At 44.3% G+C, this 72,089-nt stretch overlaps 1 protein-coding gene across 1 annotated transcript; it reads right to left on the bottom strand.

The window, feature by feature from the left end:
* Nucleotides 1–23,087: 23,087 nt before the first annotated feature.
* Nucleotides 23,088–38,799, bottom strand: LOC133073573 (zinc finger protein 596-like). Its single transcript, XM_061167239.1, is given in 10 exon segments — nt 23,088–26,204; nt 26,207–27,382; nt 27,855–27,946; nt 28,729–28,824; nt 29,730–29,856; nt 31,778–31,860; nt 33,030–33,164; nt 33,579–33,794; nt 35,733–35,817; nt 38,221–38,799. Coding segments are annotated over 6 exon segments (1,533 nt in total). The 5' UTR covers nt 31,790–31,860; nt 33,030–33,164; nt 33,579–33,794; nt 35,733–35,817; nt 38,221–38,799; the 3' UTR covers nt 23,088–26,174.
* Nucleotides 38,800–72,089: the final 33,290 nt, after the last annotated feature.

Genomic DNA, 72,089 nt, shown 5'->3' with positions numbered 1-72,089 from the left:
AGAGACTGGATCCTAAGGGAAGTGAGTCAGAGAAAAACAGCACAAGATAACCATGGCTGGTGGAATCTAGAAATTCATACAAACAAACTCATTTACACAAGAGGAACAGTCTCACAAACTCATGAAACCAACTTATGACTCTCAGAAAGAAAATGTTGGGGCAGAGGAAGCAATTAAGAGGTTGGAATGAACCTCTTCACTTTAATAGATATCAAATGGAGAAGCCAAAAGGACCTACTGAATACCACAGGAAAGGCTAGAGAACACACTGTGATCACCTCATAGGAAAAGAGAACCCAAAAGAGAACAGAAGAATGTCTAAGTGGAACTGAGTCAAATTCTTGTACACCGGAAACACATAGGACAACAGGAATGAACTCTACTCCAAAACACAATAGCGATGAGATTACAGCAGGAAAAAAATCAGCGTGAGGCCTGAAGACACGCGGTTGCCTTCTGGTTTCCTGCCCTAATACCGCTTGCAAAGGTGTGCAGTGGGCACTCCACATCCGCAAGGCCCTCGGGGCAGCCAGTAAGAAGCACCTCCCCTCACAGCGTGTCCTAGGGCTGGCCAGTGAAAAGGAAGTCAACATGCGCAGACCTTCAAGAGGCCAGTTTCAGCAGGTGAGTTTCAATCACATCGCTCTAAACAAGTCCCATGAAAAGTTGTCAACCTCACTAAGTGTTCAAGAAATGGAAATCCAAAGTACCACAAGGTATCACCTCACACCAGTCAGAATGGCCATTGTCAAAAACTGCACAGGCAGTAAGTTGTGGAGAAGGTGTGGACAAAAGGGAACAAGCCTCCACTGAGGTTGAGGATGGAACTTGGTGAGAGCCATGATGGATGACAGTGTGGAGGTTCCTCCACCATGAAAAACAGGATGAGATGTGAGACTTGCTAATCAGTTCAGTTCAGTTCAGTCGCTCAGTCGTGTCCGACTCTTTGCGACCCCATGAATCGCAGCACGCCAGGCCTCCCTGTCCATCACCAACTCCTGGAGTTTACTCTAACTCATGTCCATTGAGTTGGTGATGCCATCCAGCCATCTCATCCTCTGTCATCCCCTTTTCCTCCTGCCCCCAATCCCTCCCAGCATCAGGGTCTTTTCCAATGAGTCAACTCTTCGCATGAGGTGGCCAAAGTATTGGAGTTTCAGCTTCAGCATCAGTCCTTCCAATGAACACCCAGGACTGATCTTCTTTAGGATGGACTCGTTGGATCTCCTTGCTGTCCAATAGACTCTCAAGAGTCTTCTCCAACACAGTTGGAGAAGTTCCAACACAGTTGGAAGTTCTCCAACACAATTCAAAATCATCAATTCTTCGGCGCTCGGCTTTCTTCACAGTCCAACTCTCACATTGAAGAAGGAATTCATAGGGTCTGGACTCCATCTCAGGCCTGTCTGTGCTGATCGTGCTCGGCCACCTCTCCAGTGGACTCTGAACTCTCTGCTTAGTGCCTGTGGGAACGATAATGGAAGGATAAGACCCCCTCCAGACAGGGGAATCTTGAAGATCACATCCAGGTTACTCATCACCTAAGATAAAACAGACACTAATCACCCCTGCCTCCGGACACTATCTATCAGAATGTAAGCACAGGCTTATTGGTTATTAACTATTTGGAATGTAACTGCGGGCTTATTGATTATTGACTGTTTGGACACGTACACATGGGGTAGGTGGTGGGTTTGGACACGTACACATGGGGTATAAAAGATTTTCACAAATGCTGGACGGGGTGCTTGGCTAAGAGGAGACTCTGCCTTGGGCCTGCCGGCGTAATAAACTGCACTCCACTCTCTGCATTGTCCTTCTGAGTGAGTCTGTTTCCCGGAGAGCATGGCTATAACAACATCCATACATGACCACTGGAAAAACCATGGCCTTGACTAGACAGACCTTTGTTGGCAAAGTAATGTCTCTGCTTTTTAATATGCTGTCTAGGTTGGTCATAACTTTCCTTCCAAGGAGTAAGCATCTTTTAATGTCATGGCTGCAATCACCATCTGCAGTGATTTTTTAGAAACTCCAAGTAATATAAGGTTCCAAGTATAAGCACAGATCCTAGGAAATTATGGAGGAATATTTCAGAAGGACTCACTTTTCCATCAATTGCATCAAGTACTTTTTACAGGCACTTCTTAGAATAATGGAAAATAAACCAGAAATGAGAAAACAGGACATAATTAATCTCAACAGCATTTTCACAGCAAAGGAAACCTTAAAGGAAAGACAAAGACAAGTGTCAGAATAGCAAAAATATTGGCAGACAGAGATACCCACAATGGATTGGTCTGCAGTACACACAGACAGCTCATGCGGCTCTATCAAAAATGCAAACAATCTCCCCATGGTAGTGGGGGTGGGGGGGTGGGGCGCTGAAGGGCTATTGGTCTGCTGAAAGTTTTCACTTTTGTTTCAGGTTCAAAGGATTTGTTAACAAAATAAGTCACCTGTTCTATACAAATAAATAATACCAATATTTATTAGAGAATTATCTAGCTGACTTTCAATATACCAACATTAAAAGAAAAGAGAAATAAAAACAGCAGAGGATACATCACCAAATTGGGTTTTGACCCACATCCAGACTCAAACAGTGCAGGGAAGTCCCATGTCACAGCATACCTGGAGTCCCAGTTGGGAAAAGATCTCAGGCAGTGGGTCCGCTCTGTGGGTGAGAGTTCAAAGACCACAGTTCAGGGTTCCTGCTATTAATCCTAGGATACAAACTGGGATATCTTCATCAATCTGTGAGCAAATTTCAGCTCTGGTTTCATGTTAATGCTGCTTGTTTTGTCTTGTAAAACTTGGAATGTTGTTAAGCCTGGGGCTTAGTCAGCCAGCCCCACTCCAGGGGCTCAACAATCTCAAGATTTGTCCCCTATGTTATTGATTTTAAAAGATGCTTGCTCCATGGAAGAAAAGCTATGACCAACCTAGACAGAATATTATTAAAAGGCAGAGACGTTACTTTGCTGACAAAGGTTCGTCTAGTCAAAGCTATGGTTTTTCCAGTAGTCATGTATGGATGTGAGAGTTGGACTATAAATAAAGCTGAGTGCTAAAGACTTGATGCTATTGAAGTGTGGTGTTTTAGAAGACTCTTGAGAGTCCCTTGGACTGCAAGATCAAACAAGTCAAACCTAAAGGAGATCTGTCCTGTGTGTTCATTGGAAGGACTGATGCTGAAGCTGAAACTTCAACACTTCAGCCCCCTGATGCGAAGAATTGACTCATCGGAAAAGATCCTGATTGAAGGCAGGAGGAGAAGGGGATGACAGAGGATGAGATGACTGGATGACATTGCCGACTCAATGATATGAGTTTGAGTAAGCCCTGGGAGTTGGTGATGGACAGGGAGGCCTGGTGTGCTGCAGCCTATGGGGTTGCAAAGAGTCAGACACGACAGAGTGACTTAACTGAACTGGTCTGTGGTGCTGCAAGTCTTGCACTCACAGCAGGCATTCAGGGCACACACAGTCAGGGCAGTGTCCAGGCAGTTAGAAGCAACGTCAGAGGGCTGCTCTGCTTTGTCTCTGAAGCCTAAACAGGACTATTTATTTAATTTCCCTAACAAGGACAATGTGGAACTTTCTTAAATGATGAAAATGACTATGAAATTAGAACAATCCCTAATACCATAGACAAAAATAAACTCCAGTTTAAACATGTGAACTTAAGGACAGGTACTATAAAATTCCTGAGGCAGACCATGCTTTGACATAAATCATAGCAAGCTGTTTTAAATCCACCATTTACAGTAATGAAAAAAAAAAAAAAAGAAAAGAAATTAGACCTAATTAACCTTAACAGCATTTGCACAGCAAAGGAAACCCTAAACAAAAGAAAAAGGCAACCCCCAGAATGGGATGAATTATTTGCAAATGAAGATACTGTTGCAAAAGTCGAAACTTCGAGAAACCAAACGCCACACTCGGAAGGTTGGAGGACTCAGGTTAGTAAGCTGGCCGTCCCAGGTGAGCTAACGCTCTGAAGTTCAGGGGCCCAAGCTCAGGGTGAGCTTCAGTGCACACAGTTACTCTCCACACGGATTGATCGTTTACCTGGTTACTATGGGCTACGAGCAGTCACAGAGCTCGGGAGTTGCTATGGCTTACGTGCAGGGAATTTCTAAACAGAAACTCATAGAAGCAGAAACAGAACATTCCATACTTCTCAGAACAATTTATGGTCCTAATTGATCGCTGAGTCAGCTTGTTCCTTTTTTGGCACAACAAGCGTATCTCACAGAAGCAGAATGAATAGGAAGCTATTTCTAGTTATAAGTTTTAAGTTTTCCTCTTCAATACAAGGATCTTCATTTGGATATCAAGATTTCATCTCCAAAACATACAAAGAGCTCGAACAACTCAAAATCATAAAAACAATACAAACAACTCAATTAAAATAATGAACCGAAGACCTAGATGGACATTTTTCTAAATAAGGCATACACATGGCCATTAAGGTTAATTCCCAGGTGGCTTAGTTGGTAAAGAATCTGCCTGGCAATGCAGGAGACGCAAGGGACACAGGTTCAATCCCTCGGTTGGGAAGATCTCCTGGAGTAGGGAATGGCAAGCCACTCCAGTATTCTTGCCTGGAAAATTCCAAGGGCAGAGGAAACTGGTAGGTTAAAGTCCATGGGGTCGCAAAGAATTGGACATGACTGAGCACATACAACAACAAAAAAAGGCCATTAAACATATGAAAAGATGCTTGGCATCACTAATTATTAGAGAAAGACAAATAAAAAATGCAATGAAATATTGTCTCACAACAGTCAGTATGGCCATTCAAAAAATCTCCAATGATAAATGCTGGAGCAGGTGTGCAGAGAAGGGAACTCTTCTACATTGTTGTTGGGAATTGCATGAAGTTTCCTTAAAGAACTAAGCATATAAGTACCATGTTGTTGTTCAGTACTCTCTGCCACCCCATGGACTGCAGCACACCAGGCTTTGCTGATCTTCACCATCTCCCAGAGTTTGTACAAACTTATGTCCATTGAATTGATGATTCCATCCAACCATCTCATCCTCTGTCATCCCCTTCTCCTCTTGCCATCAATCTTTCCCAGCATCAGGGTCTTTTCCAATGAGTCAGTTCTTCACATCAGGTGGTCAAAGTATTGGAGTTTCAGCTTCAGTCCTTCTGATGAATATTCAGAGTTGATTTCCTTTAGGATTGATTGGTTTGATTTCTTTGCAGTCCAAGAGACTCTCAAGATTCTTCCCCAACACCACAGTCCAAAAGCACAAGAACCATGAAACCCTGCAATCTCATGCCTGGGTGTAGATCCGAAGAATACCAACATTTTAAGAGACACTTGCACCCCTACAATCACAGCCACACTAGATACAATAGCCAAGACACAAAAGCAATCTGAATGTAGATGGACAGATGAATGGTTAAAGAATATGAGGTACATATGCACAGTGAAATATTACTCAGCCATCAAGAAGGATGTAATATTGCCATTGGCAGCCACAGAGAGCAAAGCAGAGATGATCAGCCTAAGTGAAGAAGAAAGACAAGGAAAGACTAAGTATCATATGATATCACTTCTAGGAAGAATCTGAAAATGGATACAAATGAACTTCTTTTCCAAAGAGAAACAGCCTCACAGATTTAAGAAAAAAAACCCCAACAACTTATGGTTACCAAGAAAAGAAGTTGGGGGGCAGGGAGAAATTAGCTGGCTCAGATTAACATATATACACCACTGTTTATAAAACAATCCACAAGGACCCACTGTGTGGCACAAGGCACCCTGCTCAGCTCTGTGTAACATACAGGAGAGGAACCCAAGAAAGAACATAAACATCAATGTATGAGTGAATATCGTTGCCGTATTACTAGATGGCCAAGTCGTTTCAGTCATGTTGACTCTTTACAACCCCACAGACTGTAGCCCACCAGGCTCCTCTGTCCATGGGATTCTCTAGGCAACAATGCTGGATTGGGTTGCCATGCCCTCCTCCAGGGGATCTTTCCTACCCAGAGATCGAACCTGCATCTCTTATGTTTCCTGCATTGGTAGGTGGGTTCTTTACCAATAGTGCTACCTGGGAAGCCCCATAGTTGCTGTATAGCAGGGGAAAAACCCACAACATGTGGTGGTGGTTTTCTCACTAAGTGATGTCTGACTCTTGCGATCCCACGGACTGTAGCCCACCAGGTTCCTCTGTCCATGGGATTTCCCAGGCAAGAATACTGGAGTGGGTGGCCATTTCTTTCTTTAGGGGGTCTTCCTATCCTGGGTTTAAACCCACATCTCCTGGCTTTGCAAACAGATTCTTTACCACTGAGCCACCAGGGATGCCCTCAAATCACATATATATTAAAATTCACATTACATTTTCACAGAACTAGAACAAAAAGTTTCACAATTAGTATGGAAATACAAAAGACCCCAAATAGCCAAAGCAATCTTGAGAAAGAAGAATGGAACTGGAGGAATCAACTCTCCTGACTTCAGAATATACTACAAAGCCACAGTCATGAATACAGTATGGTACAGGCACAAAAACAGAAATATAGACCAATGGGACAAGCTCAAAAGCCCAGAGATTAACCCACATACCCAAGGGCACCTTATTCTTAACAAAGGAGGCAAGAATATACAATGGGACAAGGATGGTCTCTTCAATAAGTGGTAATGGGAAAACTGGACAGCTACATATAAAGAATGAAATTAGAACACTTCATAACACCATACACAAAGATAAACTCAAAATGGATTAAAAACCTAAGTGTAAGACCAGAAACTATAAAACTCTTAGAGGAAAACATAGGCAGAACACTCTATGACATAAATCACAACAAGATCCTCTATGACCCACCTCCTAGAGTAATGAAAATAAAAATAAACAAGTGGGACCTAATTAAACTTAAAAGCTTTTGCACAGCAAAGGGAACTATAAGCAAGGTGAAAAGACAATCTCAGAATGGAAGAAAATAATAGCAAATGAAACAGCTGACAAAGGAGCAAAAGTCTTATAATTTCATGGCTGCAGTCACCATCTGCAGTGCATTTGGAGCACATCTATTTTCTGTGAAGTGATGGGACTGGATGCTGTGATCTTAGTTTTTTGAATTCTGGATTCAAAAAGCTGGATTCTGGGGGCTAAAGAGAGTTAAAGCATCAGTGAATACTGAGAGGAAGTGTCTGAGCATAGAGGTAAAGCATAAGGGCTGAGTGAGAGGCATTGTCAGGCCATAGAGAAGGAAACGCATCCTGATGTAGTGAGCGGCAGTGTCCGAACATAAAGGAAAGGCATCAGGGAACAGTTAGAGGCAGTGTCAGGGCATAGTGAGGACCAGAATCCGGGCCACGGTGAGGACCAGCGTCAGGGCCATAGTGAGGACCTGCATCAGGGCCCAGTGAGGACCAGCATCAGGGCCATGGTGAGAACATACATCAGGGCATAGTGAGGACCAGCATCAGGGCCACGGTGAGGACCAGCGTCAGGGCCATAGTGAGGACCTGCATCAGGGCCCAGTGAGGACCAGCATAAGGGCCATGGTGATGACCTGCATCAGGGTCATAGTGAGGACCAGAGTCAGGGCCACAGTGAGGACCAGAGTCAGGGCCATAGTGAGGACCTGCATCAGGGTCATAGGACCAGAGTCAGGGCCATAGTGAGGACCAGAATCAGGGCCCAGTGAGGACCATCCTCAGGGCCATGGTGATGACCTGCATCAGGGCATAGTGAGGACCTGCATCAGAGCCCAGTGAGGACCAGCATCAGGGCCATGGTGATGACCTGCATCAGGGTCATAGTGAGGACCAGAGTCAGGGCCACAGTGAGGACCAGAGTCAGGGCCATAGTGAGGACCTGCATCAGGGTCATAGGACCAGAGTCAGGGCCATAGTGAGGACCAGAATCAGGGCCCAGTGAGGACCATCCTCAGGGCCATGGTGAGAACATACATCAGGGCATTGTGAGGACCTGCATCAGAGCCCAGTGAGGACCAGCATCAGGGCCATGGTGATGACCTGCATCAGGGTCATAGTGAGGACCAGAGTCAGGGCCACAGTGAGGACCAGAGTCAGGGCCATAGTGAGGACCTGCATCAGGGTCATAGGACCAGAGTCAGGGCCATAGTGAGGACCAGAATCAGGGCCCAGTGAGGACCATCCTCAGGGCCATGGTGAGAACATACATCAGGGCATAGTGAGGACCAGCGTCAGGGCCACAGTGAGGACCAGTGTCAGGGCCTGGTGAGGACAATCCTCAGGACCACAGTGAGGCCACGGTGAGGACCGGCCACAGGGCACAGTGAGGACCAGCCTCAGGGCCATGGTGAGGACCGGCCTCAGGGCACAGTGAGGACTGGCCTCAGGGCCACGGTGAGGACCGCCCTCAGGGCCACAGTGAGGACCAGTGTCAGGGCCTGGTGAGGACAATCCTCAGGACCACAGTGAGGCCACAGTGAGGACCGGCCTCAGGGCCACGGTGAGGACTGGCCTCAGGGCACAGTGAGGACCGGCCTCAGGGCCACGGTGAGGACCAATGTCAGGGCCTGGTGAGGACAATCCTCAGGACCACAGTGAGGCCATGGTGAGGACCGGCCTCAGGGACACAGTGAGGACCAGTGTCAGGGCCTGGTGAGGACAATCCTCAGGGCCACAGTGAGGTCACAGTGAGGACCGGCCTCAGGGCCACAGTGAGGACCGGCCTCGGCCATGGTGAGGACCGGCCTCAGGGCACAGTGAGGACCTGCATCAGGCCACAGTGAGGACCGGCCTCAGGGCCACAGTGAGGACCAGTGTCAGGGCCTGGTGAGGACAATCCTCAGGACCACAGTGAGGCCACAGTGAGGACTGGCCTCAGGGCACAGTGAGGACCAGCCTCAGGGCCACAATGAGGACCAGTGTCAGGGTCTGGTGAGGACAATCCTCAGGACCACAATGAGGCCACAGTGAGGACCGGCCTCAGGGCCGAAGTGAGGACCGGCCTCAGGGCCACGGTGAGGACCAGCCTCAGGGCACAGTGAGGACCGGCCTCAGGGCCACAGTGAGGACCAATGTCAGGGCCTGGTGAGGACAATCCTCAGGATCACAGTGAGGCCATGGTGAGGACCGGCCTCAGGGACACAGTGAGGACCAGTGTCAGGGCCTGGTGAGGACAATCCTCAGGACCACAGTGAGGTCACAGTGAGGACCAGCCTCAGGGCCACGGTGAGGACCGGCCTCGGCCATGGTGAGGACCGGCCTCAGGGCACAGTGAGGACCGGCCTCAGGGCCATGGTGAGGACCGGCCTCAGGGCACTGTGAGGACTGGCCTCAGGGCCATGGTGAGGACTGGCCTCAGGGCACAGTGAGGACCGGCCTCAGGGCCACAGTGAGGGCCACTGTCAGGGGCCCAGTAAGGACCAGAGTCAGGTCCCACTGAGGCGAAGAGGCAGGTCATACGTAAAGCCATAGGGAACCAGAGTCAGGGGCTAGCGAGGACCAGACTCAGGGCCCAGTGAAGACCCAAGTCAGGACCCACAGAGGTAAAGGATCAAGCCATTGTGAGGCAGAGTCTGACTGTAGAGAGGACCAGAGTCACGTGGTAGAGAGGAACTGATTTAGGCCATAGAGAGGGCCAGAGTCACGCCACAGAGAGGATGAGACTCAGGGCCCAGTGAGGCCCAGAGTCAGGGCATTTTGAGAAGCAGTGTCAGGTAATAGGAAAAGAGTGAGGCCCAGAGTGAGGCTGTTTCAGGACCACAGTAAGGGTGTAGTGTCCTCACGAGAGTCATGCTGTATTGAGGACCAGAGTCAATCAGGAGTGTGGACCTGAGTTAGGGCCCAGTAAGGACCAGATTCAGGCCCAGTGAGGCAAAGTGTCAGACCACAGTGAGGCAGATAATTAGGCCTTAGTAAGGACTAGTGTCAATTCAGGCCATTGTGAGGATCAGAGTCAGCTGGTAGTCAGCACTATAATTAGGGTCCAGTGGGGACCACAGTCAGGCCCAGTGAAGCAAGTGTCAGATCATAGTGAGGGAAAGATTCAGACCATACAGAGGACCAGAGTCAGGCTGTAGAGACGACCAGTGTCAGGGCCCAGAGAGAATCAGACTCAGGGCCAGGGCCCAGAGAGAATCAGACCCAGGGCCAGTGAGGACCAGAGTCAGGGCTCACTGAGGAAAAGAGTCAGTCACTAAGACTGTGGAGAGAGAGACCCTAATGAAGATGAGAGTCAGGCACCAGTGAGCATGAGAGACAGCGCTGATGAGGACGAAAGTCATGCTGTAACGAGCACAGTCAGGCCATAGTCAGGAACAGAACCAGGGCCCAGTGAGGAATGGTGTCAAGCTCCAGTGAGGAAAAGAGTCAGGCTCCAGTGAGGAAAAGAGTCAGGCCCGAGTGAGTTGAAGAGTCAAGCCATAGTGAGGTGAAGAGTCAAGCCGTAGTGAGGCAAAATTAGGCAGCTGTGCGGCACAGAGTCAGGCTGAAGGAAGGACAAGATTCAGGCCCTGGTGAGGATGAGAGTCACACGCCCAGTGAGGACTGGAGTCAGGGCCCAGTGAGGCCAAGAGTCAGGCTGTAGTGAGGGAAAGAGTTAAGCAGTAGTGGATTCAGAGTCAAGTCATGGAGAGGATCACAGTCAGGTCATAGAGAGGACTAGAGTCAGGACCCAGTGAGGACCAGACTAGAGGCCCAGTAAGGCAGTCAAGCGCAGTGAGGACCAGAGTCAGGCCATAGGGAGGACCAGAAACATGCCCAGAGAGGACCAGACTCAGGGCCCAGGGAGGACCAAAGACAGTGCACAGTGAGAAGCCTGTCAGAGCATATCGAGAAGCAGTGTCAGGTAATAGACAGGAAAAGAGTGAGGCTGTAGTGAGCAGAGAGTGATCCACAGTGAGGACAGAGTGATCCACAGTGAGCACAGAGTGATCCGCAGTGAGCACAGAGGGATCCACAGTGAGCAGAGTGATCCATAGAGGACAGAGTGATCCACAGAGGACAGAGTGATCCACAGAAAGGACAGAGTGATCCACAGTGAGCACAGAGTGATCCATAGAAGACAGAGTGATCCATAGTGAGGGCAGAGTGATCCATAGAGGACAGAGTGATCCATAATGAGGACAGAGTGATCCATAGTGAGGACAAGAGTCAGGTCATAATGAGCACAAGGGTCAGGCACTTGTGAGGAGTCATAACATAGTGAGGACCAAAGTCAGGCCTTTGGGGACCAGAATCAGGGCCCAGTGAGGATCTCTGTCAGGCCCCAGTGAAGAAAGAGTCAGGACCCAGTGAGGTAGAATCAGACCAAATTGAGGCAAAGACTCAGGCCATTGATTGGAAAAGGTCAGTCCATAGAGGAGACCACAGTGAGGACAAGGGTCAGGCCGTAGTGAGGGCCAGAGTCAGGCCCTGATGAGGGTGAGAGTCAGTCCACGGTGACGATGAGAGTCAAGCCCTGATAAAGCACCAGAGTCAGTCCATGGTGATGACAATGGTCAGGACATAGTGAGGATGAGGGTCAGGCCCCAGTGAGGAGAGGACTCAAGGCACAGAGAGGACCAGAGTCAGCATCTAGAGAAGAGGAGCATCAGGATGTAGAGAAGGATGTTTGGCCCTAGTGAGGATGAGAATCAGGCCGTAGTGAGGAACAGTGTTACGTCATAGAAAGACAATAGTCAGGCTGTAGTGAGGACCAGTGTCAGGGCCCGGTGAGGACTAGAGGAGTCAGACCCTAGTGAGGAAAAATAACAACTATGGATGTGTCTGGTGATGGAAGTGAAATCTGATGCTGTAAAGAACAGTATTGCACAGGAACCTGGAATGTTAGGTCCATGAATCAAGGTAAGTTCAGTTCAGTTCAGTCACTCAGTCATGTCCGACTCTTTGCAACCCCATGAATCGCAGCATGCCAGGCCTCCCTGTCTATCACCAGCTCCCCAAGGTAAGTTGGAAGTGGCCAAACAGGAGATGGCAAGAGTGAACATCGACATTTTAGGATTCAGCGAACTAAGATGGACTGGAATGGGTGAATTTAACTCAGATGGCCATTATATCTACTACTGTGGGCAAAACTCCCTTAGAAGAAATGGAGTAACCCTCAGTCAACAAAAGAGTCTGAAATGCAGTACTTGGGTGCAATCTCAAAAACAACAGAATGATCTCTGTTCATTTCCAGGGCAGACGGTTCAATATGACTATTACTGCCAATGAATGATGTAGGAACATCTTCATGTGAGATAAAAATGAGGAAAATATGGAGGTGTATATGCTCACTAGCTAACAGCGATCAGAGGCTTCAGTTTGCTCCATGGTTCCAAACCATCATTGCAAATCCAAGTCAGACCTCTGCAGGGGTCATTCTGAATAGTCTTGACTCCCTCCTGCACTGGGGTCTCCAGCAGTATCACTCCCTCATCTCTTCTAGCTTGTTTTCTTGTAGATTCTGTTAGCAACCAAATGTCACCAGAATCTATTACATATAATTATTTCAATGACTTACTCGATGTTCAGTGACTTAAGTGGGAACAAGAGCACCCACATGCAAATTTACCTCTTAAAATCCACTGCATCAGAGATTTCCCTGGTTATCCAGTGGTTAAGAACCTGCCTGCCAATGCAGGAAACATGGGTTTGATCCCTGGTCCGGGAACTAAGATCCCACATATCTTGGGGTAACTAAGTCCGTGAGCCAGCAGCAACAAGAGAAGCCACTGCACTGAGAAGCTTGTGCACAAAACAAGAGAGTAGCCCCCGCTTGCCACAACTAGAGAGAGCCCTTCAGCAGCAACAAAGACCCAGCTCAGCCAAAAAGAAAAGAAAAAATCCCCTGCATTAAAACGTAACATGGGTGTGAGTTATGATGCTACAACCATCAGTTGTTTAGTCACTAAGTTGTGTCTGACTCTCTGTGATCCCATGGACTCCAGGCCTCCCTATCTATCATCAACTCCCGGAGTTTGCTCAAACTCATGTCCAGTGAGTCAGTGATGTCACACAACCATCTCATCCTCTGTCACCCCCTTCTCCTCTTGCTCTCAATCTTTCCCAGCATCAGGGTCTTCTCCAATGAGTCAGCTCTTCACAACCGTAAGAGATAAAGTTAAGGACAAATAAAAAGTAGAAAATGATGAAAGTTCAAATTTTAAGTATTTGCTTTGGTAGGAAAATGTAAATTGATAAGACTTGTAAAATGGAAACAGAGTGAAGCTGGCTGACTTCCAGTTTAATGGAAAACTATCATCCCTTTATACAGGGAAACCTAGACACAGCTAAATTGCCTGGACACGCCCTGATTACACAGATAATTCAGGACTGTTCTTCCCTGGTACACTTTGTTCACCTGGATTGGATTTACAAGAGGAAAGAGTTCAGTTCAGTTCAGTCGCTCAGTCGTGTCCCACTCTTTGTGACCCCATGAACGGCAGCACGCCAGGCCTCCCTGTCCATCACCAACTCCCAGAGTCCACCCAAATCCATATCTATTGAGTCGGTGATGCCATCCAACCATCTCATCCTCTGTCTCCCCTTCTCCTCCTGCCCTCAATCTTTCCCAGGATCAGGTGTCTCAAAATGATGGAGAACAAACAGATAAGACCATTTAGAAGGCTCATTTGAGAATAACATTCTTCATGTATTCATTCATACATACTTTGATTTCATTTTAGTTCAGTTGTATAAATTGTAACTTTTCATAAAACTGTGGCCTAAATGCAGGCAACTTTAAAGTTGGATGGGGGAGAAGAATCTGATTTCAGTTAGGGAGAGTAACCACTATCTTTCCCTGATGTTCAACAGATGCAATACAACACGTAGAGCTGCTGAAACAGGGTACACAGTTCCTAGCAAGAGAACAATGCTAAGACATCATTATACCTCTCAGCACTTGGTCAAGGTTTACCTGCTATTTCTCCCTATCTTTCTAAAACGTTAGAAACTGTTCCGGGACATCTGCAACATTCCAGGAGCTTTTAATAAACCTTTGTGCATGATTTTAATTCCTAATCCCTGGCTATCTGGGCACAGTACAAAACATGGAAATCAGTAAAAATGATGAGTCCCTTGCAATCTCACCAGGAGTCCGGGCTCAAGAGCATCCTCCGACAAAGGCTTCGGGGCATCCGCGGGCCACCGGCAGAGTGGGCAGGTGAAGGACCGGGTCAGCCACTCGACGATGCAGTCCAGGTGATAGATGTGCTTGCAGGGCAGAGACCGGATGGGGTCCCCGCCCACCAAGTCCTCCAGACAGACCGCGCACTCGGGGGTCTGCGTTTCGCACCCATTCCTTCTGTACATGTCTCTAGGCGGGCTCTGAAAGAGGCGGATCCTTCGACGGAAGGTCAACGGCGCCCCCGGCCGCTCCGGACCCCGCCGTCCCCCTGCCCCCTGGCCGTCTCTGCCTCTCCGCTCGCGGAAGGTGGCTGGAGACCCAGGGTCCAGGCTGTTGTCCCAGGTGCAGGAGGTGATGCAGTTCCCCATCTTTCAGGCCTGGGGGTGAGGTCACTGCCCGCTGCTGACAGTCGGCTATGCAAGACAGCTTCTGGTTCCCAGGTCTAGAGAAGAAGAAGGACTCAAGTTATTTCAGTTTCTCCCACCGGTGTCTCTAAACTGACAGGGAAAGAACTGTCGTCTGGACTCTAGCTAGACAGATGAGCTATCAGCTCCATTCTGTTGTTGTTTTCGTGGCTCAGTTTTCCGGCTCTTTGCAACCCCGTGAACTTTAGCCCCCAGGCTCCTCTGTCCTTGGAATTCTCCAGGCAAGAATACTGGAATGGGTTGCCATGCCCTCTTCCAGTGGATCTTCCCCACCCAGGGATCAAACCAGGTTTCCCTCATTGCAGGCAGATTCTTTACCATCTGAGCCATCAGGAAAGTCCATGAATACTGGAGTAGGTAGCCTATCCCTTTTCCAGGGGATCTTCCCGACCCAGGAATTGAACCGGAGTCTCCTACATTGCAGGTGGATTCTTGACCAGCTGAGCTACCAGCGAGTCTTGAATGCTTCCTGCTGCTGCTAAGTCACATCAGTCATGTCCGACTCTGTGTGACCCCATAGATGGCAGCCCACCAGGCTCCCCCGTCCCTGGGATTCTCCAGGCAAGAATACTGGAGTGGGTTGCCATTTCCTTCTCCAATGCATGAAAGTGAAGAATGAAAGTGAAGTCGCTCAGTCGTGTCTGACTCTTAGCGGCCCCATGGACTGCAGCCTATCCGGCTCCTCCATCCATGAGATGTTCCAGGCAAGAGTACTGGAGTGGGGTGCCATTGCCTTCTCCACTTGAATGCTTACCAGAATCCAAATCTATAGAGAAGACGACAAAGCTGGGGTCATGATCACCACGGAGTGTCTCTCTGGAAACTAAGCCCCTTTCGGATGGTGAACTCTCCTTATGTGCAGTTAATAACCCCATCATTGATATAACCTCATCAGGTATGGAACCCCTTGGGTCACATAATCTCATCACGCAGGTAATCCAGGGCACCCACCAGAGTAACCCACCTGGATACCAGTCAGAACAAATCTAATCGACCCCACCTCTTTAACAAGTATTTCCCCCAGGCACGGAACATGGCAATGATACAATTATGGAAAACTGGCATTTCCTGGAATTCTGCTCCTTCAGTCTGCCAGATGGAGTGGCTATCTGTTTTGTGAGTGGCCAGTGGCCTCACTGCTTTGTGAGTTTGCATCATCCTGGATGCAGTTAGAGACTGTTACTAGTTCTTAACAGCGGAACCATCCTACTCCTCATTCCCAGGACAACACCTAAGCTACCAGCATCCTCTCAAGCTGGGACCGTGAAAGGAGAAATGCTGGTGCTGAAAAAAGATACAGTTTTCAGGGCTCTGGAGCACCCCATGTTGTACTCCCAAGTCTGAGAAAACCATCCGGCGTGGGTCTCTTCAGGTCAAATTTAGCTGCTGTCCCTAAGGACCAGAATATTCTCCAAGCTTCAAAATACTGCAGAATCCTGGAATAAATTATCTAGTTGTATAACTGATCTTTCTCAAATATCATATTCAACTCTTTTATTTTCCAATAATATTAAAAAAAATTGGATATCAAAGGACACAGCTTAAATAATAAAATCATAAATTACCTTTGAAGAAAAATCAAGCCAGATCTTTTCATTTTCAGTTCAGTTCAGTTCATTTCAGTCTCTCAGTTGTGTCTGACTCTTTGCAACCCCATGAGCTGAAGCACACCAGGCCTCCCTGTCCATCACCAACTCCCGGAGTCCACCCAAACCCATGTCCATTGAGTCGGTGATGCCATCCAACCACTAACCCTAACCCATCCTCTGTCATCCCCTTGTTCTCCTGCCCTTAATCTTTCCCAGCAACAGGGTCTTTCCCAATGAGTCAGCTCTTCGAATCAGGTGGCCTAAGTATTGGAGTTTCAGCTTCAACATCAGTCCTTCCAATGAACACCCAGGGCTGATCTCCTTTAGGATGGACTGGTTGGACCTCCTCACAGTCCAAGGGACTCTCAAGAGTCTTCTCCAACACCACAGTTCAAAAGCATCAATTCTTTTGTGCTCAGCTTTCTTTATAGTCCAACTCTCACATCCATACATGACCACTGGAAAAACCGTAGCCTTGACTAGACAGACCATTGTTGGCAAAGTAATGTCTCTGCTTTTTACTATGCTGTCTAGCTTGGTCATAACTTTCCTTCCAAGGAGCAAGTGTCTTTTAATTTCATGGCTGCAATCACCATCTGCAGTGATTTTGGAGGCCAGAAAAATAAAGTCAGCCGCTGTTTCCATTGTTTCCCCATCTATTTGCCATGAAGTGATGGGACTGGATGCTGTGATCTTAATTTTCTGAATGTTAAGCTTTAAGCCAGCTTTTTCACTCTCCTCTTTCACTTTCATCAAGAGGTTCTTTAGTTCTTCTTCACTTTCTGTCATAAGGGTGGTGTCATCTATATGTCTGAGATTATTGATATTTCTCCCGGCAATCTTGATTCCAGCTTGTGCTTCCTCCAGCCCAGTGTTTCTCATGATGTACTCTGCATTTAAGTTAAATAAGTAGGGTGACAATATACAGCGTTGATGTACTCCTTTTCCTATTTGGAACCAATCTGTTGTCCCATGTCCAGTTCTAACTGTTGTTTCCTGACCTGCATACGGACCTCTCAACAGGCAGGTCAGGTGGTCTCATATGCCCATCTCTTTCAGAATTCTCCACAGTTTATTGTGATCCACACAGTCAAAGGCTTTGGCATAGTCAATAAAGCAGAAATAGATGTTTTTCTGGAACTCTCTTGCTTTTTTGATGATCCAGTGGATGTTGGCAATTTGATCCCTGGTTTCTCTGCCTTTTCTAAAACCAGCTTGAACATCTGGAAGTTCATGGTTCACGTCTTGCTGAAGCCTGGCTTGGAGAATTTTAAGCATTACTTTACTAGTGTGTGAGATGAGTGCAATTGTGTGGTAGTTTGAGCATTGTTTGGCATTGCCTTTCCTTGGGATTGGAATGAAAACTGACCTTTTCCAGTCCTGTGGCCACTGCTGAGTTTTCCAAATGTGCTGGCATATTGAGTGCAGCACTTTCACAGCATCATCTTTCAGGATTTGAAGTAGCTCAACTGGAATTCCATCACCTCCACTAGCTTTGTTCGTCATGATGCTTCCTAAGGCCCATTTGACTTCACATTCCAGGATGTTTGGCTCTAGGTGTGTGATTACACCATCGTGATTATCTGGGTCATGAAGATCTTTTTTTACAGTTCTTATGTGTATTCTTTCCACCTCTTCTTCATACCTTCTGCTTCTGTTAGGTCCCTACCATCACTGTCCTTTATTGAGCCCATCTTTGCATAAAATGTTCCCTTGATATCTCTAATTTTCTTGACGACATCTCTAGTCTTTCCCATTCTATTGTTTTCCTCTATTTCTTTGCATTGATCACTGAGGAAGGCTTTCTTAGCTCTCCTTGCTATACTTTGGAACTCTGCATTCAAATGTGTATATCTTTCCCTTTCTCCTTTGTTTTTCGCTTCCCGTCTTTTCACAGCTATTTGTAAGGCCTCCTCAGACAGCCGTTTTGCTTTTTTGCATTTCTTTTTCTTGGGGATGGTCTTGATTCCTGTCTCCTGTACAATGTCACGAACCTCTGTCCATAGTTCATCAGGCACTCTGTCTATCATATTTAGTCCCTTAAATCTTTTTCTCACTTCCACTGTATAGTCATAAAGGATTTGATTTAGGTCATAGCTGAATGGGCTAGTGGGTTTCTCCACTTCTATTTCAGTGATTTGGCAATAAGGAGTTCATGATCTGAGCCACAGTCAGCTCCCAGTCTTGTTTTTGCTGACTGTATAGAGCTTCTCCATCTTTGGCTGCAAGGAATATAATCAATCTGATTTCAGTGTTGACCATCTAGTGATGAACACGTGTAGAGTTTTGTCTTGTGTTGTTGGAAGAGGGTGTTTGCTATGACCAGTGTGTTCTCTTGGTAGAACTCTATTAGCCTTTGCCCTGCTTCATTCTGTACTCCAAGGCCAAACTTGCCTGTTATTCCAGGTGTTTCTTGACTTCCTACTTTTGCATTCCATTCCCCTATAATGAAAAGGACATCTTTTTTGGGTGTTAGTTCTCAAAGTTCTTATAGGTCTTCATAGAACTGTTCAACTTCAGCTTCTTCAGCGTTACTGGTCGGGGCATAGACTTGGATGACCGTGATATTGAATGGTTTGCCTTGGAAATGAACAGAGATCATTCTGTCGTTTTTGAGATTGCAATCAAGTACTGCATTTCAGACTCTTTTGTCGACTAGGATGGCTACTCCATTTCTTCTGAGGGATTCTTGCCCACAGTAGTAGATATACTGGTCATCTGAGTTAAATTCACCCATTCCAGTCCATCTTAGTTCGCTGATTCATAGAATGTTGATGTTCACTCTTGTCATCTCCTATTTGACCACTTCCAATTTGCCTTGATTCATGGACCTAACATTCCAGGTTCCTATGCAATATTGCTCTTTACAGCATTGAACCTTGCTTCTATCACCAGTCCCATCCACAGCTGGGTGTTGTTTTTGTTTTGGCTCCATCCCTTCATTCTTTCTGGAGTTATTTCTCCACTGATCTCCAGTAGCATATTGGGCACCTACCGACTGGGGAGTTCATCTTTCAGTGTCCTATCTTTTTGCCTTTTCATACTGTTCATGGGGTTCTCAAGGCAAGAATACTGAAGTGGTTTGCCATTCCCTTCTCCAGTGGACCACATTCTGTCAGACCTCTCCACCATGACCTGTCTGTCTTGGGTGGCCCCACATGGCATGGCTAAGTTTCACTGAGTTAGACAAGGTGCGGTGCTTGTGATCAGATTGGCTAGTTGTCTGTGATTGTGGTTCCAATCTGTCTGCCCTCTGATGCCTTCTCTCAGTGCCTACCATCTTACTTGGTTTTCTCCTACCTTGGATGTGGGGTATCTCTTCACGGCTGCTCCAGCAAAGCGCAGCGACTGGCCCTTACCTTGGACTTGGGGTAGCTCCTCCTGGCCGCTGCCCCTGACCTCGGGCATGGGGTAGTGCCTCTTGGCTGCATTTGTGTGCCGTCGCAGCTGCCCATGCTTCCTGGCTTGCTAGCGCTTTTCATTTTAGGTACAGATATTTGATTCCAAGCAGATCATTTTATAAAACCCTGTAGGTTGTATTATATTCATAGCAACCATTTTATGTCATCTGTGCTCAACAAACATGGTTTGCTTTTATGTTCCTGTGTCTTTACAGCCCGACTTAAGCTGTAGCATTCATGAGGCAAATGATTTTTTCCCCCCAGAAATTTATATATAAGCCAGAAGACTCTGAACAAGGCCAGTGCCATTTAGGGAGAATTAGCCTGAAATATAGGAAGGACAGATTTTCAATTACTTTGGAGTTTAAAGGCTAGTTTAAAAGAGAAAATTTAAGGAAACAAAAATATCCTCTAGACATGATTCTGAAGGAAAATATTCATGGAGCTGGGGAAATAAAATAATAAACACATAGTAGTAAAATTAGTAAAATTTTATTTCAGCAGCTGGAAATAGGACTAAAGTTTTACAGTTTTTTCCCCCCATGGTGTCAGAACTTGGGTAAAGTGGCAGCAGTGAACAGAACAACTGTGCCTGGGAGCTGAGGGCAGGCTGGGGGTGGGCTGTGGGGCAGAGGTGGGGGTGCTGGACTGGGCAGGGCAGCAGGACTGGATTCTGGGCCCCAGAGTCATGATAGGTCAAAGGTTCTCCATCAAAGGCACATGGAAACCACGGAGTGAATTAATGATATAACTGCATTTGGTTTTGTGAATGAGGTTTTCCCTTTGGAATGGAGTGCATTATTTCAATTCAGTTCAGTTCAGTTGCTCAGTCATGTCTGACTCTTTGCAACCCCATGGACTGCAGCATGCTAGGCTTCCCTGTCCATCACCAACTCCCTGAGCTTGTTCAAACTCATGTCCAATGAGTTGGTAATGCCATCCAACCATCTCATCCTCTGTCATCCCCTTCTCCTCCCACCTTCAATCTTTCCCAGCATCAGGGTCTTTTCCAAATGACTCAGTTCGTCACATCAGGTGGTCAAAGTATTGGAGTTTCAGCTTCAATGTCAGTCCATCCAATGAATATTCAGGACTGATTTCCTTTGGGATTGACTGACTTGATCTCCTTGCAGTCCAAGGGACTCTCAAGAGTCTTCTCCAACACCACAGTTCAAAAACATCAATTCTTCAGCACTCAGCTTTCTTTATAGTCCAACTCTCACATCCATACATGACCACTGGAAAACACATAGCTTTGACTATATGGATCTTTGTTGGCAGAGTAATGCTTCTGCTTTTTAATATGCTGTCTAGGTTGGTCATAGCTTTTCTTCCAAGGAGCAAGCATCTTTTTATTTCATGGCTGCAGTCACCATCTGTAGTGATTTTGGAGCCCAAGAAAACAGTCTCTCACTGTTTCCATTGTTTCCCCATCTGTTTGCCATGAAGTGATGGGGCCAGATGCCATGATCTTCGTTTTTTGAATGTTGAGTTTTAAGCCAGCTTTTTCACTTCCTCTTTCATTTTCATCAAGAGGCTCTTTAGTTCTTCACTTTCTGCCCTATGGGCGGTCTCATCTGCATATCTGAAGTTATTGGTATTTCTCCCAGCAATCTTGATTCCAGCTTGTGATTCATCCAGGCCAGTATTTCTCATGATGTACTCTGTATATAAGTTAAATAAGCAGGGTGACAATATACAGCTTTGAAGTACTCCGTTCCAAATTTGGAACTAGTCTGTTACTCCATGTCCAGTTCTAACTGTTGCTTCCTGACCTGCATACAGGTTTCTCAGGAGGCAGCTCAGGTGGGCTGGTATTCCCATCTCTTGAAGAATTTTCCACAGTTTGTTGTGATCCACACAGTCAAAGGCTTTGGTGTAGTCAATAAAGCAGAAGTAGATGTTTTTCTGGAAATCTCTTGCTTTTTTGATGATCCAACAGATGTTGGCAATTTGATGTCTGGTTCCTCTGCCTTTTCTAAATCCAGCTAAATCTGTAAGTTCTTGGTTCATGTATTGTTGAAGCCTCACTTGGAGAATTTTGAGCATTACTTTGCTAGTGTGTGAGATGAGTGTAATTAATTGTGAATTAATTCAACAGGATATTATTGAATTTTAAGAAACATATGACAGATAATATTAGGGAGGCAGTGGATGGATGAGAAAGAGGAAAATGGAACTGACAAAGCGATTTTTTTTCTGATGTTACTGACCATGAATGAAGCAGTGCCAGGCATTGCTGTGGGTGCTGGGTATGCAGGGGTGGAAAAGTTGTAGTTTTTAACCTTTGATGTATTTAAAATCTAAATAAACTGTTATTAAACGACAAATTACATTATTATGTTAGCCTAAATTACAATGTTTTCAAAGAGAACTAACTTCTTAGCCTGGTTAGGGTTCGGGCCAGCATAGGGAAGCCTATCTGGGGATGTGTTACCTGGAGGGTGTCAGTGCCTGGTCAGAGCAGTGCTAGGTGGTGAGGGTGGGGGCCCCGGGAGGGAGCCTTGTCCCAAGGGGAGGGGGGTCTGCAGCAGGGCTCCTGCCCTGACCCTGGTGACTGCTGAGGCCACCAGCTGGATGACCAGGGGGGGCAAGTCCTCTTGTTGACCTCGTGGCCTGTGTCCACTCTGGCGATCAATCACAAACAGGGCCCATCAAGTTCCCATCCTCCCTGCGGCCCTCAAGCTCCTCCCCCATCTCCCTCCTCCTCCATTCCCTAGACCCAGTCCTCCCCACTCCCGCCAATCCTTCTAGAAATTCTTCTACCTGCCTTTAGTCCTCCAGAGTTTGGGGGTTGGGAACTGCTTAGAGTTCAATCACCCACACATCCCGCTGTCTTCCTCGGTCTTCTCTGCCCCTCAGAGAACTGGCCAGAGAACCTTGTACTGACCCCACGGGGGTGCTGGGAGGGGCTTGCAGCCTGGTTGGGTCCCATCCCCAGGAAACACACAGTGCAAACAGGACCAGGCTGCCTGCTCTTTAACAGTGTCAGGACCACCCCCTTCACCCTGCCAACCACAGGGACACACCCAGCCCCTTCTCCAGCGCATCCATTCAGGTTTCAATAAGCAGCCTCCTCTGGCTGTAGGGCCCCCTGGAGCCCGAGGAAACCCCTTGGCAGGGGTTGAAGGCTGAGGCCCTTTCTCTCCCACCCAGCACCTCAGAATGTGTGGAGCTGGGACACCCCCAGGTGCCCATCTCTGCTCTGATGAGAGGAGAGAAGGAGCACAGTTCCAGAGCACAAAGGGCTGGCCAGAAGCCACTTCCAGGTTTGGAGCCTAGGTCACACCTCTGAGCCCAGGAGCCCTGTTTGCCAGTCCAAGCTCGCTCTGACCCACAGCTCAGAGATATTGGGGAGCAAGTTTAAACAGATGGAAGTGGAAAAGGAAATCATAGTTTAATTATGTGGCAACAACAGGAGCCCAATAAGTCAGGCAGACAGCTAATGAGGAGCTGGGAGGTCGGCGTGCCCGAGGAGAGCGGGGCCAGGATAGTCAGAGCCAGAGTGGGTAGAGCGCGTCCGTAGCAGAAGCTCGCTCACAGAGGAGGCTCGGTGACACCACCACTGCAGATGTGAAGGCAGAGCTTGGCCTGTCCAGAAGGGAAGCTCTTTATTTACAAAACAAACAATTGTCTGGTGGCACAGTAACCATAACTCCCCACGACAACCTCCCGTGAAATACCAACGTTTCTCTGTCCTGCAAACGTGACCTCAGAGGAAGAGTCCAAACTAGCAAAATTTCACTGCGAGAGAGATGCCCAGGGTGTGGATCCGGGTTCTGACCCCAGGGTCTGGGTTCTCCCTTATCCTCCTACTCACTTATGAAAGAGCACTCTCACTAACAGTGTGCCTGCAAAGGGAGATGTCATTTAGTTATTAAAGGGTGCTGCCTGAGGATGAATTACTTTTATCTAGAATATGCCTCAGCTGCTTCAAGGCACATGCTCAGTGTGGGTGTCATCTGGACCAAGACTTCTAAAACTAAGCATAGAACAAAACTACCTTTCCCATTTGGAGGGGCTACATGGCTATGTGAACTGGGCTTGGAGAATGAAAAAAACACTGTAGATGATTAAGGAGCTAGGATTGGGTGGGAGAATTAGGGCAAATGAAAATTTTTGCCCATCCTTTCCTGGATATGCTGTTCATCAGGGACTAGAAGCATCTTCAGTGTCTCTATTTCATGGTAGGTCAGTCCCTCCCTTATACCCACTGCTGCCAAGCAACATGTGGGTTTCAATAGCAAAGGAAAATTCTGAAGGACAGAAAAATCAATCTATGTGTTCCATGCTTATAGGCCTTGAGCTCCCAGTGTTTTACTGGACAGCAGATGACCGTCACAGCCACATGGTGAATCTGTCCTTATGTATACGGTTGTGTCACAAGAAAGAGGTATATTTAAAGATGTATTTTCAACTCCCAAGAGTGACCAGTTAAGACTGATCTTGCCTTGGAGAGCTCAGATGAGAAGAGCAGGAGTCAGGAGTGCTTCTTAAGAAGCATTTTCTCTGTTGGTTGGTGTGTTCTCTTCCTAGTGTCCTTTTCTTCCCAGGGCCTGCTAATCACGCTCCTGTATCTTGCCTAACACATCTGCTCAGTCACTCATGGCTTTCCCTGAGCCCTCTTCCATCTCAAGATACACTCTATCTTTCTGTGACTTGTGAACTGGCTCCACATAGGGGGTAAACCTGGGCAGGACTTGAGATTCAGACACAAACAGGTGTAGGGGAACATGCACTGTAGTTTTAATGAGACAGCACAGCAGGATCTCATATGGCTGTGCCATCGATTCTTTATGGATAACGTATTAAAGAAACTGCACAGATAACCTGCTTGTTATTAAGTGCAGGATTCAGAAACCGGTAACAGTGAAAATTAAGACTGCATTTTATACACATGATGGGGTGGGTTTCATTTCCTAATTGCTTTTTAAAAAGTCAGTCAATCTCAATGTCTTAAATTGCTCACACTACATCCATCCAAAGGAGGCCTTGATGTTCCTGGATTCATAAGGAATTCTTAGTGGCCATTTCCAAGCAGAATGATTTACCTGCAGATGTCCAAGTTTTCCTCTGCTTTGGGCAAGTTGGAGTTCGTTTGCTGATTCAAATTAGGGTGTATTCATATTTTGATAGTTTGGCAAGCTTTGTTGTTAGTCGCCAAGTTGTGTCAAGACTCTTTGGGACCCCAAGGACTGCAGCATGCCAGGTTTCTCTGTCCCTTCACCATCTCCTGGAGTTGGCCCAAGTTCATGTCCATTGAATCGGTAAGCTACCCCCTGCCTAAAGCTATTCTCACCCACAACCAGGAGGTGGGGTAAATAGGACTTAACACTACATTACTTTTTATGCATGTGAAAAGATGAATATGGTTTTCTTCTCTCCATGTCACTGATGACTGAATAAAATTAATGCATTTTATTTGACATGTACATGTAAAATACAATTGACCAATTTTTCATGTAACTTCACATACTGTTTTATATTCTGTAGTTTTATTGTGCACACACACATACAGACATACATGAACACATGTGCACTCTGATTCACTTATCTTTTTTATACAATAAAATAGAAACCTTTCCTTCATCTTATCTCCCTTTATTTTGGAATGCTTCCTCTATATGATCACTATAAGGTATTTTCTGCACTTTAGTCTGGGTGTTATATTGTATGACATATTTACAAATGTTACATATCCTCTTAATGAACTCAGTTTTGAATTAGTCCCTGTCTGATGTAAACATGGCTACCTCTGCTCTTATTACTTCCATTTATGTGGAGTATGTTTTCCATCCCTTTGAGTCCATATGTATATCCCAGAAAAACATGGGATAAATTAATTACAAACATCTGTGTTCTCCATTTTGCCACCTGTGAAACATGGGTACTAGTCATGTTCAAATGGGTACTAAGGCCCAGGCCTTCTTGTTACCCTGGTGGAAGGAAGCTCCACCTTCCCCTCTCTGAGCCTCCTGTGTTCAAGTATGGTAGGGGCTGGGACACCTGGGTCTCACTCCCAGTTGGGGATTTGTGGATTCATGGGTGTTGACAGGGCAATATGGGCAAGATCAGGGGACCATGGCTGCTTCTGCTCCCCCTGCTTTCTGGGTGTTTCATGCATCACTATGAGGGGCAGCACTTTTGTCATCACATGAATTAGTGTATGTATGTCAGGCATTCCAGAAGGGGATACTCCAAATGCCTTCCATCTTCTTCATGTTCTAGTTTGTTTCCACTAGCAGTTCCAGACACTGAATCTTCAGATGCATGCCAAAAGTGGTACTAAGTTAGACACGTGCACAGTGATTACAGGTCTAGAGTCTCTCTCCTCTGTGGTTTACTTATTTAAAGGATAACTTATAACTGAAGGTATTTCTACACTAATTACAGATATATTATTGGAATTTCTCTGACATGTGATTTATCTGCTTAACAGTTCCAGCTGAGGATGAAGATTCCTCCACATTCATTCCCTTTACAGTTTGTTCCCCCATGAGTCCACTGCTAAAGGTTTTGTTACACAGGTGACATACATATGGATTCCATCTACTGTGAATTAACGTTAGTTAATTAATAAGGATGAATAAAGGCTCTTATACATTGAAAATAAACACAGTATTTCTTCACTGTGTGAGTCCTCAAGAGTGTTTATACTTTGAAGGTATGGGTGGTGAATCTTCATTTATTAACTTTACAGCATGAGTTCTCTCGTGTTGTCTGAGGTTAAAATATTTACTGAAGGCTTTTCCACATAGGTAACATTTATATGGTTTCTCTCCAGTGTGGATTCTCTTATGCAATCTAAAGTTATAACTCCTATTGAAGGCTTTACCACATATATTGCATTCATATGGTTTCTCACCCGTGTGAGTTCTTTCATGTCGTCTAAGGACAGAAGAGTGATTGAAGGCTTTCCCACATAGGTGACATTCATATGGTTTCTCTCCAGTGTGAGTTCTTTCATGTCGCTTAAGGACAGAAGAATCAGTGAAGGCTTTCCAACACAGGTGACATTCATATGGCTTCTCTCCAGTGTGAGTTCTCTCATGTCGTCTAAGGACAGAAGACTCAGTGAAGGCTTTTCCACATAGATGGCATTCATATGGCTTCTCTCCAGTGTGAGTTCTCTCATGTTTTCTAAGGTGAGAACAATGAGTGAAGGCCTTCCCACATAGATGACATCCATATGGTTTCTCTCCGTTGTGAGTTCTCTCATGTTGTCTGAGGTAAGAAGTTTTACTGAAAGTCTTCCCACACAGGTGGCATCCATATGGTTTCTCCCCAAAGTGAGTTCTCTCATGTTTTCTAAGGTCAGAACAATGAGCAAATGCTTTCCCACACAGATGACATTCATTTGGTTTCTCTCTGGTGTGAATCACCTCATGTCGCCTAAGATTATAACTTTTACTGAAGGCTTTGCCACACAGATGACAGCCATATAGTTTCTCTCCAGTGTGAACTCTTTCATGTTTTCTAAGGTCAGAACAATGAGTGAAGGATTTTCCACAAAGATGACATCCATGTGGTTTCACTCCAGTGTGAATCATCTCATGTCGTCTAAGGTTAGAACTTTTACAGAAGGCTTTCCTACATACATGACATTCAAATGCTTTCTCTCCAGTCTGAGTATTACTGTGTTGTCTATGGGCAGGACTTTGAATAAAGGCATTCCTTCGTTGATGACATTCATATGATTTACTTCTAGAACGAATCTGCTTTTGTATATTAAAGGATGGCAAGTAACGGATGGCTTTTCCAACATCTTGGCTAATAATGGGTTTCTTTCCCACTTGAGGTATTACATACTGAGTCAATGGTAAGATTTCAGCAAATTTTTCTCTGAAATTGTTGCATTCCAAAGGATCCTCTTGACTGTGAGACCTCTGCTTTTTGAAATGAAATGAGAGATTGTTACAGGTTTGCCCAATTTATTCATTCCTTCCGTTCTCTACATATAAATTCTAGGGTAATCATTCAGTGACAGACTCCAGTTAAAATTGCTTCTATATTTTTAATATTTACATAAACATGAGGTAGTACTCTCTTGCAAGCCTAGATTTACCTTTTGTAATGTCCCAACTGCAAAGAAACCTATTTAATTTTAAAGATGTTATGATGTTTAAGTGTTTAGGAATATAATCTACAATTACATAACTGTCTCTTTATAAGACTATAAACTGTCTATAGTTCTGACTATGGGTTAATCTTTTCTTCCTTAAAACCAGACTAACTAAAATTTTCTCCTGTGGAATTCCATGATCCCAACTTGAATTAAATCACATATGTATGCCAAATTCCCAACTTATTCAAGTCCCAGGTCTTCATCTGGAGGAACATGTTTATACTTGTGAAGCTTACCATTGCACTAATTAGAGGTGTGTTCTTCTTGCAGACATGCTGCATGGGTAACATTTCTTGTTTTCTCAGATCATCTTCTCTATCTGAAATGACTAGAAAAAAATAAATTACTATAGTGGTATCAGTGGAAGTAAAATGTTGAAGCGACTCAATGCTCATTTGTGTCTGTTTCAAATACTGACACACAGATGGGAAAGAATGTCAAATTAGGGAATACTCTGAAGAGAGAAGAAACACATAAAACAACTGTCATTCTCAGGACTGAATTATGAGGAAGATAAAATGAATACAGCATGTTGGGGAAGAAAAGAGAATATCCTATTCATAGAACAGGACCATGAAAAGGGACATTTTGTGAATGGTTATTAATTCCAGTGGGTACACAAATTTCACTTTGTGTAAAGCCAAGGACAATGGCAGAAAGCCTTATGAATAGAAAATTGATACCTTCAAGGTATGACAACATCTGAAAAGTGTTTCCCCATGACACTGTCTAAATTTTAAAAACAGCCTACAATGCAGGAGACCCCAGTTCGATCCCTGGGTCAGAAAGATCCCCTGGAGAAGGAACAGGCTACCCAACAGTTTTCTTGGGCTTCCCTGGTGGCTCAGACAGTAAAGAATCCGCCTGCACTGTGGGAGACCTGGGTTCTATCCCTGGGTTGGGAAGATTCCCTGGAGAAGGGATCGGCTACCCACTCCAGTATTCTTGCCTGGAGAATCTCCATGGACAGAGGAGCTTGGCAGGCTACAGCCCATGGGGCCACAAACAGTCAGACACGACTGAGCAGCTTTCACTTGATTTCTTAGGGCCTATTCACTCACTGACCGGGCTCCTCCTCCTCCTATAGAAGTACAGGTTCTCGGAGCTCACCTGAACTCTGACCTTGCAGGAAGCCTAACTCTTCTCTTGAAAGTTGCTCTCCTTGCTCCAAACGGGAAATCACATCTGGTTTGTAAAGCTGATTACCTGTTTGTAGGAGAAAGATATGTGGATTTTGAGTTCCATGCTCATAACAGTGCATGATCATCAGTACAGAGCAGACTAATGAGGAAGAATACAATAACTGCTAAAGGTCAGCACAGAGAAGAGCATGTTGAAAACAACACATACAGCCTTTGTCTAGCAAAATGATAACTCTTCAACTTGTTTCCAAAGACATTAAAGACCTATCACTGCTAATGCCCATGCCCAAGTTCAAAGACAGACTATGGAATCTGCAATATTTTCATTTCATAGTGCTTTAACACTATATTCCAAAAAGAATCCAATACATACAACTTCCACCAGAAAAATCTAAGTTCTATGTGGAAAACAATATGTTATTTTTAACACTGTGATCTGATCAAACCACAGTCCTTGCTGTAAAATACATTTTAAGAAATCAATACATTTATTTATCCATACAAAAATAGTGAGTTCCCACCATTGCTTGAGCATCAGAGACTGAGTAGCAACAAAGACTCAAAGTTGTGTAAGCAAGATTACATTGCAGTGGGATTGACAAACTAAATATAAATAGTGAAATGAGTGAAAGTCACTCAGTCATATATGACTCTTTGTGACCCCGTGGACTATACAGTCCATGGAATTCTCCAGGCCAGAATACTGGAGTGGGTAGCCTTTCCCTTCTCCAGGGAATCTTCTGAACTCAGGGATGAAACCCAGGTCTCCTGCATTGCAGGCAGATTCTTTACTAGGGGAGCCACCAGGGAAGCCCCCAAAAATATAAGAACTAAAGAAAGTTTTGATAAGGTAGTTGCGAGAGTTATGATAAAGAGTCAAAACAGTATCTGAAGTGAGAAATGGGAAAGTTTTCCTCCATCTTTGTTGAATGAATACATACACACATGATTAAAGAGTAACAGACTAACCAACTGAGACCAGATGACTGATGTTCTCCAGCATCACATCTCTGAACAGCTTTCTCTGGGAGGTGTCCAGGAGGGCCCACTCTTCCTGGGTGAAGTCCACAGCTATATCCTCGAAGGTCACTGATTCCTAAAACATCACAGACATTGTTTTAGACACGGCCATCTCTGCCAGGGGAGGACAGTTACAGGTATAAGGCACTAAGGAAGTAGCAACTGAGTGTACAGAGTCTCAAACAGTATTTTCGGTCCAATCAAATCATTCTCATTGTTGACATGAACCTCTGACTTTCAGATAAACCTACGAAGACACACACACTCTAAATATAGAAAACTTCATTATAAAAAGACAATATAAGGTGTGGTTTAACAAACTGTGGAGATTTCCCAATAGATTTGTAATTACAACTTCCAAATCATGATTATAAAATTTCCACTTGAAAAACTGAACAGTCTCAATTCAATTTCAAGTAAATCTAAGACTCATCACAAGGGATGACGTATCCATGATATGCCCCTTTTAAAACAAGACTGTGGTTAGATTATTCCTCTATATGGCCTCAGTTTCTTCATCAGTGAAATGGTTTTTTAACAATCTGTCATGAGTTCTGAAAGATCTAATGACTTAATATGTGAAGCGCTAACTATCTAGCAGCCATTTCTTAAATATAACTTTTAGGTTTAATATTCAGGAAATGGTAGAGAATATTGAAGGAACATCCAGAATTCTGCCTAACTGACTAGCATTCATACAGGTCTTGGGATCAGCAGGCACAAGCTTTCATCTTACAAACCTGAGGTGTTTGCTATAAAGGGTAAGTGAGTCAGCAGCTCACACCACAGGTCTGAGACTTCTGCACAGAAGGACAGTCTTATCCTGACCCTTCCTATGTCTGAGGCCTCCCTTTCTCAATTATCCTGGGACCTCCAAGTATCAGTTATTATTGTCCCTTTTGTTTCTTTGTCTTGTCTCTCTATTCAAGCACATCTGAAGCTACCTGATTGCTCTGGCCGCTTTCATTCATGGAAAACTTCCTCAGGGCTTAAAATAGTACTCTACCTCCTATATTCGTTCTTCTGAATCACAGCTCAAAATAAGAAAACACTACTCTCTATACACTGTTTCCAGTTATGAAATGTGAAAAAGCAGAAATTACAAAGAGGGAAAAATTTATGACTTGGGACATTGGTAATAATGAAAATTTAGTTTTCTTTTGTAAAAGATTTTGAAAAGCACAAATATATTTTATCAAAATTTAAGAAGTTTAAATTTGAAAAAAATGTAAGTGAATGACTCCTCATTGCCTTCTCCTGCATAATCATTTGTTTTCTCTCAGCACTGGTCAGCACTCTCAGCACCTATAACACTGGACTCTTCAATGTCATCTGTGAAAACATCTGCCTCTCCAGTGGGTGGGTTGCAGTGTTTTCCTCCTTACTCATCTCTTTCGTCTGTATTCACCTCAATCCTAAGCCCATCACAGTTAATAAAATGGTTAATGACTATCTCTTTTTTTTGCCAAGTGGGCCATGGGCTGCATGAAGAAAAGAAAACCTCTCTTATCCCTTCTTGCATACATGGCATTAATAAAGACTGGAACATCTTATTATAATGTTGGGTAGGAATGACCATTTGATGAGTCCTTGACCCAACATGACCATTCCAGAACTCTGGGGAACTTAACTGAAGCTCAGATCCTTGAACAACCTCTCAAGTGCACTTAGAACATGTGTGCCTGTAGGAGAATTATGTCCATACACTGGCAATAGGGCTTCCCAGAAGGCTCAGTGGTGAAGAAGCCGTTTGCTAATGCAGGAGACTCGGATTGGACCCCTGGGTCAGGAGGATCCCCTGGAGAAGGAAATGGCAACCCACTCCAGAATTCTTGCCTGGGAAATCCCACGGACAGAGGAACCTGGCGGGCTACAGCCCATGGGGTTCCAAAGAGCCAGACAAAACTGAGCATATACTCCACCACCAGCACTGGCAATAGAGATTAGAAAACAATTTCTACTGCCCATTTCAGTAGAAAGAGTAATTTCCTACCCACCCGAGATTCCATTGTAATTAGTTCAGCTGCCAACTGTAGTCTGGGTTTTCATTTATACACAGTCCAAGCAACAGGAAGCAGAGCTGAGGAAGAAGAAAAAAGTCATGAGACTCTTAGCTGTCTGCAATCTCCATATTCACTTGTCATGAAGCCCCAACCCTTCACCTGGAAGTAGCTCCCAGGACAACCAAAAGAAACATGCAGTGTGCTCCATGAGAAAGACAAGCAGAGCTCTTCTCTACCAGGATCCAAAGTAAGAAGGCATGGCTATTGTTCTTAGTAAAGAAGGCACAGAAGTGAAAGTCACTCAGTCGTGTCCGACTCTTTGTGACTCCATGGACTATACAGTCCATGGAATTCTCCAGGCCAGAATACTGGAGTGGGTAGCCTAGCCCTTTCCCAGCAGACCTCCCTGACCTAGGAATCAAACTGGAGTCTTCTGCATTACAGGCGCACTCTTTACCAACTGAGCTATCAGGGAAGCCCAAAGAAGGTATAAACATCTTCAGTTTAGAGTAGAATGTGGACAACCACTGAGTTTGGTATGCTAATTCACTCAGGATATTCAGAAGTGTCCAGTTACCTCCTAATTCCAAATCACAGGGATCAGTGACTCATGCCACGTGTGTCTCCATCTTGAGTAACCACCATGAACTTCTCAGGTTTAATTACTCTTACTTTGTGCACGAGCAGTTTCTCCAGCTATATTCCAGCCCTGTAGTACCTTGAAACATCCTTACTTCTCTCAGCCCCTCATACACTCATCCTGAATCACTCTGTCTCTTCCAAGAATTTCCAGCAATATCACCACTGTAACACTCACTTTTAGATTTCTTCTGCACTTAGTTGTGAACTAAGAGAATTAAAAATATATTTTATGACAGGGTTAATTATTTTAGGTACTTATTTCACTTGGAGGAATCAATGGCACCTACTTGCAATGTGTGTGTGCACTCAGTCATGTCCAACTCTTTGTGACTCCATGGACTGAAGCCTGCCAAGCTCCTCTGTCCATGGGATTCTCCAGGCAAGAATACTGGAGTGGGTTACCACTTCCTTCTCCATGGGACCTTCCTGACCCAGGGATTGAACCCAAATCTGTTGTGTCTTCTGCCTTGGCAGGTTGGTTCTTTACCACTGTGCCACATGGGAAGCCAAGCTCTTTTGGGGAACATACTTTCCCTAACTTTCTCTAACAGCTTAGTCTACAGTCTTCAAAGTAATCTTGTCACTCTAACTCCGTATCACTTACCAAGGACTTCTCAAATGATACTGTTGGAAGATCTCAAGACTCCATCCTATCTCCTTCATCTTTCTCTATTTATGTGCATTGCCCACGTATGCCCACATATTTACACAGTTGCTTCGATTTCTTCCATTCCTTTTTCTAAATCGAAAGTGACAAAACTCAGGTTTGAATTCCATTTCTGAGCTTCCCTCCTTTTTTTCCCCCCAAACTAACATACACTAGAAATGAAATATATCTCAGGACATCATCTCCCACTCTTCCCAAATATTACTCTTTACCTAGTCTCTAATCTTTTCAATGTCTCCACCAGACATCCAAGGGTTGACATTTTAGATGCTCTCTCAGAACATCACAAATACAGTTTAGCATTGCTATTACTTCCACACTGGTCACTAGCATCCTTCATATCTACTCAAACCCATAAATACAACTTGCTACCCCCATACTTATTTCCTTCAATCTGTTTGCGTGTAAGTTCCTCAGAGATTCCTTCATTGAATTCCTACCAAAATGAATACTTCCCTCTTGGTGAACATGGTCTCCAATACTCACCAGAACCAAATAGACGGAAAACCCAGTGAAGCCAAATATTCACTGAAGACACTGCCACAACACTCCAGAGTTCAGAGCATCTTTCTCTTTCCAGAAAATGCATCATTTTGATGAATTCTCTTTTAATGCTGTTGATAATCTCATCAGCGTTTTAATCCAAAGGACAGTATCTAACATGGGTCCCAATCAAGATAAAATCAGAAAATTAGGCAGACCCTGTAGATGAAATTAAGGACAACAGATTGTATTCTTTAGTTTTTGCTTCCTCCTCAAAAGCAAACTTCATGCCTTTTCTCAGACTTCAGTGTTTTATGATTTTGGTTGTTCTGGACAGCACTGAGAATCTGCAGCAAATGAATCCTTCCTCCTCTTTAGTTTTATTTGTAAGAGGATCTGTAATCTAACAACAATATTCATAGACTGTGGACAGAAGAGTGGTGACTCTACATTAGTGTAAATATTTATGCTGAGTAAACATCTATCCAAAGAAAATATCTTTCATTTTCAGTACCAAGCAAGAAAAAGCTCATCCAGTGTACATCTCTTCAAGTCAGATCTAGTTGTTATCCTAATAACTGAAAAACTCTGCAATCCACAAAATTTAAGGTTTGCCAGAATAAATGATTAGTTTTAGGACTGATTTTTATTGTACACAGAATTTGTTTAATTTTTTTAATTGTAAAATAAAACATACACATAATATTTATCATCTTAAGTCATTTTTACGTGTATAGTTCAGTGGTGTCAAATACATTCATAGTGTTGTGCAACCATCTTCAACGCTCTTCATCTTGTAAAACTGAAACTCTGCACCCACTAAACAACCACTCCCCATTCCCCTCTCCTCCCAATGCCTGGAAACCACCATTCTACTATCTGTCTCTAAGTAGGACTTTGTTTTTTTTGGGCTGTGCCAGAATAGAAGTAGGAAGTACCCTAGAAATCAGTGCAGGTGCTTGAGTCAGAACGCAGCAAAGAGAGGAAAAAAGATGAAATTCAAAAATGGTATCAAAGAGCTGAAATTGTAATGATTTTTGGAAGACATGATTTCAAAGTAAAAAAAAAAAAAGCCATATAAGAATCCATTTTAACTATCACACCTCATAATACTTTTTAAAGTGGACAAATCCAACCTTAATGTACTGAAATCAATGTCTCCTATTTAGTAACAATAGTTTAAAAACTAAGTAAACATATGATAGCCAGTCTCTATGTGTTACAGCAAAATATTATGACTCTAACTTCAAATAAATTTGCAAACCCATGCAAAGAAATTTTAACAGTTTTTGAGGACATAAATGTGACATGAACAAAGTCTGCCAAACCAAATTCTTAGACTAGAGGACATGGTGACAAAAAAATCTGTGACTGCAGAAATTTGATGCAACTCAAATTTCAAAGTCATATGCAGAATCTGAAAAAGAACGTATATACATATATGTACGTATAACTGAACCAATTTGCTGTACATCTAAAACAACACTGTAAATCCAGTATACCCCTCAAAAATCATATGTGATATTTCACACAATAAATGAGAAGCATCCTAAAAGTTGATTTTTGTCTCAGTTTTGATTGGGGATGAGGATATAGCCAAAATAACTGTGAAAAGCAAAAAAAAAACCTGGAGACTAGTCAAGTTACATCTGAACCTATAATTATTTGAAACTTTAAAACAGTTCAAATTAAATAGCTGAAATGAACAGTATTAACCAATATATTAGGACTAAATGAACATAATATTTTATACTATGAAACAGGTGACACCTTATGAAGGGAAAAAAAGCAAAGGTCATGATTTTGGTTTCACTGCATCAACATTATCAGACCAAAGTGTCTGTGTGTATGTAACTAAACCATAAACTAGAAAAATAAGTAGGAAAATTCATTCTATATATACATGTCTATAAGGAATAACCTTTACTCAATCTCTTAAGTAATTAGTAAAATGGAAATTAGGAACAAAGAGTTGTCATTTTATCCAAATCTACAATTATACACATATATTTAAAATGAATCCTGGTTAAGGTACGAGGGGACAGAGAGATGAGGATTTCTCAGCAACTGTGTACTGTGTGTAGGGAGCATGGTGCCAAAACCTGTTACAAAATGAAATGTACCATCTCTTGGCTCAGCAACGAAACCCCAACTTACCCAAAAATGAGGAACACTCAGTATCTGTAGACAAGTCAATTCTTTTCAAATTCATGAACACCAACTTCTCTCTGGGATAGGTGTGCTGTGAACAACGTTAAAATCCTCTTACTATTAGACATTTTGGGTTGATTCTGTTTTTAAACAATTACAGAATAAAATATACTACATGATGTGGATGAAATGCCACGTTAATTTGTCATGGCCAAGTCTCTAATTACAGGCCAAATACAAAGATTTATGTTGTTAAGCTTCAGCTGCATTGTACAAACAGGTAAAACACTTTCCCCCTCTCCACAATTTTCTTACATCTTCGTCTACCTCCACCTCTTGTGCCTATGCAGTCCCCACTGGCAATCTTATTGACTGCATGGTGTTCAGTTCCTGTCTCTAGCCAATGTCTGGGCATGCAACATTGCTCATGATGGTCCCCCAAATGGAACCATGTCCCAAGTCCCATGTCACTGGCTGACAGTGAGATAGAATTGGTCTGGAGATGGGAGAGGCCATAGATGAGTGAGGAAACGTCTTAGGCAGGACACCTGAGAGTCAGATTTTAGCATGTTCTAAGAACAGCATTACAGGAAAGAGAGGGCAGATCAACGAACAGATAATATGAGCTTTCCCAGATAAAGATTTACTCCTGACTTCTCATCTTTTCCCTCCTCTGAGTGTCTTGCTCAGGCCAGAAGTCACTCCTCATTGTTGGCAATGTGCCATTCACGTCTTCAAATAACTTCTCCCCTTTCTGGCCACAACCACACATGTAGGGGAGAAATTCAACAATTAGAAAAAATGGTCCTCTGCATCTGCTGAACTATTACGGAACAGGGCCAATAAACTCCTACATGGGCACCAACAGCTAAGTTTCTCTGCCCCTCTATGCTGTAAAGCCCACACATCACACGGCAGACATGGGAAGGTGAGTTGGTACAATCCTCCCTTTCAAGTCACTCCTCACAGTGTCTTCCAGCACCTGCTGAGCACAGCATTGCCAGGTAAGGATGGGCAGAGGTCTCCTCCTTTCCTGTTGCTGCGCTTCCCAGGCTCTCTTTCACTCTCTAACATCCAAAGTACATCCCCCTTTCTCCTCCAAGTTCCCTTTTCCTGTACCAAGTGCCACCTCCTCCTTGGAGAAATACCTCTGTTCTGTGCTTAGTTTAAAAAATCTTGATCTTTCCCTACCAGTTGCCTTTTGACTATGTGAGAATGTGTCCTGAGGCACATGGAAAGACAAATGAACAGGAAAGAGGAACCGTTACTGGCCTCACAGGCATGGGGTGGTCGGGGATCATTCTCACCGCTGCCCCTAAAGATTCCAGATCTCATTTCATTTTCCTGAGCAAGGGCAAGTTGTCTTTCATGGTTGTAATCATCTTGATTAAAACCATTTAATTTCTACTTTCTACAATAGATATTAAAATATACAATTCTACGAATATATAAAAAGTATAACATTAAGAACACTTTTAAGTAATGGCATTGGGAAACACAAAAGTTCAGGTATGAAAATAGCTCTGAGTAATGTACTCATCATGAACAAATGAGATCTGTGAGAACAAAGTTCTAGAATCATTCAGTCTATCGTTCAATATTTGCCAAACAAAAAAATAAAGGAAATTTGAGGACAGTATATGCGTAGTTGAAAACTGTAGCTCACAGACCAATAAATTAAAAACTCACATACAGAAGGACGAATGCTGTTGAACACTGGACCACTTGTTTAAACTACCTAGCACTGACTTTTAAGACAAAAATCATTAATATCCCTACCAAGTGCACACCGAAATAGTGTACAAATTATTTACTAAGCACCAGAGAATACTTTTAGTACATAATAATGACAAGAAAAGGACGGAGGTCTCATGATCTGAATCTGACACAACACACTTAAAGTAATTTGGAAAATTTTAGAGGATGAGATGGTTGGATGGCATCACCGACTCCATGGACAGGAGTTTGAGTAAACTCCGGGAGTTCGTGATGGACAGGGAGGCCTGGCGTGCTGCATTCCATGGGGTCGCAAAGAATCGGAGACGACTGACCGACTGAACTGAACTGAACTGAATGAATTTGAAATCTATCCTTCTACTTTTCTCAACGGCTACTGCTGGTGAAAGTCCCCTCCTCCACTCTGTCCTTGGCCATCTCTGTACTGATCTCCTTTTTGTCTGTTTTCATGTACCTCTTATGAAGCCTCTTATGGCTTCCGTGGTGGGTCAGCTGATAAAGAATCCGCTTGCAATGCGGGAGACCTGGGTTCGATCCCTGGGTTGGGAAGATTACCTGGAGAAGGGAAAGGTTACCCATGGGAGAATCTGTACAGTCCATGGGGTCGCAAAGAGTAGGACACACTGAGCAACTTTCTCACTTCACACACATTGCTTCTTATTCAGTCACTTTCCTTTCTTACCGGTATTTTGTCTCTCCAGTTCCACTGCACCCACCTCCCTCCCTCCTCTATTCTACTTTTCAAGTCCTCACTCACCTTTACTCCTTCCGTCTCCTGGTTCAGTCTCGGCCTCACCGCCCCATTCGACACCCATGGAATGGAGCAAAGATGCTCTGCTCAGGAGGACACTGTCCCGTGAGGGAGCGATACCCGTGCCGGCAGATAGGACTTGGGACAGAAGGTCACGGGGCGTCACTGGACAGGGCCGATGCCCTCCCCAAGGGGGCTCAGGGGCCTTACTGAGGCGGTGACCGCGGAGGGGAGCGAGCGGCGGGGCCGGGCCGCTTCTGGAGAAGACGGCGGGGCTGAGGATTCGCGGGGCCGCGGGAGGGCGCGGAGTCCCGGGCGGCCCCGAGGGGCGCAGAGGGCGAGAGCGCCCGTTGCGAGTGGGGACCTGACACGGCGTGGTTCGGGGCGGGACCCCGTGAAGACACCGTAGGCCGGAAGGCCGGACCGGAATGTCCCCGGATCCGGAAACGGATGCGACTCGAACCCGGCAGCGGAGCTCCCGGCATTGCGAGTCTCAGGGGTCTCCAGGCCAGCGGCGCGAGAGCGGGTCTGTGACGTCGGCAGGGACTCGGGCCCTGGTGTGAAGGAAGGGGTGGGGCGGGGCCGAGGAGCGCGAGAAGTGCCCAGGACCACACTCACCCGAGAGGCCCTGCACTCCCGACATCCGCTTCCGGGTCCGCGGGCAACTACGTAAGGGGGCGTGGCCTTAGCAGGGGGCGGTGGGGCCGACGTGGGGCGGAGCCTCGGAAGGCCTCGCCCAGGATGGGCGTGTCCTGAGCGCGGAGGAAGGCTGGAGCAGCGTGGGGCGTGTCCTCGCGGTGAGCATTTTGTGCGCTGCCGGAGCCCTCCCGCCGAGCCCTCCCGCCCTGCCCTCCGCCGGTTCCTGATCGGCCGGTGCTGGCTGACACACCTCAGTCTTCTGCCTTTGGCTGTGCGAGCGGTGGGGCTGCTTCCTCCTGGCTTCGGGATAAGTGTTTCGAGCTACTCCAGGTCGGAGCTGACAGTTTTGAGGCCTTTCCTAGTGAATGCTGGGATGTTTCCCTGTTACCGTGTGGAAAACGGGTTACGTTGAAATCACCTCTCGCTCCTGGAGACTCCTGTGAGGACTCGGCCTCAGGCGGGGACCTGGCTGGGCCCAGCTGGGTCCTGCGGTTCCTGCCCTCCCTGCGATCGAAATGGTCTGAGCTGGCGATGGAAACCAAAAGGAACAGGGTTTCCCTTTCTGTCCCCATTCACCAGGGAGGCAGCACGAGCCCTGGGCTCACCACCGGGGACTTCATATCATGTCCATGATAGTGTGGACAATCTCCTAATTCAAGTCATTAATTTCTAAATATACGGTATTTTCACATTGACCTTATCTATATTCCCACGGCATCTGAAATAGTGTTCAGTTCAGTTCAGTCGCTCAGTCGTGTCCGACCCTTTGCGACCCCATGGACTGCAGCATGCCAGGCCTCCCTGTCCATCATCAACTGCGGGAGCTTGCTCAAACTCATGTTCATTGAGTCGGTGATGCCATCAACCATCTCATCCTCTGTCGTTCCCTGCTCCTCCTGCCTTCAGTCTTTCCCAGCATCAGAGTCTTTTCCAATGAGTCAGTTCTTTGAATCAGGTGACCAAAGTATTGGAGCTTCAGCATCAGTCCTTCCAATGACTATTCAGGACTGCTTTCCTTTAGGATTGAGTGGTTGGATCTCCTTGCTGTCCAAGAGACTCTCAAGAGTCTTCTCCAACACCACAGTTCAAAAATATCAATTCTTTGGCACTCAGCTTTCTTTATGGTCTAACTCTCACATCCATACATGACTATTGGATAAACCACAGCTTTGATTAGATGGACCTTTGTTGGAAACGTTGTCGGAAAATAATGTTGTCAGAAAATGTCAGGAAATAGTGTTAAAGAAGAAACATCAGTGACATTTGTTAAAGCTGGTAAAATAAAATTTGTGAACATAAAATTCTCTGTGTTTGCTTGGGCCTTCTCCCTCCATAATGTGCCTGTGAGTTTGCATGCACATTAACCAGAGCTCCTCAAAGATGGGATTGCCTGCTCAACCACAATATTGCCTTTTTTTCCGTTTCTTTTGAAGCTAGCAATTGTTATTTAGTCCCTAAGCTGGACTTCGCTGGTGGCTCAGACGGTAAAGAGTCTGCCTAGAATGTGGGACACTTGTATCCCTGGGTCAGGAAGATCCCCTGGAGAAGGAAATGGCAACCCACTCCAGTATTCTTGCCTGGAAAATCCCATGGATGGAGGAACCTGGTAGGCTACAGTCCTTGGGGTCGCAAAGAGTAGGACACGACTGAGAGACTTCACTTTCACTTTCAGTCAGTAAGTTATGTCTGACTGTTTGCAACCCCATGGACTGCAGCACCCCAGGCTTCCTTGTCCTTCACTATCTCCCCGAGTTTGCTCAAACTCATGTCCATTGAGTCAGTGATGCCATCCAACCATCTAGTCCTCTGATTCCTGCTTCTCCCTCTGCCCTCAATGTTTCCCACCATCAGGGTCTTCTCCAAGGAGTCAGCTCTTGGAATCAGATGGCCAAAGTATTGGAGCTTCAGCTTCAGCATCAGTCCTTCCAATGAATATTCAGGGTAGATTTAACTTGTTAAAAGAATAGCGTTCTTTTCTGGCTCTGTAGGGGGCAGTGGTGACTTGTTGCTTGCTATGTTTGAGTTTACCTGGCTATGTATCTGGTGAACTTTCTGTAAAATATCAGTGTATCATTTTGACACGTGATCCTTTGTCTCAAAAATGTATATGACCATGCCCTCAATTTCTAACAGGCAGAACAGACTCAGAGCTTTCTGAGAATCTGCTTCCAAGTTTATAATCCTCAGTATGGATCCAATAAAAATTCCCTCTTTTCTTCTTAATTCTTAATTGAATTTTCCTCAACAAAGCAAAATAAAGAAGATTTTATTCTGGGGTGGGCTGTGTCAACACTGGTAAAGGAACCAGTACAGTGGGATTTTTTATTGGGTGAGAGAGTTTAGGCTGAATAGAATGGGAAAGACTGGTAGCTGACTGTGGGTCAGATCATGAACTCCTTATAGCAAAATTCAGACTTAAACTGAAGAAAGTAGGGAAAACCACTAGACCATTCAGGTATGACCTAAATCAAATCCCTTACGATTAGACAGTGGAAGTGACAAATAAATTCTAGGGATTAGATCTGATAGACTGAGTGCCTGAAGAACTACAGATGGAAGTTTGTGACTCTGTACAGGAGGCAGGGATCAAGACCATCCCCAAGAAAAAGAAATGCAAAAAAGCAAAATGATTGTATGAGGAGGCCTTACAAATAGCTGTGAAAGGAAGAAAAGCAAAAGGCAAAGGAGAAAAGGAAAGGTATACCCATTTAAATGCAGAGTTCCAAAGAATACCAAGGAGAGATAAGAAAGCCTTCCTCAGTGATCATTGCAAAGAAATGATCCAGTTCTAATGAAATGGATGAAACTGGAGGCCATTATACAGAGTGAAGTAAGCCAGAAAGATAAAGACCATTACAGTATACTAACACATATTTATGGAATTTAGAAAGATGGTAATGATAACCCTATATGCAAAACAGAAAAAGAGACAGATATACAGAACAGACTTTTGGACTCTGTGGGAGAAGGTGAGGGTGGGATATTTCGAGAGAACAGCATCAAAACATGTATATTATCTATGGTGAAACAGATCACCAGCCCAGGTTGGGTGCCTGAGACAAGTGCTCAGGCCTGGTGCACTGGGAAGACCTAGAGGGATAGGGTAGAGAGGGAGGTGGGAGGGGGGATCGGGATGGGGAATACATGTAAATCCATGGCTGATTCATGTCAATGTATGACAAAAACCACTACAATATTGTAAAGTAATTAGCCTCCAACTAATAAAAATAAATGAAAAAAAAAATAAAAACAGTAAAAAAAAAAAAAGAAAGAAAGAAAGAAATAGAGGAAAACAATAGAATGGGAAAGATTATAGATCTCTGCAAGAAAATCAGAGATACCAAGGGAACATTTTATGCAAAGATGAGCACAATAAAGGACAGAAATGGTAGGGATCTAACAGAAGCAGAAGATATGAAGAAGAGATGGCAAGAATACATGGAAGAACTGTACAAAAAAAGATCTTCTTGACCTAGATAATCATGATGGTATGATCACTCACCTAAAGCCAGACATCCTGGAATGTGAAGTCAAGTGGGCCTTAGGAAGCATCACTACAAACAAAGCTAGTGGAGGTGATGGAATTCCAGTTGAGCTATTTCTTTTTTTTTTTTCAGTTGAGCTATTTCAAATCTTAAAAGATGATGTTGTGAAAGTGCTGCACTCAATATGCCAGCAAATTAGGAAAACTCAGCAGTGGCCATGGGACTGGAAAAGGTCAGTTTTCATTCCAATCCCAAAGAAAGGCAATGCCAAACAATGCTCAAACCAATGCACAATTGCACTCGTCTCACATGCTAGCAAAGTAGTGCTCAAAATTCTCCAAGCCAGGCTTCAACAATACATGAACCATGAACTTCCAGATGTTCAAGCTGGTTTTAGAAAAGGCAGAGGAACCAGAGATCAAATTGCCAACATCTGCTGGATCATCGAAAAGCAAGACAGTTCCAGAGAAACATCTATTTTTGCTTTATTGACTATGCCAAAGCCTTTGACTGTGTGGATCACAATAAACTGTGGAAAATTCTTCAAGAGATGGGCATACCAGACCACCTGACCTTCCTCTTGAGAAATCTGTATGCAGGTCAGGAAACTACAGTTAGAACTGGATATGCAACAACAGACTGGTTCCAAATAGGAAAAGAAGTACATCAAGGCTTTATATTGTCACCGTGCTTATTTAATTTATATGCAGAGTACATCATGAGAAACTCTGGGATGGAGGAAGCACAAGCTGGAATCAAGATTGCAGGGAGAAATATCAATAACCTCAGATATGCAGATGACACCACCCTTATGGCAGAAAGTGAAGAACTAAAGAACCTCTTGATGAAAGTGAAAGAGGAGAGTGAAAAAGTAGGCTTAAAGCTCAACATTCAGAAAACGAAGATCATGGCATCTGGTCTCATCACTTCATGGCAAATAGATGAGGAAACAATGGAAATAGTGACAGACTTTATTTTGGGGAGCTCCAAATTCACAGCAGATGGTGACTGCAGCCATGAAATAAAAAGACACTTACTCCTTGGAAGAAAAGTTTATGACCAACCTAGATAGCATATTAAAAAGCAGAGACATTACTTTGCCAACAAAGGTCCGTCTCGTCAAGGCTATGGTTTTTCCAGTAGCCATGTATGGATGTGAGAGTTGGACTATAAAGAAAGCTGAGTGCAGAAGAATTGATGCTTTTGAACTGTGGTGTTGGTGAAGACTCTTGAGAGTCCCTTGGACTGTAAGGAGGAGATCCAACCAATCCTGAAGGAAATCCGTCCTGAATATTCATTGGAAGGACTGATGTTGAAGCTGAAACTCCAATACTTTGACCACCTGATGTGAAGAGCTGACTCATTTGAAAAGACTCTGATGCTGGGAAAGATTGAAGGGGGGATGAGAAGGGGATGACAGGATGAGGTGGTTGGATAACATCACTGACTCAGTGGACTTGAGTTTGAGCAAGCTCTGGGAGATGGTGATGGACAGGGAGGCCTGGCGTGCTGCATTTCATAGGGTCACAAAGAGTCAGACATGACTGACTGAACTAACTATTTCCATATATGAAAATCAAAATTTCTATGTTTCCTATGGGTGTATATTTCCATTTAAGAAAATCAGATTTTTGTATTTTCTGTGTGAAATATGGGTGTGTATTTCCGTATGTGGAAATCTTATTTTCTATATTTCCTTTATGAAAATAGCAGTTCAGATTTTAGATTTAGCCCTCTCGATAGTTTTTTTTTTTTTTGTCCTGCAGATTCTGTCCCTTATAGAGTCTGTTGCCAATATACATTCCCACTGACAGTGTAGGTGTGTTCCCTTTCCTCCAGGCTCTTTCCTGCCTTTATTGTTTGTGAACTTATGAGGATGCCCATTCTGAATGGTGGGATTTGATTTCTAGTTGTCATTTTGTTTGGCATTCCTACAGGAATTAGGAATACTGACCATCTTGTCCCATGAGGCTGTATGGTATTTTACTTAAATTTCTTTTTAAAGAGTGTGAGGAAAATTTACCAGTGGCAAGTGACTTTTAGACAGTCAGGCATGTTTGGGATTTATTTTGGTAATCCCTGCCGCAGGACATTTGCCGAGGGCAGCTGTCACAGCTGTCCCCCAGGCCTCGAGAGGTAGATGCCAGGAAGCACTGGTGGTCACGCTGCAGTCACAGGAAGTATCCACAAAGAGCAGCACTTCTCCACACCTGCTCTCGGTTCCTGCAGCAGATGGAGCCTGAGGACAAGCTGGCTTCCTGGACTGTGAAATAGAGTGGAATGTGCCTGGGCAAACGTGAAAGGCTTGGGTCCCAGTACTTTTTCCCTCTAAAGCTTCACACCCTTAACCCCAAGATTAATCCCAGTGGGGGGGGGCACAACTCCCAGCTGAGGGGGCTAAGGTGCCTAGGAGTTTACATTGTGAGTAAGGGGGTTTGAGCTGGGGATGCCAGCTCCAGGAAAAATGGAAGCTTGGTGACCACTGCCTCCAGTATCCTCGAGGACTTGATCCACCTCTGGACTCTGGTCTCAGGCAGAACCAAGCAGACAGCAGAGGTTTAAAAAGGGCTCAGTGAAGGACACACTGCCAGGCAGTCTGGACCCCACCCCAGTCCAGCAGTGGGACCCAAGCCTGTTCCGGCTCCAGGGATGGGATACCAGCCCCAGTCAGGGAGGTCGGAGGGAGTCAAGTAGGAGCTGCTTTTCTGTCCTTTCCTGTCACGTCATGCCAGTGCTAAGCTTGAGTCCTGCTGCTCTTCTCCTTGGTGTGTGGCCACCCAGTTCAGGTGTCACATGTCCATGAGGCATCTCTAGGCTTTTTTTGGGGGGGGGGTTCCCATAGAAGGTGGAGCCAGAGTGTTGAGCATCAGGCCCTTTTGGATTATCTAATCTCAGATACAGTTTTCTGTGTATACGAGGAAGTGAGGAAGGAAGGAGATAATCCTTGTGCTTGACCTCTTAGAGATACAGGTATCTGTCTATATGAGAAAGGCAGGCAAGCAGGGAGGCCGGGAGGACCCAAGTGGATAATCCTTGTAAATGGCAACCCACTCCAGTATTCTTGCCTGAAGGATCCCATGGACAGAGGAGCCTGGCAGGTCCATGGGGTTGCAAGAGTCAGACACGACTTATTGATGATAAACTACAGATACAGATTTCTGTGTCTATGTTAGTCCCAGACTCCTAATTTATTCCCAGCCATTAACTGTTTTATTTTTTTTTCATGGATCCTTTTGTTTGACTTTGAATTCTGAGTCTCTTGTTGAGTTGTACATTCATTCTTTTGTATCTCTCTCTCTCTCTTCTTTTTTTTAAATATTGCCTAGAAAGGACATGATATATTATTGCTTCCTCTGTCTGACTGACTTCCCTTAGTGTATGATTATTTAAAGTCCATCCCTGTGGCTCCCAGTGTCAAAATTTCTTAATTTTCGTGTTGGTTTTTCATGGCTATGTAACTGTCCATCATATATATGTACCACAACTTGTTTCACCATTCACCTGTCAGAATTTTTGCTGGTTCTTTTTCTTAGCTATTGAGACTAGTGCTGCAGTGCTCATTTGGGTTCATGTACCTTTTATTGATAATTTTTTGGGGATATAAACTCAGCTGTGTGAATGTCAGTTTCTAGGCTTAGCCTCCCTTGAGAGATTTTTTCAGACATTCAGAGACTGTTGACTTCCTGATCGTTGACTGTTTTGGAATGTTTTCCTCCTGTGCTGGCCACAGGTCATTTCCTGAGGGCAGCTGTCATTAATGGAACCCAGGCCACGTGAATTGAGGTGCCTGTTAGCAGCGGGTGATCATGTTGTGATTAAAGAAAATGTCCACAAGGCAGCAGCAGTTTTTCATGCCCACCTTTGGTTCCTGGGGGCAAGGAGAGCCTTAGGACAAGCTGGATTCCCGGACTATGAAATAGAGTGGAGTGTGCCTGAAGAGACAGGAAAGGGCTTGAGTCTCACTACTTATTCCCCCTAAAGCATCTCACTAATAGCCCGTCCAAACTAATCCCTTAAGGGTTGATGGTACACTGCTGAGGGTGCTGAGGTGTTAGGAGGCTGCCCTCTCAGGAAGGAGGCTTGAGCTGGGATCCCAGCACCAGGAGAGGTTGAGGCTAGCTGAATTTTGCCTTGAAATTCCTCAGGGCCTTGATGCCATGAGGGACACTTGTCCCAGCCAGACGTAGCACACAGTAGGCCTTTAAATAGTGTTCAAAGAGGGACACCCTGCTAAACTGTCTCGACCCCACCCCAGTTTGACAGTGGGGCCCAAGCCTGCTCAGCATCTAGGGATGGGATAGCACCCTATGTCAGGGAGGTTGGACATAGTCCAGTAGGCCCTGCTTTCCTTCCCTTTTGTTTAGCACCTTGCCAATACTCCCTGCAATCCATTTGCCATACTGTGATTATTGTTACTGGACCACTGCCTGATTCAGGTATTAAGTCATCTATGGGGCATCCTATGGTTTTGGGTGGGAGGGGGCTTTTTGCCTTTAAAGGTGGAGCAGAGTGTTGAGCATCAGATCCTCATGCCTTTTCTACCTCAGACGCACTTTTCTGTGCTATAAAGCAGGATGAGAGGAGAAAATTTTTAAGGATCATTTCTTAGGACTACAGATTTCTGTGCATTTGTGGATGGAAGGAAGGAAGGAGGAGGATAGTCCATGTGGTTTATTTATTAAAGGTACAGATTCGTTGTTGCTTTAGGTACTTATGCGCTAATTCATCCAGACCCTTCACTTAATTAATTTTTTTCCCCGATACCATTTGTTTGGTTTTGAATTCTGGGAGTGTCTTTTGGGTAGTCAGTTTGTTGACTTGTGTGTCTGCTCTCATTTGGCCTGGATGAGACCTCATGTACCAGGGTCTTCCTCTGTCTGATGGCTTCCCTTTGTCTATGATCCTTCAGGGTCTATACTTGTGTCTCCCAGTGTTATGATTTCCTAATTTCAGTGTCTGTTTTTTATGAGTAAAAAATAGTCTACCAGATATATGTACCACATCTTGTTTAAGCTTTAACCTCTCATTGGGGATTTTGCAGACTCCGTGTCTTGGCTGTTGGAAGGAAGTAGGACTGGAGGTATAATGGGGTGCCTGTGCCTTTTGGCCGATGGTGTTTTCAGGATATAGGCCAAGGTAAAGGAATGGCAGATCCTAGGCTTAGCCCAACTTGATGACTTTTTCCAAGCATTCAGAGACTGTCCATTCTCGTGCCTGCTGCCAATGTATATTCCCACTGGCAGTCTAGAGGGATTCTTTTTCCTCTGGACCTTCTCCTGCATTTATTGCCTGTAGACTTGTGACGCTGGTCATTGTGAGTGTCGGGATTTGATTTCCCACTCTCCTTTTCATTGGCATTCCAGCAGCAATTAGGAATGCTGAGCATCTTGTTTGGTGGGGCAGACTTGGTGTGATTATACCTTCTTTTTTTCCCCTTAAATGATGAGAGGACAATTTACCTTTGGCAGTTGGTTTCCTGAAAGTTGGCTGTGTTTGGAATTTATTTCTCTGGAATCAGCCGCAGGACATTTCCTGAGGGCAACTGTCATTGAGATAACCCCAGACCTTGTGAATTGAGGTGCCTGTTAGCAAGGGTGATCGTGTTGTAGTTACAGAAAATGTCCTTAAGGCGGCAGCACTCTTCATGCACACCTTTGGTTCCTGGGGGCAACCGGAGCCTTAGGGGCAGTGGGCTTCCTGGGCTTAAATAGAGTGGAATATCCCGAAGAGACAGCCGAGGGCTCAGTCTCACTAGTTTTACCCCCCCTCCCCAATATAAGTGAAAGTGAAAGTCGCTCAGTGGTGTACGACTCTGCAACCCCATGGACTATATGGTCCTTGGAATTCTCCAGACCAGGACACTGGAGTGAGTAGCGTTTCCCTTCTCCACGGGATCTTCCCAACCCAGGGATTGAACCCAGGTCTCCCGCATTGCAGGTGGATTCTTTACCAGCTGAGCCACATCTCACAAACACCCCGTCCAGACGAATCCCTTCAGGGTCCACAGTACACTGCTGAGGGTGCTAAGGTGCTAGGAGGCTGCACTCTCAGGAAGGAGGCGTGTGCTGAGATCCCAAGCATCAGGAGAGGTTGAGGCTAACTGAATTTTGCCTTGAAATTTCTCAGGGCCTTGATGCCATGGGAAACTCTTGTCCCAGCCAGACATAGCACTCACTAGACCTTTAAAAAGTGTTCAATGTAGGTTGGCTGTGTCAACCCCACCCCCGTTCAACAGTGGGATCCCAGCCTGTTCACCCTCCAGGGATGGGATAGCATCCCAAGTCAGGGAGGTCAGACCTGATACAGTAGACACTGCTTTTCTTTAATATCTTGCCAGTACTCCCTGCAGCACAGAATTCCACTTGCTATACTATGATTATTGTCACTGAACAACCACCTGTTGCAGGTATTACGTCATCTATGGAGTATCTCATAGTTTTTTGGGACTTTTTGCCTTAGGAGGTCGAGCAGAGTCGTGAGCATCAGTTCGTTGTGCATTTTCTACCTCAGATACACTTTTCTGTGAAAAGAATGCAGGAAGATGGGAGATAATTATTGTGGATTATCTTTTAGAGCTATGGATATCTGAGTCTATTTGGATGAAAGGAAGGAAAGAGAAAGATAATGCATGTGGATGGTTTATTACAGATACAGATTTGTTGTTGCTTTAGGTACTTCCCCCTTAATTTTTCCAGGCCTTTCACCTTATTTATTTATTCTGAAATGGTTTGACTTTGGATTCTCAGAGTCTCTGGGATATGAATTTGTTGATTTTTACATCTGTTCTCATTTGACCTAGTGAAAAAAAAAAGTGAAAGTCGCTCAGTCATGTCCAATTCTTTGCAATCCAATGAACTATATAGTCCATGGAATTCTCCAGGCCAGAATACTGGAGTAGGTAGCCTTTCCCTTCTCCAGGAATCTTCCCAACCCATGAATTGAACCCAGGTATCCCACATTACAGGCAGATTCTTTACCAGCTGAGCCACAAGGGAAGTCCAAGAATACTGGAGTGGGTAGCTTATCCCTTCTCCAGCAGATCTTCCCGACCCAGGAATTGAACTGGGGTCTCCTGCACTGCAGGCAGATTCTTCACCAACTGAGCTATGAGGGAAGCCCTCATAGATGAGACCTCATATATCAGGATTTTCCTCTGCCTGACCGACTTCACTTTACCTATCATCCTTCAAGGTACATCCCAGTGTCTCTCAGTGTCATAGTTCCCTAACTTCAGTGTCTGTTTTTAATGAGTGAGAAATAGTCTGCTGGATAGATGTGCCACATCTTGTTTAAACTTTAATCTTTCATTGGGGTCTTTGCAGGCTGTGTGTCTTGGCTCCTAGAAGGAAAAGTGTTAGAGGTTTGTTGGGGTGCATGTGCCTTTTGATTGATGGTGTTCTCAGGATATAGGCCAATGTGTGGGAATGTCAGATCCTAGGCTTAGCCCAATTTGACAATTGTTTTCAGGCATTCAGAGACTGTCCTTCCAATGTGTGTTCCCACTGACAGCCTCAGGGGAATCTTTTCCCTCAAGATTCTCTCCCACATTTATTGCCTTAGACTGGTGATGTTGGCAAGTGTGAGTGTTGCGATTTGATTTCCCATTGTCCTTTTGATTGGCATTTGTGCAGCAATTAGAGATTCTGAGCATATTGTTTTGTGGTGGAAGTTTGGGTATGTTTATTCTTTTCTTTTTTTTTCTTTAAAGCATGTGAGGACCATTTACCTATGGCAGTTGGCTTTCTGTAAGTCGACTGTGTTTGGAATTCATTTCTCTGGTGCAGGCTGCAAGTACTGCAGAATTTGGACCATCGAGAAATCAAGCACCACACTCAGAGTTGGAGAACTTGGGTTTATTATGCTGGTGAGGCCACAGCAGCTAACACTTCCAGCTCTGAACCCTGAACAGCGGGGTTACAAAGTCTCTATAGGCAGTGCATGACAGCAGACTTTAGTGGGAAGTGCTGACTATTATTAGGCTAGTTTAAACTAGGGGTTTCGAACATGCGGGATCAGCTGTTAGGACACAGCAGTGGGGATGCCTGGCCTTTAGATAAACATGGCTAAGCAGGATTACAGGGCTTGGTAACTGACAAGGGTGACCGAGCTGAATTTCAGCTCCTAGCATTGTTGTAAGTTTCCATTTCCTGCACCCCCTCCCCCAAACTATGTAACTTACATGACTTTGCAAGGAGCAAGCTGAGTTACAGAAGCAGACCCAGCATGAAGTTATTTCTAGCTAGGTTTAAGTTTTAAATTTTCCTTTTCAATCCCCCCTCTTGATGTCCCTCAAATCTTATAAGGCATCAACCTCTTGATCTTCTTGGCTCAGGGGCTGATAACCTTTCAGGGCTAGGAGGTGTGTGGTGGCCCTTCTGTCTGCGATGGCCTCAGCTAGGCTGGAAATTGTCCTCATGAATAATGGCAAGAGGCAAGATAAGATGAGGCAAGTCCCAAGGAGGAGTAGAACTATTTCCATTACAGTTTTAAATTCTCCTGGATAAGAAAACCATTCCCCAAATAGCTCTCTGGGATTCCATCCCTTCCAAGTCTGGACTGGGACATGAGCTATGTTAGTCATCTTTCTGGTTATTTCTTCTATAACTTTGCCACTATCATCTATCTGTAGGCAACAGTTGCTAAGATTGAACTTTCCACAGACAACCAACCCCGTTTTCAGCCAGTAAATAATCCAGGGCCAGGCAATTTTGATAAATAGCATTATGCATCCTGGTTTGTTGTTCTGCCAATAAATTAAGAGCCTTGGCCGTTTCATTAGTAATGATTTCAATTACTGCCTGGAGCTGGATAATTCTGTTAAGCATGTAAATTGGGGTTTGGTAGCCCCAGGACCCATCTTCTGCCCATGTAGCTAGCCTGTAGTATTGGATTGTGCATTCAGGAGACCACTTGTCATCTTTCCAGTCTCCAATCTGTAGAGACCTGTGCTTTTTGGTGGGGCCTCTGTATCAGCAGCAGCAGCTGTCTTTATAAACTGGGACTCCCAGTGATTCACCTTAGGCTAGGGAGAGTAGGAAAAAGGAGGGACAGATAGTCCCCAATACACATGACCCTGGCCAGTTGGTTGGCAAAACTGAATATGTGTTAATCCCACAAATCCAGTATAATCCTTCTGGAGCAGGCCAATGGCCTTCAGTGGACAGGTCATCCCATTGGGTCTTTAAATGGGGGAAGCTTGCTAGAGAGTGAGGATTAGACTCTGCATAGTTTGGGCTTCCCCACCAACCAGAAGTATGAGTATTATAATATTTTTGACCAAGACAAGTGAGTTTTCCTACTGGAACATTGAATAATTGGCCCCACCATGCCAGACAGTTTTTGTCGATTAAGGAAGTCTTTAAATGCCAAATTCCAAGCCTGGTCTTCTTGACTTCCCCTGAGTTGTTGAAGGGTCTCTAGTGATCTAATTCTTTAACTTCCCAGGGCCATTGGTCTCCCTTGTTAGTTCCCCCACACACATAGCAGGAAGTAACCATTAATATCTGGGCTATGGTCTCTGCCAGGGCTAAAAGCAGATTTTTAGTTTCGGCTGGAATAGGAGGAGGACCACTTTCAATCTCATCATAAAAAGAATGGAAGAGCCTGTGTGTGGAAACCCAGAGAGGAACAGAAATGCTCTGGAAAATCAATACAGTTTCTGGGTCAAGACCTCTCCCATTAATACAGATACTGATCTGGTAACCCCTTTCCCATCTTGAGTCCCCAGGGTTGAAGACAGTGAAATTGACTGGGTTACATGTCCCCACCTTACATTTGGGATCAACAGTTCCCTTTTGGAGGAGTGTTACTTTGTCCTTATTCTCCCAGGTCACCTCTATATTTTCCCAGGTTGCTCATCTGACACAGGCCCAGGTCAGTCTTGTGAAGAAAGGGACCTTCGTAACACCTGATGTTATGGGATACTGGGTTACACATGTCTTTGTCATTGAACATGTATTCCTGTTCCCATGACAAGCCTCCACAATTTAGAGTACTGGGGTTACTGGGGGTTTTGTGAGCAGCACGCTCATCAAAGTGCTTCAGCACTGAGCTTTCTGTATCCATAATCTGTCTGGTTCATCCAGAGCCCTCCTTCTAAGTGGCGAACCTCTAACCAGTCTTCACTGGGGTGGGGGGTGGGGGTTGGGACTGGGGTCAAAACTGATATAATGGCATTATTGTTGACAAATAGAATAGATTGTTTTGTTATGTACATAAGTTTCCTTGGCCTCTCCTTGGCAAAAGAAATGAGTATGGTAAAGCAAGGTCCAAGTGACTCCCTGACCTGATCTAGTCATGTGAATGCATGAAATACATGTGGAGTCTGTTTTACTTTCTAATGCACTACAGCTCAGCAGGATATAAACCACTATTACCCAAAACATTTGATTCTACTTAACAATCCCACTACCTTTAGGTAGATTGTAGTAGAGATACTCTTTTTTTTTTTTTTTTTTTTTATTAGTTGGAGGCTAATTACTTCACAACATTTCAGTGGGTTTTGTCATACATTGATATGAATCAGCCATAGATTTACACGTATTCCCCATCCCGATCCCCCGTCCCACTTCCCTCTCCACCCGATTCCTCTGGGTCTTCCTAGTGCACCAGGCCCGAGCACTTGTCTCATGCATCCCACCTGGGCTGGTGATCTGTTTCACCATAGATAGTATACATGCTGTTTTTTTTGAAATATCCCACCCTCACATTCTCCCACAGAGTTCAAAAGTCTGTTTTGTATTTCTGTGTCTCTTTTTCTGTTTTGCATATAGGGTTATCATTACCATATTTCAAAATTCCATATATATGTGTTAGTATGCTGTAATGTTCTTTATCTTTCTGGTTTACTTCACTCTGTATAAGGGGCTCCAGTTTCATCCATCTCATTAGGACTGGTTCAAATGAATTCTTTTTAACGGCTGAGTAATATTCCATGGTGTATATGTACCACAGCTTCCTTATCCATTCATCTGCTGATGGGCATCTAGGTTGCTTCCATGTCCTGGCTATTATAAACAGTGCTGCGATGAACATTGGGGTGCACGTGTCTCTTTCAGATCTGGTTTCCTTGGTGTGTATGCCCAGAAGTGGGATTGCTGGGTCATATGGCAGTTCTATTTCCAGTTTTTTAAGAAGTCTCCACACTGTTTTCCATAGCGGCTGTACTAGTTTGCATTCCCACCAACAGTGTAAGAGGGTTCCCTTTTCTCCACACCCTCTCCAGCATTTATTGCTTGTAGACTTTTGGATAGCAGCTATCCTGACTGGCATGTAATGGTACCTCATTGTGGTTTTGATTTGCATTTCTCTAATAATGAGTGATGTTGAACATCTTTTCATGTGTTTGTTAGCCATCTGTATGTCTTCTTTGGAGAAATGTCTGTTTAGTTCTTTGGCCCATTTTTTGATTGGGTCATTTATTTTTCTGGAATTGAGCTGCAGGAGTTGCTTGTATATTTTTGAGATTAACCCTTTGTCTGTTGCTTCATTTGCTATTATTTTCTCCCAATCTGAGGGCTGTCTTTTCACCTTACTTATAGTTTCCTTTGTAGTGCAAAAGCTTTTAAGTTTCATTAGGTCCCATTTGTTTAGTTTTGCTTTTATTTCCAATATTCTGGGAGGTGGGTCATAGAGGATCTTGCTGTGATTTATGTCGGAGAGTGTTTTGCCTATGTTCTCCTCTAGGAGTTTTATAGTTTCTGGTCTTACATTTAGATGTTTAATCCATTTTGAGTTTATTTTTGTGTATGGTGTTAGAAAGTGTTCTAGTTTCATTCTTTTACAAGTGGTTGACCAGTTTTCCCAGCACCACTTGTTAAAGAGGTTGTCTTTTTTCCGTTGTATATCCTTGCCTCCTTTGTCAAAGATAAGGTGTCCATAGGTTCGTGGATTTATCTCTGGGCTTTCTCTTCTGTTCCATTGATCAATATTTCTGTCTTTGTGCCAGTACCATACTGTCTTGATGACTGTGGCTTTGTAGTAAAGTCTGAAGTCAGGCAGGTTGATTCCTCCAGTTCCATTCTTCTTTCTCAAGATTACTTTGGCTATTCGAGGTTTTTTGTATTTCCATACAAATTGTGAAATTATTTGTTCTAGTTCTGTGAAAAATAGCGTTGGTAGCTTGATAGGGATTGCATTGAATCTATAGATTGCTTTGGGTTGAATAGCCATTTTGACAATATTGATTCTTCCAATCCATGAACACGGTATATTTCTCCATCTGTTTGTGTCCTCTTTGATTTCTTTCATCAGTGTTTTATAGTTTTCTATGTATAGGTCTTTTGTTTCTTTAGGTAGATATACTCCTAAGTATTTTATTCTTTTTGTTGCAATGGTGAATGGTATTGTTTCCTTAATTTCTCTTTCTGTTTTTTCATTGTTAGTATATAGGAATGCAAGGGATTTCTGTGTGTTAATTTTATATCCTGCAACTTTACTATATTCATTGATTAGCTCTAGTAATTTTCTGGTAGAGTCTTTAGGGTTTTCTATGTAGAGGATCATGTCATCTGCAAACAGTGAGAGTTTCACTTCTTCTTTTCCTATGTGGATTCCTTTTACTTCTTTTTCTGCTCTGATTGCTGTGGCCAAAACTTCCAACACTATGTTGAATAGTAGTGGTGAGAGTGGGCACCCTTGTCTTGTTCCTGATTTCAGGGGAAATGCTTTCAATTTTTCACCATTGAGGGTGATGCCTGCTGTGGGTTTGTCATATATAGCTTTTATTATGTTGAGGTATGTTCCTTCTATTCCTGCTTTTTTGGAGAGTTTTAATCATAAATGAGTGTTGAATTTTGTCAAAGGCTTTCTCTGCATCTATTGAGATAATCATATGGTTTTTATCTTTCAATTTGTTAATATGGTGTATTACATTGATTGATTTGCAGATATTAAAGAATCCTTGCATTCCTGGGATAAAGCCCACTTGGTCATGGTGTATGATTTTTTTAATATGTTGTTGGATTCTGTTTGCTAGAATTTTGTTAAGGATTTTTGCATCTATGTTCATCAGTGATATTGGCCTGTAGTTTTCTTTTTTTGTGGTATCTTTGTCTGGTTTTGGAATTAGGGTGATGGTGGCCTCATAGAATGAGTTTGGAAGCTTACCTTCATCTGCAATTTTCTGGAAGAGTTTGAGTAAGATAGGTGTTAGCTCTTCTCTAAATTTTTGGTAGAATTCAGCTGTGAAGCCATCTGGTCCTGGGCTTTTGTTTGCTGGAAGATTTTTGATTACAGTTTCGATTTCCTTGCTTGTGATGGGTCTGTTAAGATCTTCTATTTCTTCCTGGTTCAGTTTTGGAAGGTTATACTTTTCTAAGAATTTGTCCATTTCATCCAAGTTGTCCATTTTATTGGCATAGAGCTGCTGGTAGTAGTCTCTTATGATCCTTTGTATTTCAGTGTTGTCTGTTGTGATCTCTCCATTTTCATTCCTAATTTTGTTAATTTGGTTCTTCTCTCTTTGTTTCTTAATGAGTCTTGCTAATGGCTTGTCAATTTTGTTTATTTTTTCAAAAAACCAGCTTTTAGCTTTGTTGATTTTTGCTATGGTCTCTTTAGTTTCTTTTGCATTTATTTCTGCCCTGATTTTTAAGATTTCTTTCCTTCTGCGAACCCTGGGGTTCTTCATTTCTTCCTTCTCTAATTGCTTTAGGTGTAGAGTTAGGTGATTTATTTGGTTTTTTTCTTGTTTCTTGATGTAAGCCTGTAATGCTATGAACCTTCCCCTTAGCACTGCTTTTACAGTGTCCCATAGGTTTTGGGTTGTTGTGTTTTCATTTTCATTCATTTCTATACATATTTTGATTTCTTTTTTGATTTCTTCTATGATTTGTTGGTTATTCAGAAGCGTGTTATTTAGCCTCCATATGTTTGAATTTTTAACAATTTTTTTCCCGTAATTGAGATCTAATCTTACTGCACTGTGGTCAGAAAAGATGACTGGAATGATTTCAATTTTTTTGAATTTTTCAAGACCAGATTTATGGCCCAGGATGTGATCTATTCTGGAGAAGGTTCCATGTGCACTTGAGAAAAAGGTGAAGTTGATTGTTTTGGGGTGAAATGTCCTATAGATATCAATTAGGTCTAGCTGGTCCATTGTGTCATTTAAGGTTTGTGTTTCCTTGTTAATTTTCTGTTTAGTTGATCTATCCATAGTTGTGAGTGGGGTATTAAAGTCTCCCACTATTATTGTGTTACTATTAATTTCCTCTTTCATACTCGTTAGTGTTTGCCGTACATATTGTGGCGCTCCTATGTTGGGTGCATATATATTTATAATTGTTATATCTTCTTCTTGGATTGATCCTTTGATCATTATGTAGTGTCCTTCTTTGTCTCTTTTCACATCCTTTATTTGAAAGTCTATTTTATCTGATATGAGTATTGCGACTCCTGCTTTCTTTTGGTCTCCGTTTGCATGAAATATTTTTTTCCAGTCCTTCACTTTTAGTCTGTATGTGTCTCTTGTTTTGAGGTGGGTCTCTTGTAGACAGCATATATAGGGGTCTTGTTTTTGTATCCATTCAGCCAATCTTTGTCTTTTGGTTGGGGCATTCAATCCATTTACATTTAGGGTAATTATTGATAGGTGTGGTCCCGTTGCCATTTACTTTGTTGTTTTGGGTTCATGTTCATACAACCTTTCTACATTTCCTGTCTAGAGAAGATCCTTTAGCATTTGTTGAAGAGCTGGTTTGGTGGTGCTGAATTCTCTCAGCTTTTGCTTATCTGTAAAGCTTTTGAATTCTCCTTCATATCTGAATGAGATCCTTGCTGGATACAGTAATCTAGGTTGTAGGTTATTCTCTTTCATTACTTTCAGTACGTCCTGCCATTCCCTTCTGGTCTGGAGGGTTTCTATTGATAGATCAGCTGTTATCCTTATGGGAATCCCTTTGTGTGTTATTTGTTGTTTTTCCCTTGCTGCTTTTAATATTTGTTCTTTGTGTTTGATCTTTGTTAGTTTGATTAATATGTGTCTCGGGGTGTTTCGCCTTGGGTTTATCCTGTTTGGGACTCTCTGGGTTTCTTGGACTTCAGTGGCTATTTCCTTCCCCATTTTAGGGAAGTTTTCAGCTATTATCTCCTTGAGTATTTTCTCATGGCCTTTCTTTTTGTCTTCTTCTTCTGGGACTCCTATGATTTGAATGTTGGGGCGTTTCACATTGTCCCAGAGGTCCCTGAGGTTGTCCTCATTTCTTTTGATCCTTTTTTCTTTTTTCCTCTCTGCTTCATTTATTTCCACCATTTTATCTTCTACCTCACTTATCCTATCTTCTGCCTCCGTTATTCTACTCTTGGTTCCCTCCAAAGTGTTTTTGATCTCATTCATTGCATTATTCATTTTTAATTGACTCTTTTTTATTTCTTCTAGGTCTTTATTAAACATTTCTTGTATCTTTTCAATCTTTGTTACCAGGCTATTTATCTGTAACTCCATTTTGTTTTCAAGATTTTGGATCATTTTTATTATCATTATTCTAAATTCTTTTTCAGGTAGATTCCCTATCTCCTCCTCTTTTGTTTGACTTGGTGGGCATTTTTCATGTTCCTTTACCTGTTGGGTATTTCTTTGCCTTTTCATCTTGTTTAGATTGCTGTGTCTGGAGTGGGCTTTCTGTGTTCTGGAGGTCTGTGGTTCCTTTTTATTGTGGAGGATTTACCCAGTGGGTGGGGTTAGACGATTGGCTTGTCAAGGTTTCCTGTTTAGGGAAGCTTGCGTCAGTGTTCTGGTGCGTGGAACTTGATTTCTTCTCTTTGGAGAGCAATGGAGTGCCCAGTAATGAGTTTTGAGATGGGTCTATGTGTTAGGTGTGACCTTGGGCAGCCTGTATGTTGATGTTCAGGGCTATGTTCCTGCGTTACTGGAGAACTTGCGTGGTATGTCTTGCTCTAAAACTTATTGGCTCTGGGGTGGTGGTTGGTTTCAGTGTAGGTATGGAGGCTTTTGGACAGTCACTTATTACTTAAAGTTCCATGTAGTCAGGAGTTTTCTGGTGTTCTCAGGTTTTGGGCTTAAGTCTCCTGCCTCTGGATTTCAGTTTTATTCTTCCTGTAGTCTCAGGACTTCTCCAACTATACAGCACTGATAAGAAAACTTCTAGGTTAATGGCGAAAAGATTCTCCCCTGTTAGGGACACCCAGAGAGGTTCACAGAGTTACATGAAGAAGAGGAGAGGGAGGAGGGAGATAGAGATGAGCAGGAGGAGAAAAAAGGGGGACTCAAGAGGAGAGAGACAGATCTATGCAGCTGTCTGTTCCCAGAGTGTTCTCCGTAGCCCAGTCACCTACAAAGATTCACAGAATTAGATTGGGAAGAGAAGGGGAAAGGAGGAAATAGAGGTGTTCTGAGGTAGAAAACAGAGAGTCAAGATTGGGAGAGAATAATCTTCGGTTTAAAAATAGGGCTTCTCTTCTTCTTTTTTTTTTTTTTTTTTGGTAAGGTTATAGTGTATTGAAAATGAAAATTAAGGAGTAGTAGAGGAGTACTAGGGGACTTTAAAAGAAATAAGAGAAAAAGAAAAATAGAAAATAGAAGAGAAAAAGGAAAGAAAAAAAAAGAAGAAAAAAGAAAAAGAAAAAAAAAAGAAAGAAAAAAAAATTTTTTTCCCCTAATTAAAAAAATCATAAAAATCTATGGAAATGAAAGTTAAGGAGTAATGGGGGAGTAATAGGGAATTTTAAAGGAAAATAAAAGAGAAAAAAGAAAAAATAAAAAAAGAAAAAAAAAAAAGAGAAAAAAGTAAAATTATATCTAGGAGTTTCTCTGGGGCTGTTGCGGTCAGTGTGGGTTCGGCTCAGTTTCAGATAGCTCCTCGTTCCAGCTTACACTTCTCGATATCTACAGGCCCCTTCCGGTGTAGTCGGTGTTTTCTAGAGGGATTTTAATCTGTTGCACCAGTCCCTTCTGAAGCGGTTCCCTTTGTTTATTTGGCTTCTGTTTGCAGGTCTCTTCAGAGCCTCATTTCCGCCCTGACACAGGCGGGCGGAAGTGGACTCTTATTCAGGTAGCTAGTTCCGTCGCTCTGCGGGGAGGGGCTGGCGCCGCGGGGAGGGGCTGGCGCTGCCGGGAGGGGCTGACGCTGCTTTCTCCGTCTGCGCTGCTCAGGCTTCCGGCTGTTCTATATGGAGCGCGCCCTGCGCTGCGCGAGGTTCCAGCCCTCGGGTGTTCCACAAAAGCGCGGAACGAAAAGCTGCGCCTGCTCTCTCTGCCTTCCCCGTCAGAGCGGTCCAGGCAGCCAGGGGCTTGGTGGGCGCACTCTCCCCAGGTGTGGCGCACCCACTCCCTTCCACGGACCCAGTTTCAGTTTCCGCTGGCGCCAGTCGGGTGCGTGCGCCTTCTGCCCTCCGCATCCCCAGCCCCAGTCCCCGCCCGCGCCGGTCGGGTGCCTGCGCCCTGTGTCTTGCCGCGACCTTCCCCTCTCCCCTGCCTCCTGCCTCCGGCGGGGCTGGGCCGGTCCTCAGCCTGCGAGCTCTTCTCTGGATTTTCTCGGTCTCTTTGTTCTGCGAACGGCTGGCAGTGTGTTCGGGCGGGTTAATTTACTCTCTCTCTTTTGGTCTCCCACAGTTCAAGTTGGCAACTCACAGAAGCTCCCTCCGATTGTCTTCAGGGCACTCAGGCCCGGACCCTACCCCAAGCAATGCCCCCTAAGACTCCCTTCCCGGGACGGACCTCCGTCCTTAGCTCTTTTGTCTCACTTTTTATCTTTTGTCCTACCTCCTTTCGAAGACAATGGGCTGCTTTTCTGGGCGCCTGATGACCTCAGCTAGCGATCAGAAGTTGTTTTGTGAAGTTTGCTCTGCGTTCAGTTATTCTTTTGATGAATTTGTAGGAGAGAAAGTGGTCTCCCCGTCCTCCTCCTCCGCCATCTTGGCTCCTCCCCTCTGTAGTAGAGATACTCTTGTATCTGATCCACATAAAGCATCAAGGCCAGTGGAGTAACCAGTCCCCATTCAGCAGGGTGTCATCATAACCCTAACTCTCTGATGGCTCTAGTTGAAAAAAGGGGGTTCTCTGACTGGGGAGTGATTACAAGAGGTACCTAATAAGGATGATACTCCCCACTATGATGAGATAGCAGACAGCTAATAGCAGCTTCTGAGTCGAATTCCAGTCCTGGGGAGCAGCTGAAGATAGTCCTGTAGCAAAGAGCACGGCAGTAATGCTGATCAGGGAAAGGGACTGGGGTGACAATGGAAGCCCATTTATGTCTCAATAACTGGATTCTCAAGCTTCCACCATATGTCAACCAACCAGCTGCCGGGATGTGGCTAGAGCAGGGCTGAAGAATCCTCGAGCTCCTGCTGTGCGTTGACTAGTCAGCTCCCAGAGTGACTTGAGCAGGGCTCGGTGTCCTTCGTGGGTGAGGGCTGTCACCTTTGGATCTGGACCTTGAGTGGGTTCTCAAGGTCTTGAACTGCTTTCCAGATGTCCTTGTCGAGGGGAGCCACTGCTGTCTTGATTCTGGTGTGGTGAATCCAGGGGGTGACACCCGTAACTTTAACAGCATTAGGGGTTGCAAGGACGACCGTATGGGGGCCTGTCTAAACTGGCTGAAGTGGTTCCCTTTTCCAATCTTTAACCCCTACCTCATCTCCTGGCTGATAGGGATGAACCCAATTGCCCAAAGGAATGAGAATCCTTTTTAAGGTTTCTTGGGTTATCCTTCTCCCAGGGTCTGGAGGTATCGGGACATCTCCAGGTCAACTAGTTGTTGGTCAAGCTTGGTCTCCCATATAAGATCTCAAAGGGAGAATAGCTTGGGGGCCTCGGGGTGCATCAGACTTGGAGCAAGGCTAGGAGTAGCATGTCAACCCGAGGCAACTGAGTCTCCTGACAGAGCTTAGCTAACGTAGTCTTGAGGGTCCAATTCATGCACTCAACTTGCCCGGAGCTTTGTGGCCTGTAAGCAGTGTGGAGCTTCCATTTGACTCCCAGTGTCTTGGACAAAGTCTGGATTATCTGTGACACAAAGCCTGGCCCTGTCAGACCCTGTGGAGATAGGCAGCCCATATCTTGGGATCATGTCCCTTAACAGGGCTTTGGCCCCCTCTTGTGCCTGTTCAGTGTGCATGGGGTAGGCTTCAGCCCCTCCCAAGTAGGTGCAGACTACCACAAGGAAATACTTATAGCCCCCGTAGGGCTTGACTTCAGTAAAGTCCACTTCTAGAACTTCAAAGGGCAGTGTCCCAGCTGTCTGCACCCTGGGCTGGGTCTTGCTCTTTGGCTGGAATTGTTTCGTGCACAAGTCACACATCTAGCACTGATCTGGGCACAGGGTTGGGAGCTTAGGAACAAAATAGTAACAGCTCAGTAAACTTTCCAGTGCAGTTTTCCCTAAGAGAGTTGTCTCATGGTGCTGTTCACCAGCTGGACTGCTATGTTGCTGGGGACAAAGAGTCTTTGGTCTGGAAGCTTCCACCAGCCCTTTTTTCCTTTTGTTCCTCCCTCATCTAAAGCCCCTTGATCTTCTTCCTTGGTACAACTCAGGGATGGAGGCAATTCTGATGCCAAGAGGACCTTAGAGATTGGCTCAGGGCCCCCTGTGGGACTCAGCTGGGTTGCCATCTCCTTCACTGCCTGGTTGGCAAACTGATTCCCTGTTCCGACTGGATCGATTTCTCTTTGATGGCCTTTGCAATGGATGACTGCCATTTTGAAAGGCTTCCAGACTGCCTCTAATAGCTGAAGGATTTCTTCTTTGTTTTTGATCTCCTTTCCCCCTGCTGTCAGTAGTCCCCTTTCTTTATAAATGACTCAGTGATCATGTAAAGTAGCAAAGGCATACCTTGAGTCAGTGTAGATGTTAATTCGCTTTCTTTTGGCGTCCGTTAGCACCTGGTTGAGTGCCCACAGCTCAGCCTGTAGTGCCGACCACGCTTGTGTAACAATCTCATCTGTTGTCATTGTTGCATAGCCTGCCTTGCATTGTCCATCCTGGATGAAACTGCTCCAGTTCTGGGTTCTGGAGGGGAGTGTCCATCAGGTCTGGCCTGCTTGAATAAATTTCATTTATGACCTAGAATCCGGACATCATTCATGGCTGGTAGCAGCAAACTTTCATCTTGGGAACTTGTCCAGGATTCTTCAGGACAAGGTAAGGACACTTGGAGCTCTAGTTCTTCGCTCTCCTAGCAAACATGTATTCTGCTGTACTTTACTAGCTCAACTGTGTGCTTGTGTTTGTGACTGATTGAAAGAGATGCACATGTGTGAAACAAGAGCTGTGTCCTAATCTGCAGTTCCATGGTGACCTCATGTGGCTTATGGAAGAAACCCTGTTGGGGAATTATACTGACCTGGTAATGTCAAGAAGCACACAGTGTCTCCTCTGGGGGAGTGGCCAGAGATGGACAGAACGTGCAGTCTGAACTCTCCTTTCTCGGTCAAAACTCTCCGGTCTCTTTGACCATTTCATAACTTCCTGGGAATTAGAACTACTAACCTAATCTGTTGGATCATAGACTTTCAAGAGACTTGTGCTCTATGCTGTTACTATGTACTGTTACTTGGGTCCCAAACGGATTGGTAGTCAGGAAGTGCCTAGCCTTGCCATGAGCCAAAAGTTACAACAGGAGCATATTCAGAAGCTAGATGGAGCTCTAGTTTCAAGAGCATCACTCAGGTTAAACGTTACTCAGATAGGAAATATAGCTGGCTTCTTCCTTTGGTAATGCTAGGTCTTAATGGACCAGAGTAGGCTCTCCAGTGGCTTTTGTCTCAACTCCTTAGATATTCTTTCTGTGGAATCTGTGGGAATGAACTGGAAGAATTGGTCCTAACAACTCGAGGACGAAAATCACTTTTTCCTCACTGGCCAGCCCTGCACCATCTCTTTTGCTATCACGTATACTGGTGTGGTGATGCTTGGAAGGACCATCTTGGTTTTATGTTTGTCCCTTTATGAGTTACCAGTCTTATTGTGGTCAGGAATATACTCAGGGTTGTGCACAGGCACCCAGGAGACAAGTGTTTCCCCTAGTCATCTTAGCTTGGGAGGCATTCTGGAAGATTATTCTGATGGCACTTCAGGTGGCATTAGAGGCAGGCAAAGGTTTTAATGCTGAGGAACTGGACATTAGTCTGGGATGCCATTAGGTCTACCCCTGATGCATCTCTACCTCACCCTGATGGTAGAACGGGGAGGGATGGTAATGGGATGCCTGTGTTGGTAAGAGACAGGTTAACTCCTGCCAGGGAAGGAAGCTTAGGTAGAAGCTAGATGTCTCCACCTCCATCTAGAACAGGAAAGGATGCCTCGGTAGAAAAATGGCACTGGTTGCTGCTTTTTGTCTTACAGATGGGAGCTAGCAATTCCAGCCTCACTCCTTTGAACTGTATCCTGAAAAACTGGGATAGATCCGATCCCCAGAGCTTAAAGCAGACACTCCTGATCTTCCTATGTGATACTGCATGGTTACGGTATCCCTTGGAGGACAGCAAATAGTGGCTGGTTGGAGAGTCACTTAATTATAATACTGTTTTACAATTAGGTTCTGTAGAAAACAAGGGAAATGGGTAGAAGTAGCATATTGCCTTTTTTTTCTCTGCAAGACATGACAGATTTCTAAGGGCACAGATTTGGGTATGAAACCTTCAGCTGCCTCCTGTCCTCCTACTTTGCCCCCATACCCGGGGCTCCAAACTAAACAAACTGAAAGTCAGGGAACCCCTCCAGAAAGGGTTACCTTGGTCTTGGTAGAAACTCAAACCAAAATTCAAGTTGCTTTGGTCTCAATAAAAAATCCAAATTGAGATTCAAACTGCCCAAGTAGAGGTCCAAACGACCCCTGTCTCAATATGACCTCAGACTACTCTGGTTTCAATAGAAACTGAGACAATTGAAGTGAGAGACACTTAGACAACTAAAACTAAGGGTGAAATACAGGATGAAATGGAGGACAGGAGACAAAGAATAAAGAAAAATAGACTTCTCCAATCTCTCCCTGGGATCATATGCACAGAGCAGCCAGAGAGGCTGAGGAACAACCGCACAACCTGTTGCCTCTTCATGAAGCACCCACTGGGAGAAATAATCAGTTTATGAGAGTGCGGGGAGCCGGCCTGACTGCTCAGGCCCCTTCTCGGCCCTGAGAGAGATCTAAGAGGTCCCTCTCTGTCCCGCCACCCCTGATTTATTAAAGTGCAAATTGGCCTTTCTCACCTCCCTCAAGGAAATCGCTGCAGCCACCATTTGCCCATTTTCCTGACTCTGATAAGATTATCGGGCTCCTGTGAATGGCTTATGTCTAGGTAGTCTTTACCTGATTGTAAGACGCTGGTGCCATGCTCTGCTGTAGTTAAGATAAAACTCCTGAGCTAAAACTAGTGTCTGCAGTTCTGCATGTATGCAAGTCTTTGATCTAAAATTTGGTGAATCCTGTTAGCATATATATGTATGTTACCCCTCAATAAAGTCGTCGGAATCAGTCACAAGCTGACTCCGTCCCTCTCAACCCCATCTTTCCTAGTCTTTTATTTCTCAGGTGCTCTGGTGATTGCGTCCTCGACCTGTTCCTTTCGCCGGCAGGCCTGGCATGAGAGTTAATAAGCCCTTTTCTTATCAAGAAACACAAATAATAAAGGAGGATCTGAGAGACTGGAGGACCCAGAAAAATATATTAGAGACTTTAAGGGTGTTACTCTGCTGTATGACCTTACTTGGAAGGATGTAATGTATATCTTAGGACAAACGCTGACTCCCGACTCAAAAAGTTGAGTTTTGGGGAAAGCAGTTGCTTATGGAGATGAATGGCTTGGTAATGAATCAGTAGGGAAGAGGGAGGATGAGAGAACTGCCCTCCCCACTGGGAATCAGGCAGTCCCAACTACAGAACCAGACTGGGACTACAACATAGCTAAAGGAATATGGGATCAGAGTCATTTTGTCACATATGTTCTTGAAGGACTCAGGCAAGCATGTGCTAAGCCTTTAAACTAGGGCAAATTGCAAACATAGAACAGGAGGAGAAGGAAGCTCCTGGTAAATTCCTAGATAGACTGAGGGAAGCCGTTCGCAGATACACTGAGATTGGTCCTAAAAGTGAAGAGGGAAGAGTGATTTTGAAAGATCAATTTCTCACTCAGTTGGCTCCAGATATCCACCGTAAGCTACTAAAACAGGTGTGTGGACCAAATCAGTCTTTAGATAATCTGTTGCAACTGGCTCAGACAGTCTATTATGGCAGGGAATATGAGAAGAAAGAAAGGAAGAGGAAGACTAAGGAACAGGCAGAAGCCCTTGTTATGGCTGTCAGAACCGTTCTTAAATAGCCTGAGAAAAATGCCCAGAGGGGCCCGGGTGAAAGGGATGGGCTTGCCATTACAGTGGAAAGGAGGGGCACCTCAAGCGGGATTGCCCTCAGGCCTCTAGGCTGCCCCCGGCTCCATGTCCAGTCTGCATGGGGCCACACTGGAGGAGAGACTGCCCCCAGAGGCGTAGGTCCCAGGGGTTGGATTCTCAAGACAATCAGGACTGAAGATGCTCGGGGGGTCCCCACACAAGCTCCTGTCCTAATTACATCTGAGGAACCTCGGGTATTAATAACTGTGGGGGGCCAATCCATCGATTTCCTTTTGGACACTGGGGCAACTTAATCTTTGCTTACCGAAGCCCCTGGCCCACTTTCTCCCCAATCCACTTCCATAATGGGACTGTCTGGACAACCCAAATGTTGTTATTTCAATTGTTCTCTAAGTGGCAACTGGGGGACTCTGCTGTTTTCACACAAGTTTTTGATCGTGCCAGTCTCCCTCACCCCTTTTGGGGAGGGATATACTGAGAAAGGTCCATGCCTCTGTTTTCATGAATATGGAGCCCTTCCTTTCTCCCCCATTAACAAAATATAAGTCCTAGGGTGTGGCCTGATGGAAAAACTGTGGGTTGCACACCTAATACTATTCCTGTAGTTGTCAAGCTCAAAGACCCGAACCTATTTCCACATCAAAAGCAGTATCCGCTGAAACCCGAGGTTAAGGAAGGGTTAAAACCCATCATTGAGAATTTAAAGAAGCAGGGGCTATTAATTCCTTGTAACAGTCTATGCAACACTCCTATTTTGGCTGTAAAGAAGTCAAACGATAAATGAAGACTAGTTCAAGATTTATGAATAATAAACGAGACTGTAGTTCATTTACATTCCGTGGTACCTAATCCTTATACTCTATTGTCTGAAATTCCTGAACGAGCCAAATATTTCTCAGTAATTGATTTAAAAGAAGTGAAAGTGAAAGTCACTCAGTTGTGTCCGACTCTTTGTGACCCCATGAACTGTATAGTCCATGGAATTCTCCAGGCCAGAATACTGGAGTGGATAGCTTTTTCCTTCTCCAGGGGATCTTCCCAACCCAGGGATCAAACCCAGGTCTCCCACATTGCAGGCAGATTCTTTACCAGCTGAACCAGAAGGGAAGCCCAAGTATACTGGAGTGGGTAGCCTACCCTTTCTCCAGCAGATCTTCCCAACCCAGGAATTGAACTGGGGTCTCCTGCATTGCAGGTGGATTCTTTACCAACTGAGCTATGAGGGAAGCCCAACTGATTTAAAAGATGCCTTCTATTCTATACTGTTGGGGGAAGAAAGCCAATTTTTATTTGCCTTTGAAGACCCAACCCAGTAAGCTTTGCCTCAGGGATTTTGTGACAACCCCCACCTATTTGGGCAAAGTTTGTCACAAGATCTACAAAACTTTAATAGCTCTGAGACAGTGGTGCTACAATATGTTAATAATATTCCACTCTGTACTGAGACAGAGGAAGCTTTCTCTCAAGCCTTAGAAGACTACTTAAACTTTTTGGCTGGCTGTGGTTGTAAGGCATCAAGAGAAAAGGCTCATCTTTGTCAACAATCTGTTAAATATCTGGGCCTAATCATATCAGAAGGGACTAGGGCCATAGGCCCCAAGAAAATTGAACCTGTACTAAATCATCCCCTACCTATGACTTTGAGACAATTGAGAGGATTTTGGAGCATCACAGGCTACTGCTGCATTTGGATTCCGGGTTATGGGGAACTTGCTTGGCCTTTATATAAACTTATGACTGAAGCTCAACAAGGCCAAACTGACAAACTGGTTTGGTGTTCAGATACTCAAAAGGCTTTTAAGGCTCTTCAAACTGCTTTCCTGCAAGCTCCCGCTTTGAGCTTGCCCACAGGGTCAGAATTTAATTTGTCACTGAAATAAAAGCAATGGCCTTGGGAGTTTTGACCCAACCCCAAGGGCCTCACCAGCAACCTATAGGACACCTGAGCAGAGAGTCAGACGCAGTGCACACGGGTGGCCACACTGTCCAAGAGTAATTTCTGAAATTGCTTTATTAGCGCCTGAAGCTCTTACACTTACTAATGGGCAAAATCTTACTGTACTGACTTCTCATGATGTGAGTGGAATCTTAAACTCTAAAGTTAATATTTGGATGACAGACAGCTTCTTAAATATCAGTCATTGTTGTTAGAAGGACCAGTAACTAAGCTTAAAGTTTGTGGAAACTTAAATCCTGCCACTTTCCTTCCTGAGAAGGAAAATGAAACATCTGATCATGATTGTTCCCAATTTCTAATTTTAAACTATGCAGCCCGGAAAGCTCTGATGGATACCCCATTAGACAATCCTGACATGGCAATATTTACAGATGGCAGTTTGTTTGTTCAGATTGGGAAGCATAAAACAGGTTACGCTGTGGTGTTGGCTGAACAGGTTTTAGAAGCAAAGTCTCTCTACCCGACCCCCACCCCCCACCCCACCCCCACCTGGGAATGAGTGCTCAGCTAGCAGAGCTTGTGGCTCTGACCTGAGCTCTAAGAGTCATGCAAAGGGCAGCAAGTAAATATCTACACTGATTCTAAGTATGTTTATTTGACTTTATATGCTCATGCTGCAATATGGAAAGAAAGACTGTTTGTTTATTTATTTATTTTTTGGCGAAAGACAGTTTAAAACGGCAATAGGGTTAGGTGTTGAGAGCACTTACCATATGGCTTCTCATTTGTTTAAAGGGAAAAATGTAATGAAAACTTTAAAGAACATTATCAAAAGATGTAAGGGTTGTCAGAAAAATAACCCAAAGACTGAAAATCTAGCAAAATCTAGGTTACAACGAAGTGAAAAATATCCTGGCGAGGACTGGGAAATTGATTTTACTCATATGCCAAAAGCAAATGGATATTCTTGCTCACGAGTTTGGGTGGATACCTTTACTGGATGGATTGAGGCTTTTCCCTGCCATAGTGAACAGGTTAAGGAGGTTATAAAAATTTTAATCCATGAACTTATCCCCAGGTTTGGGCTGCCGCGGAGCCTTCAGAGCAACAATGGCTCCACCTATAAATCTGCTGTAACACAGGGGGGTGTCAAAAGCTCTAGGAATAGAATACCACTTACACTGTTCCTGGATACCTCAATCCTCAGAAAAGGTTGAAAAAGCTAATCACATTATCAAAAGACATCTGCGCAAATTAACTCAAGAGATGCAGGACAATTGGCTTAAAGTTCTACCCATAGCTTTAATGAGGGCTCGAACTGCCCCCCAAAAGGAGGGATTGTCCCTCCTTGAATGTATTTATGGAAGACCCTTCTTATGCACAGACATTGTTATAGACCCTGACGCCTTGAGATTAACTAATTATGTAACTCAGCTCTCAGCTTTTCAGTAGGCATTAAAGAAACTCCAGTAGGTGACTCCTGACACAACCTCTGAGTCAAACAAGCCACTGTTTGAACCAGGAACCGAGTTCCTAATAAAGACATTGGGGTCTGGGGGGCAATCTCTCAAGCTTCTCTGGGAAGGCCCTTCCCAGGTTATTCTCTCTTCTCCCACAGCTGTCAAAGTGGCAGGAATTGATTCGTGGGTGCACCACACTCGAGTTAAGAGGTGACACCCTGACCAGAACTAGTGATATCATTTTATGTTTTCATGCTCTTACTTTTTACTTTCCAGATGGGCCTGATAAACTATGTGAGCCTGCTTCTGCTGACTCCAAAAATCCTGAGTCTGCCATTTGACCCTCAAGATAATGCCTTCCTGTCCTGGGCTCACTCCTACACCACATTCCATAATCGGTCTAATTGCTAAGTGTGCAGAGCACTCCCCTCTTCATCAGTGGAAGGCTTCCTCTGGTAGACATCTCCACTTCAGGGAAAGGACTTTCTCCAAGTCTTCAAATACCTTCGACAACAATCGCATGTGATGACTCTTCTTAATCTGATGACATCTAACAATCCTAAAACGGAATGGTGCAACACTTTGTACCTTAACTATGCACATAATGTGACTTTTAACTTTGCTGATTGTTCTGTTTTTGCTGTTTGCTCCCTACATCTGTAACTGTGTAGCTGGGTTTGTTTTTAGCCTCATGAAGGCTTTTAAGTTACAAGTGGGTTGCTCTAACTGAGAGGGTAACAGGCAGGAAGGCCAGGGGTCTCCAAATGGAGGAAATAGGCTGCAAGTGTCAGACATTTTTATCTCTCTTAAGCAGCAGGAGGAAACAAACTAGTGATATATTTTTTTTCCTTCTCTGTACAAATTTGAAAGGAGGTTTCTCTTAAAATACTGTGTTGCCATAATGACACCTGGTTCCACCTGAAGCCAACTATTCTCAAACCTTGAGTTAACCAATACATTTTTCTTATGGAAATGTTTGTCTTAAGCTATGTTAATGTGCTATGCATTTATCCCAGACTCTGTCTTCAAGTCGGTTCCACCTAATGGCTCAGAACCTACTTGACAAACCAGTATGTTATACTCAGATATTGTTCCCCTAATCTACGTAAATGAAACTATTTGTATGGTAATCTGCCCTTCTACAAGATTCAAGTCAATCGTTTTATGGCCCGGGTTGAATCATCTGGTGCCAAGATTATCCCAAAATGCATCTTATGGATGAGGGGCCTGGTGCCATTCTGAGTTTTAAGACATCCCTTTCTTTTCATTAACAGACTACTAGTGACTACATAATATCCAGCTGAAGACTAGCAGGGGGTTACTCTTTCTGCCCCCTTCTGATGCCTATGTCAGAAGCTTTCTCTATCTCCTTTATACTTTAATAAAACTTTATTACACTAAAGCTCTGAGCGATCCAGCCTAGTCTCTGGCCCTGGATTGATTTCATCTCCTCCAGAGGCCAAGAATCCTGGCGTCTTATTGTTCAGCAATAACCTTTCATAACTCCTGCAACTGTGGCAGCTTCCTCCAACTACTACTTGGGGCCCCTGGATCAGAGACCCTCAATATGAGGGTCAAGAGACTATGTTGCCTCACCAACTTAGGGACGACACCCCTTATCAGCTCAGAAGCAGTTATGGAATGAGAACGATGACCCTTTCCCTAGGCAACATAATTCTCCTAAAAGAAAATTTGGGAGTGAGGGGGTAACAGGCAGGAAGGCTAGGGGTCCCCAAGTGGAGGAAATAGACTGCAAGTGTCAGACTTTTCTTTCTCTCTCTTAAGCAGCAGGAGGAAACAAACTACAAGTGTCAAGACTGTTTTGTCCTTCTCTATACAAAATTAACAGGAGGTTTCCTTTAAAATTCTGTGTTGCCATGATGACACCTGGTTCCACCTGAACTTACCTTTTCTCAAACCTTGAGCTAACCAACGCGTTTTTCTTATTAAATGTTTTTCTTAAGCTATGTTAATGAGCTATGTATTTACCTTAGAAGCTGCCTTTCTTCAAGTCGGTTCCACCTAAGACTCAGAACTGATAATGGCTCAACAAACTGGTAGGTTTTATTCATGGAAATGTTCTCTCAAGCTATATTAATGAGACCATCTATTTGTTTGTAAATCTACCTTTCTTCGAGATTCATGTTAATTGCGTTATGGTCCAGGATGACTCACCTGGTGCCAATGCTTTCTCAAAGTGCATGTTGCGGGTGAGAGGCCTGGCGCCACTGTCTCGGTTTTTGGCATTTCTTTTCTCTAATTAGAAGCTTGCTAATAGGCATATAACTTCTTGCTAAAAACTAGCAAGGGGGCACTCTTTCTGCCCCCTTCTGATATCTATGTCAGCTTTCTCTATCTCTGTTATTCTTTAATAAAACTTTGTTACACAAAAGCTTTGAGCGATCAAGCCATGCCACTGGCCCCAGATTGAACTCCTCTCCTCCAGAGGCCAAGAATCCCAGTGTCATTCATGGCTCACAGCAGAAACCTTTCAATCTGAGCCACAGCCAGCTCCCAATCTTGTTTTTGCTGGCTGTATAGAGCTGGATGGTTTATTAACTATAATTGTCAGACTGCAGTTCCAGAGCTTCTGATTTAGTAGATTTTCACACATCAGTCCAGGGACCATGATGAAAATCGTTGTGCCATTTGGGTAACACTTTTAAAGAGTTAAGATAATACATCTTAATACATAAAAAAGTCTTAATTTGAAACAAGAAGATTGCTAAGTGACTTCTGTATTAGGGCATTGTGAACTGAAATAAAAATGTAAGCATCAAAAATAACAGTAAATAAAGGGTTTTGTCAGAGAACACAGACAAAAGCAACATAACTTAATTATTTTTTTTGCACATAATATATCTATTTACACTTAAGCAACATAACCTTTAAAAAACCAAATTTATCCTGTAGTTAGACTAATAAACTTGACTATTAGTTTTTTGTGAAGCAAAATTAAGAGTAAATATACTTTATGTGGTTTTTAAAAATCTTATCTAAGTTCGTTTCTTGATGGAATCTATTTTTAAAAATTTCCTGTTTATTTTGGTAATTATTTTTCTGTTGATTATTTCTTGTGTTTGGA

The sequence above is a fragment of the Dama dama genome, chromosome 19, assembly GCF_033118175.1.
Source record: "Dama dama isolate Ldn47 chromosome 19, ASM3311817v1, whole genome shotgun sequence".
Taxonomy (NCBI): Eukaryota; Metazoa; Chordata; class Mammalia; order Artiodactyla; family Cervidae; genus Dama; species Dama dama.
This window is presented reverse-complemented; position numbering and strand designations above follow the sequence as displayed.